The sequence below is a fragment of the Ostrea edulis genome, chromosome 2 (assembly GCF_947568905.1).
Source record: "Ostrea edulis chromosome 2, xbOstEdul1.1, whole genome shotgun sequence".
Classification (NCBI taxonomy): domain Eukaryota; kingdom Metazoa; phylum Mollusca; class Bivalvia; order Ostreida; family Ostreidae; genus Ostrea; species Ostrea edulis.
This window is the reverse complement of record NC_079165.1, coordinates 6,740,819-6,812,907: the sequence shown is the minus strand read 5'-3', so window position 1 is coordinate 6,812,907 and position 72,089 is coordinate 6,740,819. Positions and strand designations below refer to the sequence as shown.

General features: G+C 35.8%; 1 protein-coding gene and 1 long non-coding RNA gene across 2 annotated transcripts; one reads left to right on the top strand and one right to left on the bottom strand.

Moving 5' to 3' along the window:
* Positions 1–1,983: 1,983 nt before the first annotated feature.
* LOC130052438 (uncharacterized) lies at positions 1,984–2,572 on the bottom strand. The gene is made up of 2 exons (XR_008800793.1): positions 2,470–2,572; positions 1,984–2,039 (listed from the first exon to the last, which is right to left on the bottom strand). It is a non-coding gene; the product is annotated as an uncharacterized LOC130052438 (long non-coding RNA).
* Positions 2,573–42,530: 39,958 nt separating this feature from the next.
* LOC125679165 (serine/threonine-protein phosphatase 6 regulatory ankyrin repeat subunit C-like) lies at positions 42,531–56,707 on the top strand. Its single transcript, XM_048918133.2, has 3 exons — positions 42,531–43,609; positions 51,603–51,701; positions 55,213–56,707. Exons 1-3 carry the CDS (start codon positions 43,312–43,314, stop codon positions 55,578–55,580), a joined length of 765 nt encoding a protein of 254 aa, XP_048774090.1. The 5' UTR covers positions 42,531–43,311; the 3' UTR covers positions 55,581–56,707.
* Positions 56,708–72,089: the final 15,382 nt, after the last annotated feature.

The window sequence follows — 72,089 nt, the reverse complement described above, 5'->3', positions numbered from 1 at the left end:
AACATCTACTAAATATATTTCTTAAGAGTGTTTTTTTTTTTTATTCTTTCGTGCCGGACATAATGTGTACACTTATCATTTCAACCTGATTTTCGTTTTGGCATCATTTCAACAGACATATTATTCATTCAATGGATACATCTTGTAAGTTGTTTTAAACAAACAATGAAAACACTTCTTTTCATAGAGCATTCATTGTGTGTATCACAGCCTTTGGTTTATGAGAGGACCACATTCATGTCTAATATATCAAAGTTTTTTCCATAATGGTCTGCCAATGCAATTAACCTGTTTCTCTTTCAAATTCATAGTTACAAACAGAGTGCATTATTCTAAAAGGGCAAGGATAAATTCCACACGAAGATGCGCCGTTCAGAATATACTGCTTATACCTTAAAGAATTGTATACAATTACCTCTACAAAGAGTCACCTGACTGTATCTCTTTGTAAGAGGACCCGTGTCTGGAAATGGAACCCCCATTTTGATTGAACTTGACTGTAAAACCTCGTTGTGCTGCATTTTTGTACATATATCTTTATGGTTATGAGTCGTATACGAGGATTAACATGTACATGTATATCCATTAAACGTTAAAATAAAACAAATTCTGGACAACATGTTGTATCGAAAAACATACAGCGTCAATTAATCCATTCAATTGCGCTACATTCGTGGTGCTTCGAAATAAAGTACATTGTGTATCAAAATAAAATTTTCTTGAGAAATCTTCATCTTTTCATGATAGATGTAGGTCTACTGCAACACTTGTCCATATTCGAATAGTCCAAGAACGAATTAATCAAAGAATATCACCTGGCATTTTTATTGCTAAATGTAGTTGTGAGGCTAGAATTATATAGGTAGGTAATTGATATGTTCTTGTAAGGTGTGGACATTGTGTCTCGGTTGTCTAAACTGTACAGATAATTGGGTAAAAGAAGAGGTGAAAATGGTTTTAAAGTATGGCAAGAGAATTTTCATCTCATGTAGAAGCTTTTGACTAAGCTCTGCTTCATAAGAATATAAAAACAGATCAGATAATAAAGGAGCACAATTCGTGCCCATGGGAATTCCAACAGACTGTTGAATGATATGATCATCAAAGACTACGAAGACTACAATGAAAAACCCCAGCATATTTTTTTTTATTTCAACTTCAGAATAATTGTGCGTGGAATCAGAGTGATGTTTAACAAAGTGATTTTTTGGAATATTAATTAATAATATCTCAAAAGGACATAATTTCTCTTTCAAAGGTATCTTATCTGCTTAACAAACCAAGATAACATTGTTCATTCAAGAATATAAATATTTTACGCCCTCTGCACAGGGAACTGCTATTTTTTAAAAAAAAGAGTAATGTGGATGCAGTTTTCGACATTTCACATCTGTAATTCGGTTCATATTCCTCTGAATATACACTGTATAAATATATATTAGATCCGTTTAACTCAATCCTAGTCAAATGATTCATAATATCTCATTTTTCTAAAGATATGTGTTGGAATAACATTTTCAAAACACATGTTTATTGTACATTTTTTGTGTTACTATATGTCTGATGTGATAATTGTTTCCATTTTAACTGTAATAGTTACAGTTTTACAGGTAGACGTTTACACAAAGCATTACCCTACATTCTGCTTTCTTTATAATAGAAATCAAAATGGTAAGTCTTGATCCTTTACAAAGGTGAACGAATTCCACTGACAGTATTCTTTACCGGTATTTCTGTATACATGTATGTCGCCTATAAATAGTGACAGTATTCTTTACCGGTATTTCTGTATACATGTATGTCGCCTATAAATAGTGACAGTATTCTTTACCGGTATTTTTGTATACATGTATGTCGCCTATAAATAGTGACAGTATTCTTTACCGGTATTTCTGTATACATGTATGTCGCCTATTGTACTGTCTCGTGATTAGCAGACAGTCAGACAACCAAGCATCTACATAAAATACTTCCAAGTCCAAATAAACTGATGTCTTTATTGACAAGGACGAATATGTGAGATGGCATGTGGTAAAAGACTACAAAGAAAGATAAAAACTAATAAGAAAATGTGCTAACTATTACAGACGAGCTAATTATTATATAGCGTACGAATTAACTAACTTTGACAATGACTGTTATGGTGTTCCATAGAAAATTATTTTGAACAGCAACCTATTCTATCTCAAATTCTATTATTAACATGAAATCATATTCTTATAGCTTACTTTACATCATTTTATCGAAGAGAAAGAAAACAATGCAAATTTCATATAATATTCAACTACATATAGACAAGTTATTGTCCTAGACATAGTGATGACAACAATGGCGTATCATACTTCGAGAACACGAGGTTAGAGAAAACCACAAATATCTATCATTATTGTTGAAAGCTGCAACTATGCATTAAACATCAAATAAAGTAGATGTAAAAGAATAAATTTACAAAGGCAATCAATTACTTACACTGTAATTTCCCTTAAACTTCCAAAAATTCCACAGGTAAACAATGTTTCAGCCACATGGCTTCTAGCATTTATTTTGATAACTCGTACCTTAAAAATTCGTACGAAGGACAGTACACCTATAAATAGTGACAGTATTCTTTACCGGTATTTCTGTATACATGTATGTCGCCTATAAATAGTGACAGTATTCTTTACCGGTATTTTTGTATACATGTATGTCGCCTATAAATAGTGACAGTATTCTTTACCGGTATTTCTGTATACATGTATGTCGCCTATAAATAGTGATGTAATGTTTTGTGATTTTAATGTATAATGTGTCTAATTCCTGAATAAATATTATGTTATTATTCATTATTACGTACACATATTCATGCATGTTATAAGGATAAGGGCGAAAACCTGAGTCCCTCCCCCGCAAGTAACACAACCATGAGATATAACACTTTTCTATAATGTAAAACTTATACGGTACCAATTTTGATGCACCAGATGCGCATTTCGACAAATAATGTCTCTTCAGTGATGCTCAACCAAAATGTTTGAAATCCGAAATAACTATGTAGTTTTAGATCTAAATATAGCCAAAAACAGCGTGCCAAACAAGTGGAGCCAAATTCGTCCAAGGATAAGAGCTATGCATGAGGGAGATAATCCTTAATTTTGAAATGAATTTCTAAATTTTATAGCAGCAATTAAATATACATCCGTATTTTCAAGCTAGTAACGAAGTACTTAGCTACTGGGCTGTAGAGACCCTCGGGGACTAACAGTCCACCAGCAGAGGCCTCGACCCAGGGGTCATAATGTAAAACTTATACGGTACCAATTTTGATGCATCAGATGCGCATTTCGACAAATAATGTCTCTTCAGTGATGCTCAACCGAAATGTTTGAAATCCGAAATAAACATTTTAGAAAAAGTTTATGTATGGAACATATTTTTTGTGACGATGAATTAGACAGCTGGATACATTTCCTATATAAAGCAGGAGGAACTCCCTTTAAAAAGGTCTTTTTCGCTAACTACACGGGCAATCTGTCATATTTTTCACAACAAGCCATACCGTCGATACTCCCTAAAGATTCTCACGGCTCACAATCTATACGTGTACTGTGCATCACCAACCATTCAGTAATAGAGGTCACGTGATTGTAGTAGTCGTTTAGTACAATACAGCTCTGATGGTCAAGTACAACATCACACGAACAGATACAGCAAGGGCGATGTATGGTTGGACTATTCTTGCATTAAAAGCAAGCATTTGTATGTTTTATGAATGGATTTTTCAAGGTATGGCACGATAGTTATAAAAAAACTAAATTAATAGGAATTGCAAAAAATGAATTAAGCAAAACATATAAAGTAAAACATTAATTAAGAACTGCAAAAAAGAAAGGAACGAAAGTGAAATTACCTTCATTTAAAATCTTAAATTGCATATGAATTAGGCATACAAATTAAGAAATCTTACTCATGAGGGAAATAAGTACATTTTTGTAGAGTTCAGTATAATATCTCACTGCTTTTACAAGTGCATGATCATTTGTTTCAATATACATGACAGTTTCATGCACCTACGCTAGAACATGGCAGGGAAGACATTTATGTCGAATTCTACATGCATACTCTTGTCATCAAGTACGACATTTAGACTAAACAGAGGAATTTTTGAAAAAAACACAAGTGAAAGTCACCAATCAATATATTTGTCTGAAATTGATATGTTGTGAAGATAACATCGTGGATTTTATTATATCTCTGCGTGTGGAAGTGGAAGATGTATTGTTCTACAGAAAGACAAACACTGCTTATTTCTCAATCCCAAAAAGCAATCTACCATCGTTCCAATAACAGCATGTCACTTTGCATGATCGAGTGCGCTTATGGGTCAAGCTTCTTACAGATTCAGATTAAGCAGGTTTTACTTTTGTTTTCAGTGACCAATCACATTGAAAGAATGATATTGCGTGGTCATCCAATTCGGCCAATGAATCAGTGAGAGAAATTTGCATGTTCGATCAAGCAAAGTGCCACGCTGTTATTGGAACGATAGTACAAACAGTAAGGTAAAATCATCGTAAGCTGAGGTCATGTTATTATTACACAAAACTTTTAAAATAGGATACAAAGCTGTGTTAATTTTAATGTAAAATACGCGATTTTTACACGCATAGCGATGATATACGACTATGAATGTCTTTGTGGTTTTATAATTTATTATACATATCTTCATCATTAATTTTCTTCTCAGAAACTGGAGTGGCATTGCGTGACTCGATGTTTGGTGATGCTTTCAGCTGGTGGAATGTGCTCCCATGCACCCCGTCATTTTGTTTGCTGCGGTTTCGTGACACTCCTTGTTAAAGGACTTTACACCCTTATTTGAAATATTACACTTAAAGTTTAGACACAAAAATAGTGCAAGTCCCACGAGACCCTATTTGTGAAATTTGGTTGCTATATGTAACTAAATCGATGATGGAATATAGTTCCATTTGAACTGTTTTGTTTTGTATGCTCCTCGTAGTTTTTGCAAGGCTGATATCTTTGATTTGTTCTCATTCCTAAAAGCACAAGTCGTAATCATTATAATGGTAAAAACACACATAATAATGGTAAAGCACACATAACAATGGTAAAAGCACACATTATAATGGTAAAAGCACACATTATAATGGTAAAGCACACATAACAATGGTAAAATCACACATTATAATGGTAAAAGCACATATCATAATGGTAAAAGCACACATTATAATGGTAAAAGCACACATCATAATGGTAAAGCACACATAACAATGGTAAAAGCACACATAATAATGGTAAAAGCACACATTATAATGGTAAAAGCACACATTATAATGGTAAAATCACACATTATAATGGTAAAATCACACATTATAAGCACACATTATAATGGTGAAAGCACACATTATAATGGTAAAAGCACATATCATAATGGTAAAAGCACACATTATAATGGTAAAATCACACATTATAATGGTAAAATCACACATTATAATGGTAAAAGCACATATCATAATGGTAAAAGCACACATTATAATGGTAAAATCACACATTATAATGGTAAAATCACACATTATAAGCACACATTATAATGGTAAAAGCACACATTATAATGGTAAAAGCACACATTATAATGGTAAAGCACACAACAATGGTAAAAGCACACATTATAATGGTAAAAGCACATATCATAATGGTAAAAGCACACATTATAATGGTAAAATCACACATTATAATGGTAAAAGCACACATTATAATGGTAAAAGCACACATCATAATGGTAAAGCACACATAACAATGGTAAAGCACACATAACAATGGTAAAAGCACACATTATAATGGTAAAAGCACACATAACAATGGTAAAAGCACACATCATAATGGTAAAAGCACACATTATAATGGTAAAAGCACATATAACAATGGTAAAAGCACACATCGTAATGGTAAAAGCACATATTATAATGGTAAAGCACATATAATGGTAAAGCACACATTATAATGGTAAAAGCACACATCATAATGATAAAACCACATATAACAATGGTAAATCACACATCATAATGGCAAAAGCACACAATATAATGGTTAAAGCACACATTATAATGATAAAAGCACACAATATGATATAATAAAAGTGCGCATCATAATGGTAAAAGTGCACATCATAATGGTAAAAGCACACATCATAATGGCAAAAGCACACATCATAATGGCAAAAGCACACGATATAATGGTAAAAGCACACAATATAATAGTAAAAGTACACAGCATACTGAAAGCACGGAATATAATAGTAAGAGTACTCATTGTGATGGTAAAAGCACAAATTCACTCATTATAGTGTTAGAATAACATGTAATAATGGTAAACACAAATATTATAATAATAAAAGCACGCATCATAATGGTAAACAGATATATCATTATGGGAAAAGCTCAATAAAAATTCACAGTTCTAGTTTTTGAAGGATTTTTTGTGTCACTTTTTTTTACTGAATGTTTTAAAGATATTTTTTTTTATTTGTCCTTGATAGACTTTTCGATAAATAGATTGATAGATAGATAGAGTTAGATAGGTAGCGTGTAATACAATTTACCAAACCGCAAATGTACCTGAATTACAGCCTGCATTTTAAGTAATTATGTCCATGATGTTACCTTTTCAACTGCTACGAACCCCAGACGTAAAATAAACCTAGCACAACGTGATGTTTTGACACTAATGGTATGTAGACCTGCTATATAAATAAAAGTTTGATTTACATATTATTGCTGTTTTATTTATATCTTAATTATTGTGATTTACCAGCATTGTTAAAGACCAGCAGGTGTGCATACGACTTTTGAACTATTTCATATGTTTAGAGCCCATTATAATGTTTACGGAACGTGAATATTATTGGTCGTTAGATTTTGAAATTTTCTGTCATGTTTGCTATTGATATAGATTTATTGACACCGTAAACCATACGGTTTTACAGTACAGTATACTTTCCTTCATCATAATTGTTGGGCATTGCTATAATTGGCGATTAATAGTTCATCTATAAGGCGGAATAATGGAATTTTTTCGGACAATTATTGAAAGATACTGCGGTTTGAATTTTTTTTTCGATGGTTAAGAGTTTCTTCGGACTACTGCATGTGTAAAGTTTACAATCTAATGATAAGTAAATTCTTGGGAGAGCTGTTCTATATTTGTTTTAATTAAATCTGGTTTTAGGCTGATCACTGTCTTCCTATCGTGATATCGGTGGATCTCGTATACAGCGAGAGTTGGTTTTAACGAATAAGAAAGCCACAATTTGTCTAGATTTAGTCAACATTTCCTAATGCCCCAACACTGTAATATCCTCTTCGATTGAATTATACTTCAACAGTCTGTTAATTGGGAAAAAAAACCAGTTATTGTGATTATGATTTTGAGTAAGAACGAAAACATCTCAGTGTTCGACACTAACGCCAGTCCGGTAGCCCGATGCTAGTAAATTTTCTCCGGACTATCAGAGTAGCCTTACGAGTAGTCTCTGAAATAATAAACACCTAATGGAATGAACTACATGTTTGTCTAGTTTTAAACGCAACCGCGTCAATTCTGTTCTTTAAAAAATATAGTTCTTAACACTGCAATCTAAGTGTACATGAGTTTATTAAGAAGGTCATTTTGCAACAGAAATGCAGGATTTTCCTTTAGACTTTTTCCGCGGTAGGCCCCCGCCAACATATGAGGGAAAGCTCCATCCCACACTGCCACACCCACTTGTTGCTTTGTGACTGGGCCGACTGCCTCCGCCAGCTGGACGAGGTACTGATCAAGCAGGACTAGTTAATTACAGAGTCTACTAGTCCTTTAGACTATGATATTGACCTAGCAGGAATAGTTAATTACAGAATCTACTAGTCCTTTAGAATACTATGATATTAACCTAGCAGGAGTAGTTAATTACAGAATTTTCTAGTCCGTTAGACTTTAATATTGACCTAGCAGGAATAGTTAATTACAGAATCTACTAGTCCTTTAGAATACTATGATATTAACCTAGCAGGAGTAGTTAATTACAGAATTTTCTAGTCCTTTAGACTTTAATATTGACCTAGCAGGAATAGTTAATTACAGAATCTACTAGTCCTTTAGAATACTATGATATCAACCTAGCAGGAGTAGTTAATTACAGAATTTTCTAGTCCTTTAGACTATGATATTGACCTAGCAGGAATAGTTAATTACAGAATCTTCTAGTCATTTAGAATACTATGATATTGACCTAGCAGCAATAGTTAATTACAGAATCTTCAGGTCCTTTGGACTACTATGATATTGACCTAGCAGGAATAGTTAATTACAGAATTTACAGGTCCTTTGGACTACTATGGTGGAAAAGTTAGTGTCGACCACTGACTATATATTTCTTTTATCAGGCTAATCTACACAGAAAGTAGATCATTTGCTCCCATGCTGCTGCATGGTATTGATGATAAGACTCTCTAAATGATAAACGATAGAGTATGGCAGATAGAATTTAATTCAAGTTCCGAATGTTCCAATTCAACAAAAACGTTCAGCGGGTAATGATTATAATTTGACAGCTCTTTTATTTATTTTTTTTTTTTTTTGAGAAAATTTTTCTATGAAAATGCCTTTCTCAAAACTGCCCTAACGCATTAGTATCAGTATTCCCTTACATGGGATGAATTTTAGAAAACAAGAATGAAAGTAAAGAATGATGACCAAAAAAAAACTATATTATCACAAAAACTGGATTGTTTGTCAAAGATTTTGTTGTTATTATGACATTCTTTATAGAGAATATGATATTGATCACTGAAGATCATTATCTTCACCTTTTTCATAGAATAGAAGATCTCGATATGAAATAATATAAGATTATTTATGTACATTAAACGACAACAGGTGAGGTCCGACGCCCACGTATAAAGCATGCTTCTCATCCTCAATATATATCGTACAAAGTACTTTTGATAAAAATGCAATTATGTTTCAAATATCAGTTCATCTTGAATTATTTCGAGCTTGTTCAAATGTAATATATTAATTCTATTTTATTCACTTCTACATTTCTTTATTTGCTAAATAGATATGTGTAAGTTACTGAGATTTCTTTAGATATAGTCTTTTTTATATCTTAGAAAAATTCTCATCGGGACTCAATTGATTCTCAAGGTCACATCGCTTTTTTTAAAAACATAATTTGACAGGCTTAAGATAAGACATATTTACAATTTTGATTTTCATAGATTGGCACAGGGTGTGCTTCAGACATTTAATGTGGAAATATGAATATTAAATATCATTTCGTATGATTCACAGTACGGTAAAGTACACTGTCTCAGTATTAATTTTATAACTGGATCTGCTTATGCCGACTTAAAGCATTAATTATGCTGTATTTTTAAGTATTAGATTTCTTGTAAGATAAGAAAGACATTAAATCACAAAATCTTGACAATCAATCCTTAATTACAAGTGATAAATAAATCAACGAAACGAAAATCTCTTTTGATCGAACATACATGTATGCATGCAATATGCTTCTTTTCTTTTCTTTTCTCCCCAAAATTAATTCTTTCCATTTTTGCGTTAGTGTATAGTACTGTTTGTCATCTTTACGTTTGCAACATTGTATGTTTTACGTCCCATTCGATTGTCTCGTTCAACCAGACGCTCGGCTGTCTCCGTAAGTCCCCGACGAGCAGAGTCAGGGCTGTGTTTAAGATCGTATAGTAGCGACTAGCTTAGTGGCTGGGTATGGTGGCTGATTGTGCCTTTTATAATGCGTTGTTTTTTCGTTATTTTGAGGGGGAAAGTAGGTAATATTATCATTTTGTCGTCTTTTCATTATTACGGAACTAAACGTCACTTAATATCCTTTTGTTGTATTTTCGCCTCGAAAAAAAAGACAATAACGTGTAAAATGGCACAAATCAGCTACTATACCTAGCACCTTCGCTAGCCACTACGATCTTGAACGCAGTCCTGGTAAAGATTTACGATAATGACCGTTACCGCGAGGGAGTGCAAATTCAGTTTCGGTTTGATTTTTTCCAACATAAACAGTCAATTCCGAAAGATTTGATGTTAATTTGTTGATCCTTCGTTTAGTGATACTAATGGGGAAATCGCTACCACAATAGAAAAACTGAGATCGCTGTCAGCTGGAAACCGTACATTCACTTTTGCCTCCCAAAGTAATGTGGGTAAAATTGAATACAAAACGGTTTCACTATATCCCGTAGGTAGAACAGCAAATAAATTATTTCCTTTTACAATAGCTTTTAAATACTCTAGTTGTAAATCCTTAACCTTAAACGGCAAATTCAATATATTACAAATTTCTTCGGTGGTCGTTACTTTTGGAGGTGTGTTGAATCAACCAATCAAATTAAATACCGGTAGTTTGGAAAGCCTCGTTCTGACGTTACAAACGTTATCGTGGGTCTTTACCAGACTCTCTGCTCATCAGAAATTTGCGAAGACAACCGAATCTGGTTGAACGAGACGACCCATTCGAAAATCCTCTGACTCTTACCTCCACTTAAATTATATTATGACATGGGGAGAGAGTCAGAGCGAAGATCATTTTGAAAAATGGGTTTTCAGCGACACCATTTAAGCCTACCCTTTACTCTTTTTTTTTTTTACAAACTTGAACATCCCGTGGGGATCCGGGTTATAATAGGTTCTCAGTGCCGTTTGCTTGTCGTAAATTGGACGGTCCTTCGGATGACACTGCAAAACCGAAAGTCCCATGTCACAGCAGGTGTGGCACTGCAAAGATCCCTCCTTGCTCAAACACATAAGCGCAAAGCATAGGCCTAAGTTTTGCAGCCCTTCACCGGCAATGGTGACGTCTCCATGTAAAGGTGAAGACAGAGAACAGTAATGTATCTCATAATTCCTATAAGGAATACAAAATTAGGAGTTGGACAAACATGGACCCCTGGATGTACATGTACCAGAGGTGGGATCAGGTGCAAAATTATAATTTTATAATGCATATATGAAATAAAGAAGGGGGCATTGTCTATCATTTTCTGTAGTCAAAGTGAGTATGTACTGCTTATTAACCATACAGGAATTTTTATTGGAAAAACATCCGATTTTAGCTATACGGGTTTTTTTTTTTCTTGAACCAACAGTTTCAAGCGTAATATCTATAAAGGACATATTATTGAATGATTTGCATTCGATATTTTTTCTCAAGTTTTAATTGTACTCGGACAAACATTGTGTGAAGATTGAAAACAAAATGAATAAACTGAACTTCGTCTTGACACAGCTCCATGAATAACCGTACGATTCCAGTATGTAGGCGCACTGTTTTCTCCTTTCCTTTGTAGTTTAGTTTTAGCACTAGTTTGTCTTTGTTTTTATTACATTATTTTGACTATCGTATTTATATAAATATTACATCGTCCAGAAGAAGGAACAGGCCGTCCCAAAAATGTTTACATTTTCCTATTGTTCGTGTCGTTGGTCATTTTTGTGCTTTATATATCTTTGTTTACAGGGTATTTGGCCCAAATTTAGACCCGACACTTTGGATATTGTGTATTGCTGGTTACCAGTGCTTTATTGTATAAAAGGGGGCAGTCGCCGGAGAAGTTGACTCGCAGTTGTCTAAAACCTGACAAACGAATGAAAAAAAACAACCCTAAATATGTGTTCCTTTGCCCAAACTTCAGAATCAAAAATCAGTAAGAGAGAGGGGGCAGCTTTCGTCCTCCATCTACACAGGTTCAATTCATTTCAAGCTTACATTCTTACCATCCAATATTGCCATCAATAAAAAAAAGTGTGGGGAGTCAGTCAATTTATCTTGCTTTGCATGTAAACAATTATTCGGAGATAACGATAAGTTGTTGATAAGAAATATCAAGTTTCATAAAGTTAGAAATCGGAGTTTCAAGGAACAACTTATTAATCAGATTCATAGGGGTAATGTTTTGCACGATTTGTCGTGATAATGAAGAGAACGTCGATAAGATATGCGCAATATTTTGTGTTACTTCTAAACATCGAAAGGATACCTCAAAAACACATTGAAAATGTGTCATTTTTAAAAATTGCACAGAAAACAAGTATTGTTTGACGGGGCATTTTTTCTGTTTAATAAATGACAGAAAGGCTTACCGGTATTTGTTGTCAAGTTTCTTTTCTTTCTCGGGCATGCTCAGAGTTTATTCGGAAAGTGCTTTTGGTTAAGAACTTGTCCGACCCACGAATGAGATTGTTACAGCTATGAAATCATAATTCTAGGTAAATGTTACTGGTCGGTGGTTTTGTCTTTTTCTTTCATGCAGTCACATGAATATATGAATTATTACTGACATTTTTTGGTCAAAAGTGGGTTCCTACAGAATTTTTTCTCTGTATATTAGAAAAATTTTAATTCAAGTTTTAATTGATTTTTAATTTAGATTTGACATTTAAACAGGAACTTGAATTTCAGAGTACTTATTTTGTCCAAAAATATAGATGTAATTTTCGAATCAAAATTCTTTAGTTTGTGATTAAATTGTTACATGTATCTCTCTGCCATAGTTCTTCATAGGATTGTTTTAATGGTTATGATGTCGGCTGTTGATATTTCTAAAATTAATATTTATTTCAAAAACTGGGGGGGGGGGGGGGGGGAATCATTTTAAGAGAAACTTTTGAAAAGAGATGGTTTTGTGTAGAATATGTAGGGAAACTTTTATTGTGACGTCATAGTTAAAACTTAATAGTGTAGCTCACATGCAACTAATATTTACATGAACATACTCAAACCGTGCACGAAGATAATTTTACTTTATATTATGCACTTTGATTGTTTTATCTGCCCGGAAATACCAACTTGTAGCTTTAAATTACATGCGTAACAACAAAAGATTACCAGTCAAGACACAATTACTTATAACTATATTTAAAATTTCATTGGAATATGAGTTAAGCGGTCACGTTATCCAATCACGTGAAGTTTCAAAAACATCTACAGTGTAGTTAGATTTACTCATGTGCCGCTCCACTTTACAGCCCAGCAAAGTTTTTTTTAAATGGTTATTTATTACTTATGATATGGATTGGGACGAACATTTTAAGATGCGACACTAATTCCCGCCATACATCAAGCGGTGACCCAGAGTTCTTCTCCCCGAGAGTCACTGATATTCAGGAAAGACATTTTTGTGTGAGATGCCCGGTTTTGACAATGTTGATCGAGGGGGATTCAATTGAAGTTTTGAACGTTGAGGGTTTTCAAACGGGACGTTGTTTCACAAACTAAGCCTATGTACATGTACTCATGTTGTTGTGAATTTCTGATTGCAAACATAATGAGCTTACATAAACCACTGATACGGGTTTTTTTTTTTTATTACATCCTGGTAACGTTTTACGTGGTCGATATCCCTGCTTCTAACTGATGTTTAACATTATGAACTTTGACTTCCGAAAAACTTCATGAGAAGTCAAAGTTATTTTCTTTTAGTAATTCATGTACATGCATGTCTGTATAACAAAGGAAGATCACCAATGAATGCTTCCTTATCTACTGGTATTTGTAAAATTCATATCAGTATATCTACATTTCCAATGTTCTTCTTTTTTCTCTTCTTTATCTTTACTAACTGAAATGAAATCCATTTCCTCTTGAATGCGATGCAAATGTGAACAATGTGCGTATTAATCTTGATAAAAATAGTGCTTCTATTTTAATGACTTGAAATTCAGACAGAAAATGAAAGTAGAATGTAAATATAAAAAAGATGAATTTCATTTTTTGAGAATACATGAGTGCAGCGCTTCACACCATCACACAGCTTACCACCATCACACAGCTTACCACGCATGCTGGCGTAAAGCGTCGCAGTTCATACATTCATGTATTTTCAAAAATGAAATTTATTTCTCAAATTAAGTTCAGCTGAGGAATATATTTTACGGCAGATCACTCACAAAATATTTTCTAAAATATGGAATGTGTCGGGTATATTTTGAAATGAAAATAGCTTTTGATTAAATAAATGTAATTTAAATTTCTTTTTCCCCATGTTCATTGTCAAAGGTTTTTCAGTATGGAAAATTCTCTCTTTCTCCAATTCAATCTCGTGTCAAACAATTTGTCAAAATAACATATTCATCCGCCGGAGGGAGTTACTGCAGAAGTCTACAGACGTGCTCACCGACTAAAGAAAGGGACAGATGTTGTTAGCATGAAGTTTCAAAAACGGCCACAAATGACAATGTCATATTGACAAACATATCGTATTAGCATTAAATAATGTCAACCGCCCTTCCTTGGTATATAGGTTAAAAATGAACGGACACGGTGTACTATTGTATCGTATAAGTACACAGCAGAGTCTGAAGATCTTGACCGTTGAACATGTTGGGGTGAATACATCGAACTGCATTGTATAACGAGGTATTGTGTAACTCCGTGAACCCGACCTGCAAGAAAGATAAAAAGAAAATCCAAAAATACACAGCTGGTATTATTAAGGTTAATAATTCAAATTTGTTGCATCTGTTGTAACATCAATAACTGGGATCAATCACTTGGTGCACAGTGAGATGTTTTGTGATTTACAACGTGAACAATGACACTCTTCTTATCAGGTGTGTAACGAACAAAGGCAGATTTCTTCATCTTACATAATGAGCTTGTAATGAACAATTAAATATCGGAAGGGTTTGGTGAACTTATTGTTTTAAAGTAAGTGTCAGAAGTGACATCAAATTATTTGATATTTTGTAAATACTTTGGTGCTTAGTGGAACTTCGGTTGAATGGTTTTCATCACGCCTTAGAAATTACGTAATGTATAGTTGTGAATACTTTCCATTCATTTCCAAGAATCCTGGAAATGCCGCTACCGGCGAAAGCATGCATATTCAGTGAAATAAATGAAAGAAGAAAAGTAGTTTACTGTTTTTAAAGGAAACAATCCTACAACAGAAGTTTGGTGAGGGAATGTGACTGCCTTTTATAATCAATCTGGAAATAATGAACTAATGAATAATAATATCAGAGAGAGAGAGAGAGAGAGAGAGAGAAAGAGAGAGAGAGAGAGAGAGTCTGGCCAGAAGAACATCAACTGAGAATAGACTTGATTTATCAAATCCAGCTCACTTTGAAATAATTTTCATAAACAATTAAAATTTCAGTGTATGTTTGTATTTTTTTATGAACCAGCAGTTTTTTCTAAACATCAGAGCTAGATAAGTCTTTCAGGACTTTATGGTCCTCAGGCACGATGATGGGGGATGATAACGTTTGTTTAGTGATGGGTGATTATAACGTTTGTTTGGTGATGGGTGATAATAACGTTTGTTTGGTGATCCTGATGATGGGTGATGATAATGTTTGTTTGGTGATCCTGATGATGGGGGATGATAACGTTTGTTTGATGATCCTGATGATGGGGGGGTGATAACGTTTGTTCGGTGATCCTGATGATGGGGGGGGGGTGATAAAATTTGTTTGATGATGGGTGATGATAACGTTTGTTTGGTGATGGGTGATGATAACGTTTGTTCGGTGATCCTGCTGATGGGTGATGATAACGTTTGTTTGGTGATGGGTGATGATAACGTTTGTTTGGTGATGGGTGATGATAATGTTTGTTCGGTGATCCTGGTGATGGGGGATGATAACGTTTGTTTGGTGATCCTGATGATGGGTGATGATAACGTTTGTTTAGTGATCCTGATGATGGGTGATGATAACGTTTGTTCGGTGATCCTGATGATGGATGATGATAACGTTTGTTTGGTGATCCTGATGATGGGTGATGATAACGTTTGTTTGGTGAATGGGAGATAATAACGTTTGTTCGGTGATCCCGATGATGGGTGATGATAACGTTTGTTCAGTGATCCTGATAATGGGATGATAACGTTTCTTCCGTGATCCTGATGATGGGTGATGATAACGTTTGTTTAGTGATCCTGATGATGGGGGATGATAACGTTTGTTTGGTGATCCTGATGATGGGGGATGATAACGTTTGTTTGGTGATGAGTGATGATAACGTTTGTTTGGTGATGGGTGATGATAATGTTTGTTTGATGATCTTGGTGTTGGGGGAAATAAAGTTTGTTTGGTGAATCTTGGTGTTGGGGATAATAATGTTTGTTTGGTGATCTTGGTGTTGGGGATGATACGGTTTATTTGGTGATGAGGAATGATAAGCTGTTTGGTGATCCTGGTATTGGGGGTTGGTAAGAATTGTTTAGTGATCTTGGTGTCAGCGATAGTAAGGATTGTTCAGTCATATTGGTGTGGGGTTGGTAAGGATTGTTTAGTGATCTTGATGTTGGGGTTGGTAAGGATTGTTTAGTGATCTCTTGGTGTTAGGGTTGGTAAGGATTGTTTAGTGATATCTTGGTGTTAGGGTTGGTAAGGATTGTTTAATGATCTTGGTGTTAGAGATAGTAAGGATTGTTTAGTGATCTTGGTGTTAGGATTGTTTAGTGATCTCTTGGTGTTAGGATTGTTTAGTGATCTCTTGGTGTTAGGATTGGTAAGGATTGCTTAGTGATCTTGGTGTTAGGATTGGTAAGGATTGTTTAGTTATCTTGGTTTTGGGGATAGTAAGGATTGTTTAGTGATCTCTTGGTGTTAGGATTGGTAAGGATTGTTTAGTGATATTGATGTTGGGGTTGGTAAGGATTGTTTACTGATCTTGGTGTTGGGGTTGGTAAGAATTGTTTAGTGAACTTGATGTTGGGGTTGGTAAGGATTGTTTAGTGATATTGATGTTGGGGTTGGTAAGGATTGTTTAGTGATCTCTTGGTGTTAGGATTGGTAAAGATTGTTTAGTGATCTCTTGGTGTTGGGGATAGTAAGGATTGTTTAGTGATCTCTTGGTGTTAGGATTGGTAAGGATTGTTTAGTGATCTTGATGTTGGGGTTGGTAAGGATTGTTTAGTGATCTCTTGGTGTTGGGGTTGGTAAGGATTGTTTAGCGATCTCTTGGTGTTGGGGTTGGTAAGGATTGTTTAGCGATCTCTTGGTGTTGGGGTTGGTAAGGATTGTTTAGCGATCTCTTGGTGTTGGGGTTGGTAAGGATTGTTTAGTGATCTCTTGGTGTTGGGGTTGGTAAGGATTGTTTAGTTATCTTGGTGTTAGGATTGGTAAGGATTGTTTAGTGATCTCTTGGTGTTGGGGTTGGTAAGGATTGTTTAGCGATCTCTTGGTGTTGGGGTTGGTAAGGATTGTTTAGTGATCTCTTGGTGTTGGGGTTGGTAAGGATTGTTTAGTGATCTCTTGGTGTTGGAGTTGGTAAGGATTGTTTAGTGATCTCTTGGTGTTAGGATTGGTAAGGATTGTTTAGTGATCTTGGTGTTGGGGTTAGTAAGGATTGTTTAGTGATCTCTTGGTGTTAGGATTGGTAAGGATTGTTTAGTGATCTCTTGGTGTTAGGATTGGTAAGGATTGTTTAGTGATCTCTTGGTGTTAGGGTTGGTAAGGATTGTTTAGTGATCTTGGTGTTAGGGATACCAAGGATGGTTTAGTGATCATCCTGATAATGGGAATGGTAAGGATTGTTCAGTGATTTTGATATTGGTTGGTTGAGAGGATTGTTTGAAGATCCTGGTGTTTGGGATGATAAGGTATGTTTGGTGATTCCGGTGTTGGGGGATGGAGGATGATAAGGGCTATTTGGTGATCCTAGTTTGGGGGTGCTGAAAAGGGGTGTGATGGTATTCTTGGTGTAGGAGGTTGGTAAGGTTTGTTTGGTGAATTTGATATTGAGGTAATACGGTTTGTTTGGTGATCCTGATGTTGAGGGATAGTAAGTTTGTTTGGTGATAGGGGCTATAGGTTGTCGTTGGTGATCCTGATATCAAGAATGCTAAGGTTTGTTTGGCGATCCTGGTGTTGAGTGATAATAAGGATTGTTTGGTGCTGAACCTAATGTTAGGGGATAATAATGGTTGCTGTTGGCGAACCAGGTGTTGTATGATCATAAGGGTTATTTGGTGTTGTGTTGGAGGATGATAAGGGTTATTCGGTGTTGTGTTGGAGGATGGTAAGGTTTATTTGGTGTTATGTTGGAGGATGGTAAGGTTTATTTGGTGTTATGTTGGAGGATGATAAAGGTTATTTGGTGTTGTGTTGGAGGATGGTAAGGTTTATTTGGTGTTATGTTGGAGGATGATAAGGGTTGTTTGGTGTTGTGTTGGAGGATGATAAGGGTTATTTGGTGTTGTGTTGGGGGATGGTAAGGTTTATTTGGTGTTATGTTGGAGGATGATACAGGTTATTTGGTGTTGTGTTGGGGGATGGTAAGGTTTATTTGGTGTTATGTTGGAGGATGATACAGGTTATTTGGTGTTGTGTTGGAGGATGGTAAGGTTTATTTGGTGTTATGTTGGAGGATGATAAAGGTTATTTGGTGTTGTGTTGGAGGATGGTAAGGTTTATTTGGTGTTATGTTGGAGGATGATAAGGGTTGTTTGGTGTTGTGTTGGAGGATTATAAGGGTTATTTGGTGTTGTGTTGGGGGATGGTAAGGTTTATTTGGTGTTATGTTGGAGGATGATACAGGTTATTTGGTGTTGTGTTGGAGGATGGTAAGGTTTATTTGGTGTTATGTTGGAGGATGATACAGGTTATTTGGTGTTGTGTTGGAGGATGGTAAGGTTTATTTGGTGTAATGTTGGAGGATGATAAGGGTTGTTTGGTGTTGTGTTGGAGGATGCTAAGGGTTATTTGGTGTTGTGTTGGAGGATACAACACAATGTCGGGATACTGACTACTGTTTACCAACAAGCAGACTATTAATTACCACAAAGATTTCAAATACGTAAACATCAAAAGAATAAAAGCGCACCATCACCTAAATAGTTCTCAGAGTCCTATACATCTTCGCAAGCCAAGTGTCCAATTCGCTTACTCTCATCCCCCCTTGGCGGATTTAGTTGCGACTGAACTGCCATTTAACGGATCGAGCGAGTTATCGTTATTGACAAAAACAAAATCTAACCAATCAGATAATGCATTTCAATTTCTGTTACAAGTGTATGTTTACAAAATGGAGTTGACAGATGAAAACAATAAAATTGTTTTTTATTTATATGTGCACACTTGCTGGACACCTATGCCATCTGTGTTTAAGGCGTAAATCACGTATCAAAACAATTCATTCAGATTTCAGCGCTTCTACTTTCGTTTTGATATTGTACTCAATTTTGCTGAGTTTGTTCACTTTATTCCAGCACAATGACATACCGTCCTTTATCGTCATTTAGGTGATGTACATGATCGATTATCTCTAGAAGTTGATCGTAAACCCCAAAAACTTTCTCTGAAAATCGCCCGTCTTTGTGTTTTAGACAAAATGTCATGGCAAAGGCGACAACACGAGCTAGACAGGGGGACGACATTACTCAAACCAAACTGTACCAGGTATGTATGGCGCGATTTGATTGGATGCCTTGGAAAGCCAAAGCGCGATATTTTGAAGGCTTAGAAATGCAACTAAATCCGCCAAAGGGGAGATGAGAGTAAGCGAATCGGAAACTTGGCTCGCGAAAATGGGCCCTATACGCTTAGGATTATTAAAGACATAATGATATGTGATTGATTGTTTATTGTACGTCCCATCGAGACATTTCCACTCATATTGAGACATCACTTGGTGTAGGTGAAGTACCACACGTTTAGATTTATGCTTGGCGCTTAGGGCCATAACAATGAGGATTCTTTAAGGTGCGAACGCCTGCCACGACACGGTAACTCCGTTTGTAAAGTTATATCCAATAGAGAGAGAGAGAGATATGCTAGATAGAGAGAACAAAAGGATAGAGATGATATATAGATAGATCGATAGATAGATAGATAGCATTCAGTGTTGTTAAAGGGTTGTTGGGTTCTGCAGGTGACCCGGTGTTGGGATATGATAAGCACTATTGGTGTAATTACCTGTATGTCGTGATGTGAAATTGTTGATATGGCAGCATATGGTCATCTATATTTCATGCACACCATTCTGTAGTTCTGCTTTGATGTGTCAATCTTGCAATTTTACATAAACGTTCACATTTATTGCTTTTCTTGAAATACCTTTCCACCATGGCATTTCAGCAAATTATCTGACAATCCCATGCATTTTTCGGAAATCTGATATCATTGTTAATGACTTACTCTCTTTATGTACATCATATCGATTTTGAAATAAATTGGAGTTTTTGGTAATTATTATTTTTCTATAGGTGGTGAAAGTCAGCGCTTTGTCATTTCATCGGAACCTCTCATCAAAATCTGAGTGGAGGTAGTTGACTTATCAAATCTATTTCCGTCATAATTTCCACTCATTTCAAAGACTTGATGAGACGTAATGCTTTATCTATTAAAGTTTCGAAAACATTTTGACAGGTAACAAATGATTGACGTTTTATGTTGAGAATTAGTAGCGTTGTAATGCATTGACATGTGTCGGAAAGTTTGGGTTTACATGATCACGAGTGTTTACATTCAATGATCGAATCAGATTGTCTTTAGAGTCTACAAAATTCCCTTTTGTCTTTAGTCAACACCCACAGTAATGATTTCAAAAAATTACACAATTCATGGCGATGATATGGACCTGGAAAAACACCCTGATGGTTAGGATTCATATCAAAAATTATTTTTCTACATCATTAACAATTATCTAATTAATTCTGTGTGATATTTCCGGTATTACAATTCATTTTTCATAACTCGGCTTCATTGATTACGGTTTAAGGTAGGTCCTTAGTCCTGGATTTTTGGGGTTTAGGTAGCATTTTTTTGTTTGGAATCAATAAATTAACATTCAGAGTAATGAAAAAAGGCAAAACAGTTAAGGGTTTCCATATTAATTTTCATTACATACACCACTGAAGTCATATACCCCGATGTAGATTTTTATGAAATTCATTGGAAACAGTTATTTGTTGTTATTCTAATATAAAAACAACAAAATATTTTTTGAATTGCATTTATTTATCCGGAAACATGTCAATAACTAAAACACATGTCATTTTCAATATGTTCATCAAGTTTTAGAATAATATATGGAAAATTATTGAATTAGCGTTATTCCCCAAAATGTTAAAAAACAAACAAATGTGGACGCATTTTCCTTATAGCATGGTTTACATATCATTTTTTCTGTTTATATTAGTAGAGTTACATCTGTTATAGTTATTCATGGGAAAAAATCCATACCTTTCCTTAATAATTTCAAATCTATAGCTTCCAGATTATGTATACCCCCATCAAAAACTGAAGTCTGGCACCAGACAGCTGAGCTATTTAAATCACTCGGGATTAAAATTGTATGTAATTTCATGAAAAAACACAGAATATGATTCCTTATCGCCTTGGTAAAATGTTTGTCAAAAATAAAGGAAATATATCGCATTATGGACTTGATAAATAATTGAATGAAAACAGAGTTATTGTCCTTGGATTCAATATTTTGAAACATATATTTGACTATTCAAATATAACTAAGAATTTTGAAATATTTTATGGCTAACAAGAGTTTTTACAATAACTATTGAAAAAGATTCCAACAAAATTTTTGTTCCTATCATTAAATTATTGACTTTGCAAAATCCTATGACGTCACACGAGTGTGGAACTACGTTAATACAAAACAGAATTGGCGAGAAATACAGACATGTACGCGGGGCATCACATCAGGTAGAACTGACGTCATCTCTGATATCACAGTGAGGCATAGCATCGGGTAGAACTGACGTCATCTCTGATATCACAATGAGACATCGCATCAGGTAGAACTGACGTCATCTCTGATATCAGAGTGAGGCATCGCATCAGGTAGAACTGACGTCATCTCTGATATCACAGTGAGGCATCGCATTGGTAGAGCTGATGTGTGTACCGACATTACAGGGATCGCATAGCTGATGTGTTGAATTGGTTTAAACTTTTTACTTTGAAAGACATACTGTATGGGTAAATGCTCAAGTAACATACTGCAATCCGTTTTGTCTTACGTTTTTCTTCCCTTTTAAGAATGTTAACTTATTTTCCAAAACCACTGGGCACCTTATGTCTATAATTACATGTAGTATGAAAATATATATGGGAGATAGGGAACTAAACACGTAAAGCCCCGGGGTCTCGGGATTGGCGCCAAAACTAAAAGAATTGATATAATCTTGAAACAGGCTTCTATCAAAGCGGTATTCACCAGGCCTAGGTAAGCGGTCAGATGATAAGGCGGGGGTAAATTAATCATTTGAATGTTTAAAATATTTTTGTTGTGTATATAAGTATGATTAGCAGAAGCTCTGTATTCAATTTGTAGAATTGTAAAATTCATGACTCCTGAAAGACACGACAGAACATAATGATGATGAATATCAGCAGCAAATCTTTGCTAATAGTATGACATCTGTCAGGCCTAGACAGGGAGGTCAGGTCCAAGATAAAGAATTAATCTAGATGTTTAGAGGGTCCTCATGTAAATTTTCATGAAAAGGTATATGAATAATAGAATTTATAAATAGAACTAAGGTCATCGCGGGGCGGGGCTTGACGACTGTGATCAGGGTATAAAATCATAATGTAAACAGTTGTTCATATGACTACATCTCTGATTGGAAAGGTCTTCAAAAGAACGATAAAAAAATCATCTCTGGCCGAGGTGCAATAACAAGATCAGTTTTCAATGGGACATATCATTGGAGACGCCATGAAGAGTAGAATTCAAATCTGGTTACTATGGGGATAGGACGATCATCGAATATAAAAATAAAGTCATTTTCATAAACATATAGTCACGTGATATATCATTAGAAAGCTCTTGATGAGTAGGTATTTGTATTTTCGGAGTCAATTGTGCATGAGAATATTCGTGCGTGAGAAATCACGAAGCGTATGATACATGTAATAAGAACCTTCTCATATTAAAGACATACATGTTATGTCAACTTCAAGCCTTGTCTGTCGTATCTGTATGTATACTAAAACATAATTATACTATCTGATATTTTGTGCGTGTGTTATTTCCAGACATCCCGGAAGCAACTAAGTGGTACTATTACAACACGGGCTATCTAAACGACAAAAAATATTTTCAAAAGGTTGTGGCAAATGTGATGATAAAGAGAGCCTTGATCAAGGAACTGAAGCGGTAGATTGAGTCACCAGATAGCCGGGAGAAGTCATCCAGTTCTCCTTTAGGCAATATGTGGGCGTAAAATTCGGTTAACATCATTTTCTTAAACTTTAATTTAATGAAGAAACCATGACAAAGTAAAATACGAAATGGATCTCGTAGTTTTCCACTCGCCCGCAAACCAATGACTTTAAGGTGGTCGATCCATAACCACCGATAGCATATTTTATTATTGACCAAGAATGATGTAGATCATGACTTTCCTGGCATGAAATGAAAGATTTTATGAAGTGAGAATGATTTACCAAGACATCTTTTTAAAAATGCTAATTACTGAGTACCTCTAAAGCTATCACATTAAGTTCTTCGTAAGCCATGTTGCATTGATTTCAATAGCTTTTGTTCCAAATATGTCATCATGAAGCTGTTTGTCTTAAGGCTGTTCAAAATTAATTCTACGTTTAACGTCACCTCAAAACTTCAAAACCTACGAGGGAGGGAGGAAAAAAATAAACAAACAAAAATTTTAAACAAATGTGTATTTATTGAAAATCACCTATTCAGTGACCCAAAAATCAACAATTTCAAATAGACATCACCCAATTTAGTGACCAAAAACGTAATATGTCAAATTAAACACATTGTGGGATTTGATTTTCAAGTCCAAGTCAATTTTTGCGTTTTCCCAGCAAAGACTTTTTCCTTAATCTGGGATTGTATCTCTTCTGCGAACACACCATGCAGATTGGGTGAGCAGAGTAGTGGCTTGCGATAATATCAGGTGGTACATCCAATGGATTTTCATCACCACAAACATAGCAAACTAAAGGAAAACTTCCTTTTGTGGAAATAGTTGCTAGACACATGTGACTCAGTTACAATTAAAATTATGATGACAATATTTCATACATTTTTATAATGACACATCTTAAAGTTTAAAATATGCTTTACTTTGTTTTGTGTTGATTTTTTAAAATACAATTTTGAAAGGAAGATGCTAATCTGGTGTACCACAACTAAAAAATCAGGATTGTACCTTCACATCTACAAATACAAGGCAGGATTCCGATAGTTTAGGACGCCCTCAAACAAATTGATTAAATAATTACAGTTTTCTTTTTGGTGCTTTTAATTTTTATGATTAAATGCTTTGTACAAAGTAATTATCAATCAGCAAGTTCTGTATTTCCAATTGTAGTACAAACTGTCATGAAATAGTACATCGGAACTCTTCACTGTTGAGAAGGTAAATATGAAATGTGATAGGGAGTTAATAGAGGGCGAAGCCCTCTCACGGCCCGAAGGGCCGTGAGAGCGGAGCTCTCCCTATAGGTAACACATATATACATGTTTAAAAGGAAAATATAGGAAAACAATGAAAAATTAAACCATACCTATGGAACTTGAAAATTTTGGTACTAATGGCGTCGATTCGAATACTATCGCGTGGACATGTATTTCTCCATTTTGAATCTCGTCTACCCTAGTTCACGTCGTTCTGAGATGTTACATAAAATTCGTAAAAGCATGTAAATCTTATTTTCTTAATCATATATAATCACTCCACCATTAACGCCATGTTTGTTGTGGTTCAAACGCTATGTTTGTAAATTTGTTAAATAACGACGCTGAATATGACGTCACAATGTACTGTTTACATCAATTGCGTTATATTTCCCGCGTTCAATATATAGGTGGATCAAATATCCAAAATTAGGATGCTTTGATACAGCTCCGTCCTCGTGCTAACTTCGGGTTGTTTTTGTTCTGTTTTGGATATAGAGACTAATGCCAAAATTTGTTTGCTTCGCCCTCAAACACGGTCACGCCGTAAAACATATTAGGATGTCTAAGACGAAAAGTTGAAGCGATCAAGGAGTTGCTTAACCCATTTTAATCGAAAAAAGCGGCTGAATTTCAGGCAAGATTTCCCGAATCACTGCGTGACACTGGTCTGACATTCGGAAGAGGCGTCAGTCCAAATATCCAGCCTCGACGAATCTCGCTGAGATTAGTTCGGTTCAAACCATCTTTTTACGTTTTCTTTACTTTAATAGTGGCATATACTTCCATTTTCTTCATTTAAGGGCCTCTGATTATATTTTTCAGTGCGTTTTCCTCTTACACGGGATGTAGAATTAAGTCGCTAAATGAAAAACCAAACCTGAACGACTACTTCAAATCCGGATTTGTTTGTTTTTTCAAAACGGCAATTTCGCCGAAACCTACGCGCGGGGGTGACGTTAAACGTAGAATTAACTTTAGACAGCCTAATCTCATGAACTGAATCTGTCAATCGGATGGACGTCAATGTTGTAGCTTTTAATTATTTGTAACACTTATGTTTTTTAAAGTGAAAATTTAAACTTAAAAGTGGTTGTTTTCTAAATCTCATTTTCAGTCGCTGATATGTTTTGCATAAAAAATATGTACATAAATGCCATTTTAAGAAAGAACTAAATACACTACACAAAAATCACCAAGACTAGCACGTCCCCCACTGATGTTTAAAGAAATGAATTTAAATAGCATTTGTGTCGTACATCGTCTAGCAATAGCGTTCTATTTCTTGGAAAGTTGAGTATAATCATTGATCAGTTTAATATTGAATGAAGTCAATGAGAAGCCATATTTCTGTGTAAATCTCGGAAACATTCGAATGTAAAAAAAAAAATGTCCCTGCAAAAAGTTGCATCCAGAGTTGTTGCCTTTAATATCTCTTTATAGAAACCTGTTAGAGTGTTGCTCTGTTTGACACCTATACACGGTCTTGAAAATAGCAACATAACACATATATAAGAACTAGGAATGGTCAATTATTCAACAAAATAAATGACAGAAAAAATTATGCAATATTACGTAACCAAACAACAACGCTACAAGAACAATTTCACACATAAAATGTTGCATTTTATCAATACAAATTGGTTACATTATAATACCAAAGTTAAGTTAAAGGTGTCAAAGATGAGGCGTCATCAGCCACCGATCAAAACCCCTAAAATAAAAGGAGGGGATTTGATCCGCCCCATCCACCACCATAATAGACAACCATATTAAATGTTCGTACATGCTAAAATATGACACTTCAATAACTACAAAACTAAAACGACAAAGGGGTTTACTAGACTCTCGTATTAAAGTTCTACAATTAAACCCAAAAGAAATGAATTTAGTAATCGATGACCAGTGAAAATAAGACCCTGAATGCGCTGAAGTTCTTAGCGATGTGCGTAGGAGATGGATATTACACGTTCATTTTCAACAGCTATGAATTCCAAAAATATGAAAGTATAGCATACGGAAGTAGAACGTAAATATAAAAAATAAATTTAATTTTTGGAAATACATGATGGTATGAATCGCAATGCTTGACGTCGGCATCCTTCATGAAGCGCGTTAGCGTGAAGCATTGCAGCTCATATCATCACGTATTTTTAAAAAAAAAAACGAAAAATATTTCTTAAGAAATATGATAATTACCGGACAAAAATAGACGAATAGTTTTTATACGGGCGTACGACTCACGAAATTAAACACGTGTGTGTTACTTCGATGAAATCTTATTACCCTATATTAATTTCTGAAAACAATTCTGAATTAACTTTCGTTGTCGACTGACAACCGAAGTTCTTGATTTATAAACCGCACACAAACTCTCTCTATCCCAGTTTTATTATGCCTGTTGCCAGATTCATCTCTCTAGACTATATCTAGTGATGTTCAGTGACGCGATATTTGCATGAAAATCGTAAATATATCTACCTCCTTCGTGGATTTAATTGTAGTTTATACAATGTACTTACATCACCACATTATCTTACAAATGATGGCGCTGGGTGTGCACCGGTATGGAATATACCAAAACATTAATTAAACAGAAGTATCGCTGTTAAATTGGAACGACCCCAGTCTACAAATCCACTAAACCACAGACGTGTATCAGGATGCCACAGACTTGTCCGTTCTTCGTGTTACTATCATTTTAATGCGGTCTCTCTGTAAATAAAAAGCCGATTTGAATATAAAAAGAGAAACGAAGGAGACTAGCTAATTATATTTCCACGTACACAGAACAAGTGATTTCAGGATTGCGTTACTTGACTATTCTCTGTCTCCATCTATATCCTTTCAAAATTGTACGTGCATCTGAAATTTCATCACTTTTAACAATCATTGCTAACAAATTGTTGTTGTTTTTTAAAGATATATACGAAATTTTAATCAAATACAACTTACTACAATATTTACGATCATTTGTTGAAGTTGGTCAATTCCCTGGAAAAAAAGATTGGAAATATATAGTTAAACAGTCGATTCATCACCAACATACGGAGGAATGGAGAAATCGCATGGAAGCCGATCCAGACTTCCGAATATTTAAAATTTTCCACAACATAATCTCTCCTATTAAACTCTGGAAATTTGACTTTTCATTTGATGAAGTTCCACTCATTAGATTCCTAGCTAAACTCTGGACCATTCCACCCGTTTCTTTAGGCCAAACCTGCAGAGTGTGTCAGGAGATGTACGACAACCAGTATCAACATGCTGTGTTGGGGTGTCCATCCACAACTTGCATAAGAGATTCTTTCTTTGACAACCTAATTTTTTTTATTTTTTTTTTTTTACTATATATATATTTTATTTGGAAGCATACAATTTTGGTTAGGATAAAATATCCTAGGATATTCCCACTTATTCCTCACCTATGGTGCCAAGAGCCCATTGGATTGGATGTATTTCTTTTTTAATTACATACGTATATATACACACACACGCACATACATATACACACACATACATACATACATATATATATACACACGTATACATATATACACACACACATATATACATTTAAATCATACACTATATTACTTTTAAGAAAATTAATATATAAGACACATACATATGCATACATATAGATGTACATTCATATACATAAATTCGATATTTATAATACTATAACAAATATATATAAATATGGTAGAGATATTTTTCAATAAGCCATGCTGCCTGAGGAGAACAGCCTTAAACACACAATGTCCATATTTTCCCCTTCAGGCAGCTTCACTGAAGGACAGACTCCTTCAGATAGTCTGACTATTTTTTATTATTATCATCACAAAGTCATAGAAATATCATAAAACCATTTATAATTGAAGTTGAAATTCAATGTTTTATAAGTCTCATATTACCTGATCAGGATATGGGGCTCACGGCGGGTGTGACCGGTCAACAGGGGATGCTTACTCCTCCTAGGCACCTGATCCCACCTCTGGTGTGTCCAGGGGTCCGTGTTTGCCCAACTATCTATTTTGTATTGCTTGTAGGAGTTATGAGATTGATCACTGTTCGTTATCTTCACCTTGCATTGGTACATTAAGATTGTTTTTACAAAATAGGAAATGTCATTAATATTTTCTTCTTTATTTTCATATCTTAACTTCATCTTTATTTTATATATGTAATAAGCTGTATATGATAATAAATGATTTATTGAAGTGGTAGTTTTATTTTCTTCATGAAAAAATCCTAATGCAACATGTTTCCATTTTAAATTAAATTTCAAATGATTTTCTAATTTCTTCCATATTAATTGTACGTTTCTACACTCAAAGATTAAATGTTTTGTGTCTTCGAGTGTTTGGCAATACGGGCATTGATTGGATACATTCTTATTCCATTTGTGAACATATTGATTATTATTAAGTAGATTTTGTAAGAGTTTGTAATTAAATTCTGCTAATTGCTTGTCTTTGATTTTAGTGATTTTTGACTGATAAATATTTGTTTTGTTTTCTTCAAAATTGAAATTGAAGCTTTTTGCCCAAAACCTCTCACAGTAGGGTTTAATAAAGATTTTATTGATAAATATATCATATATTGTTTTGCTATTTATCAAGTTTAGGGGTATTCTTCTCTTGTTTTCTAATAAAATGTTACTTTGTTTTCTTATGTTTATATAGACTCCTTTTGAAGTATCGTGATATTTTTGGACAGATTTAATAACCTTTTTCAGTGTGTTATATTCACAAATCCAGTTAGACTTGTTGACAAGAATATTAGAAAAATAATTGATATCATGAAACTTTCCGTTTTCATCAAACAGGTCTTTAATGTATAAAATTCCACTTTTTATCCAATCTGTGTAAAAAAGAAGTTTACCATTAAATCGAGTCAAATTGTTTAACCATATAGTTTGCAACAATACTTCAACGTCAGTCATCTCTTTTATTTTATGTGTTTTATGTTTGCATTCATTCAATGTACTGAGTACTTCGCAGTAAAATATTGGTAATGATTTGAAAATTTGCTTTATTTCATCAGTACTGGTTGTATTTGTCATTATGAGATATTCGGGTGTAACGAATCTTTTAAGAATACACGAATTAAAGAAAGATTTTAAAGATGATTGTTTTTCATTGAAAAGTCTTGTTACCCAAGCAGCCTTGGGTGCTTTTAATTTACAATCAATATCAACAATACCTATTCCTCCTTCATCTTGTTTTGAAACTAACAAATTGTTCGGCCATTCTATACGCATTGATTTGATTTCGAATTACAATAGGAGATGTTTACTCCTCCGAGGCACCTGATCCCATCTCTGGTATATCCAAGGGTCCGTGTTTGCCCTACTCTTAATTTTGTATTCCTTATAGGAGTTTTGATACTCATAACTGTTCGTTATCTTCACCTTTCTTGTTACTAAGATGTAGAATATAGTACAATGAAATATAACTGTTTTTCTATATGATGTATGAAAATCAATTAATGTCATTAATGAAAGGTGAAGATTACGAACAGTGATCAATCTCATAACTCCTATAAGCAATACAAAATAGAGAGTTGGGCAAACACGGGCCGCTGGACATACCAGAGATGGGATCAGGTGCCTAGGAGGAGTAAGCATCCCCTGTCGACCGGTCACACCCGCTGTGAGCCCTATATCTTGATCAGGTAAACGGAGTTATCCGTAGTCAAAATCAATGTGCCAAGAAAGACCTAACAATCGGTATGAAACAAGTCAGACAGTATTTGACCCAATGATAGGCTGTTTTGGCAAACTAGATCATTATGACGACCATAGAATTTGCAAAGTGATGACTTTAAACGAGACTGTTGAAACCCCTGCACCATCAAATTGTTTGTCAGTAGCCTGTCTCGATTTAAAAACTGTTCATACGCAGAACAAGCCTGTGCGTATCGAATCAGTTTAGAGATATAAACACCATATCCAGGTGAGAATGGAATATTGCTACATAAATATGGAAAGTTGACGATGGAGAAGCTGAAATCATCCCGATTGTCATAACGTTGAGTTGTTACTTTGCCGTTGAAGTGCCCCGGAAGTCATGGGTGCAAAAATGGTAAATTGGTTCAGAAATTCATTTGAAAATATAAGGAAAAAAATTATGATCGTGCGTGCATTCAATATCGAGATATTCACCGTCAAAGTTAGCTATTTTTGCACCTGCCCGAAATCAATCAACTGAACTTCCAGTTTTACTATATTTAGCCATAATGACGTGTGACGTCACAACCCATCAGTCTCAAACAGGCCAGTATTGCAAATGCGAACGACATCTCCGTTTCTGTGGACGAAATCGACCTCCACATATCATTTGAAGCGCCTTCCTTTGACGATTATCGTAACGAGGACGTACAGACATCGTCTCTTACATTACCAGTATGAGCCAGCTGCAACGGATTCTGACTATTTCAACGAGTTAAATGGGGAGAATGCTGAACGTGAACAACTTGAACTTCGCCGCGGAAGCACGGTATGGTAAGGCGCTGTTAGACTGTTTATAAAATAAATTTTGGGAAATGCGAAATTGATCAATCATTTTTAACTGTACATCATTCTTAATTACATTAATGATCAATTACAGATGTCTAATCACTATATCACGCCTGTCCGCGTCGTATTCACAGGAATCTGTAATTACAATGTTAGTGGTCTCACTGGTCTGTACCATACCACCCCTAATAATTAGTATATAGTGTATGCATATTAGGGGTCTGTACCATACCACCCCTAATGATTAGGAGGTGGTATTGTATATAGTGTCTGTAATAATATCAAGGGTCTATACCATACCACCCCTTAGTAATTAGGGAGTGGTATGGTATATACCCTCAATTATCAATAGACCTACTATTATTACAGACGAAATTACTTGTTCCTGTGGTGTATTTTCGCTCATTATTTCATTGAGAAAGAGCTAAAATTCATGAATTTAAAAACAACATTGATTTTTCTATTCTCGCATGTGACTTTTATATTTGTACTTTTCCCCATTATTGAGTTCTCTTCTTTCACAAATTTACATGGTTTACAAATCATTTTAGGTGTCAATGTGGATTCTATTCCTATATGTCTGGTGCCAAGGAAAGTGCATGCTGCACCGAATTGCCAAGGGTTGATGAGAAGAGGGGAGTCATTCAACAAGGAACTAGCCCGCATTAATGAACACCCTGGGTTTTCATCAGTGTGTTTAGATGTGTATGAGCTCGAGACGGCATACTACCAATACTGATCCCAGTATGGAGAAATGAGGGCAACAATTGAAGAGCAAGTCAATTTTTTTATTGATCTAATCAATATAAAATTCACACGACCATTGGGTCCCATTGCTAGTTTATCATTAGCGAATAATTCCAAACATTTCCTGGAATTACAGGCGTGACAGATACACAGCACACAGACAATTTGTTTGATGGTGCTATGATACCTAGGGCACAAGGTGCGAGTCCCTCTACCCTCATGTGCTGTGACGGAATGTCTTTGCCTCTAAGGAGTATCAAGGGTTCAATGCATCTGAGTGATGGTATGATTTTGATGAAGCAACTTTTTTTAAACAAATGTACGATTCATAAATGATGTATACAAAAAAAATTCAAGCACAACATTCTAACAGAAATGGTCCAAAAATAATACATTTATGAACATAATGGTAGTAAAAATATCATAATTATAAATAAATACTGGCAAAACAGAATACTACAAAATATCAATTTTCTAGAAAGCACCAGCTACACAAACAATATTTCAAATAAAATGTTTCTGCACCCAGGAACGGGACGAGGACCCTGCTTTCATGTTCCCATTTAAAAAAAAAAAAGTTTTATCATTTTTTAACTCTTACAACTATTATATATACTAAGCTAATACTACATATACTATGCTAATATTTCATTCTATAAATTATTTGCAAAAATACACTGTTCCAAACAGATTGTTACCTAACGATCAAACCCTAAGTCATGGTTGTCCCTAGTAATTTTTTATTTGTAAAAAATGATTTGTTTTCACAACATACTGCTGTATATGACTTTGGTTCAGATATAAACAAAACCCGAAGATAAAGATGTTTCACAATGAATTAACATTTTTGAACAAGATTAAAAAAGAGCACATCTGTATGACCAACATATCTTTTATCTGCATTGCTAGAATGTCCAAAGAGCTAGTATCACGTTTTGTTCACATTCCACTCTAAAATCTTGGTCTCATTTTAAAGAATTCTTGATACAAAAGGTTTTTACTGATAGACTAAATGATGATCTTCTGATTCAGTATTGCTCATTAAAGGGACTGGTTTATGTTTTGCAACGCAAAAATTTTGTTGATGTTAATAACATTAAAAATATAACTCATTTAAAGTTCACAACCAAAATTTGGACCTTCTTAATGTAAGGATAATGGCAATAGTTTAGTCTTAATCAACTCTGCGGTATGTAAACAAGAATCGAGCCTTGTTTATGTTTACAAAAAAACTAATGAAATTAATGTTAATTTTGTAATTTAAAGCATAATAATTTTTCACAGATACGAATTTAAATTTTTAATGATACATTTTACCTAAAGAGTACTTGAAGTGTGATAGATATCATAAAGTTAGATTGATAACTATACATTTTCACTACTTTGTAAACAATAACATACCTCAATGTTTGTTTACACAGAAAACAGAATAAGCTTCTGTGTTAATGTGTAATCTTAAGGTTTGTGTGAAATCTTTTAAATGCATTCTAAAGACAGTAGAAGTAAAAAAAAAAAAAAAAAAAAAACGGGGGAGGGGGGGGGGGTGTCGTGAATCAGTCGCTCCCTTTAAAGCATGAATTGATATTGGTACATATATGCAGGGGTGCTAGCTACAATAATGCAGTCCTGTCTGATTTTTTTTTTATTCTGACGTTTTCGGGATAGGGCTACAATTCCATAGGATCTCCGTAATGGTGCAAAATAAATTGATGAATAACCTATAATAAGCGCCGTGCATTAGTCCCAAATGTTGTTTACATCAAAAGGAGTATCAACTTTGTGCTTGGGCATGTCTAATAAAGGTGTTTTTCATTAAACATCGTGTACAGCATGCAAAATTCTTCATCTGCTCCGCCATGCTTATTATCGCGAGATCTCGTAAGTGGATCTACTGAAAAACCTAAACATTGACAATCTGCGCGAAAATGAAGTTACTCGAGCCACTCCGACAAAGAAAGAAAAATCATATGGTTGTAGAAAGAAATTGCTCTTTGTTGTTCGTTTTTTAACTTGATATTAAATTTAAACCTTTTCAATACCGACGAAATAGCTTTCTCCTCTGTACTCATCCATTGATGTAAATACTACCTTATATGGCATATGCATATAACTTGACAATCGGAAGCTGAACCTTCAGTACATCAAATATGGCGCACAAATATATTGATTGATTGATTGAATATTGTTTAACGTCCCTCTCAAGAATCTTTCACTCATATGTAGACGTCACCATTGCCGGTGAAGGGCTGCAAAATTAGGAATATGCTCGGCGTTGACGGCCTTTGAGCAGGGAGGGATCTTTATCGTGCCACACCTGCTTTAATCTCCACTTACAACAAGCAAGGGGTACTGAGGATCTATTCTAACCAGGATCCCCACCGTACAAACATACACAAAGTACAGGTAAAGGTCACCTATATAGTTAGGTGTATACAGTGTACATGTATGTATTTAGGGCAGGAAGAGCATCACATTGTTTGTACTCATTAAACTTAATATAATTTTAGTGTTTCTTTTTTGGGGTTGTTGTTGTTGTTTTTTGTTGTTGTTGTTGTCGGGTGGGTTTTTTTTTTTTGGGGGGGGGGGGTGTTTATTGCATCTTTTGTTAAGAAATGTTTTTTCCGTCATTTTAAAGATTTGTACATTCCATAATCCTCTATAATTGTATTTCAATAATACACATGTCCTTAAACTCAGTTTCTACTGGAAGACGATGATTATAAGTTCGGAACCAATTAAGCGTGATCTTTAAATCTCTAGGTAAATTCTACAGTTAATTTTCGAACGTAAGAAAACATTGAACTATTCCGTAATTAGTCCAGCCATAGTAGAACCAGTTTAAAACTAGAACTATCCTAATGGGACTCATGCCTCGTGGGAGTCTATATAAGGGCATATTTGAAACATTGTATTGCAGAAGACTGAAAAAAACATGATTTTCAACATTATTCATATTTCATCTGAATGCAAGTTACAGGATACACTACATTTCTTTGACCTCGATATTTATCATTAGTAATACTGTAATAAAGCGTGTACACATTTCCAGGAAAGTCCATGTACTCGTCGCTCAGAAAATGTTATCCACAGAGAGAAAGGCGGACGGACTGACAGACACAATGATTTCACTATACCTGCTCCTAATCTCTGTCGGAGAACATGTCGTTACAAAATTTACAAAGTCCATCGATAGAGTTGACGAAACACCTATAAAACGTAGAAAAAATGTCAAATTATTATTAAAATATGAGATGGACATCTTTATAAGGTGAATAAAGAAAGAGAGTACAAACTTTCAGAAAAACTCACGCGTTAGTCTCTCAGAACATACCCGGACAGAACCATGTCTACAGGCAGACGGCATGCTGATTCCAATTTACCCCCCAACATCTTCGTTTGCGGGGAGGAGGATACAAATATATATAAATCACTGGATTAATTTCTTAAAGACATTACATGTAGTTAGGGGAAACTCAGATCTCGGAGGTAACATCTGCGATAGGATCTAAGACAACAATTTTGCTATGATGATGAATGACTGTTCAGAAGAGAGAATAATGTCCAAGTGGTTACACAGAGACATATATAGAATAAATTTATTTGAAGAAATAAGCCATGCATATGTTCAGTGAAGAAAATATTAATATGGTGTGAAAACATAATGACGCCCCTACAGTTAGGTTCATGTTAAACAAATTTCGTTTTTGAAAACTTAACGTTTGTAAATGGAGTGAAATATTTGTAAAACATAAACATTCATTACTTTATTGTGTGGAATAATTTAGTCAGCGTTGTGACATCATACTCCAATATATATCTCCTGGGAATGAATAATTATAATTTATACCAATTATATGCACTATTTTCGCTAATTCAAATTATGACCTTTCACGAATTTAAAAACAACAACCAAACAATAAGCGGCCTATGGGTTACAATGTCCCTGAACCACGTTGGTCCGCTTGTTCTCCATCGACTTTCAAGGGGGAACCAGTGTTTGATGTCTGTCAAGCAAAGTGTTTTTGAAATATTGAGTGGTTAATACTAGGTCTTAAGACCGACTGACAGACTGATATGTGTTGAAAATCAATAGGATTCATTTACTCTCTAGGGGCAAGCACAATACCAGGTTTATAGCTATGAAACAAAGTGTTTTTTAGATTAATTGATTGTATATTGTTTAACGTCACACTTGAGAATTTTTCACTCACATGGAGACGTCACCATTGCCGTGAAGGGCTGAACAATTTAGGCCTGTGCTCGGCGCTTACAGCCTTTTAGCAGGAGGGATTTTTATCATTCCATACCTGCTGTGAAACGGGGCCTCTGTTTTTGTGGTCTCATTCAAAGGACCGTTCCATTTAGTCGCCTCTTACGATAAGCAAGGGGTAGTGAGGACCTAGTCTAACCCGAATCCACATGTGGGTTTTTGTTGTTGTAGATATTAAGCGGACAAGACTTGATCTACAAACCGATCGATAGGTGCAAAACAATATGCGCCCCCTTTTTCTCAATGGAGGGCATAAAAATATATTCCCCATATATGGCAATATAAGAATTTGACGCCCTATTGTGGACCCCCTACCCTCCAGGGCCATGATTTTAATAAACTGGAATCTGCATTACCCCAGGATGCTTGCCTTTCAACCTGACCAAACATAGCCTAGTGGTCCAGGAGAAAGTTTTTAAAGAACTTTTACTATATATACACATTTAAAAGTTGTATCCCATATTGTGGCCTTACCCTACTCTAGCCTCGGGGGCCACAACTTTTAATCTGAACTTCCTGAAGATGCGTGCATGTTGATATGACTAATCATGATTCTGTCAACCTTGAGAAAAAGAGTTTTAATTTTCCTGATATATTCCCATATAAAACTGTGTTCCCCTACTGTGGCTCCACCTTCTCCCAACGGCTATGATTTTTAACAAAGTTAAATCTGTGCAACCGGAAGATGCTTGCATATATATATATATATATATTATTATTATTATATCATAGACGTACAACGCCATTGAATACTTTGTGTAAAATTAGGCGTTAAATCAAATAAAAAGTTTCAGTTTATATATATATATATATTTCTCAATATGACTAATCACGGTTCTGCTGTTGAGAAGGGTTTTTAAAAAATATTTTCCTATATAATCCCATATAGAATTTTAATCCCTATTGTAGTCCCGGACACCCTACCCCTGGGGGTCATGATTTGGACAAACTTGATTTTTTATTATGCCAGGATGTTTCCACATAAGTGTCATCTAATCTGGACCAGTGGTTCTTTTAAAAATAGCTTAAATTATCTCCCCTTGGAGGGAAGATTACCCTTCATTTGAATTTCCTTCACCCAAGGATAATTCGTGTCACGTTTACTTAAATTGGCTCAGTGGTTCTGGAGAAGATGAAATTGCAAATAGTCTACGACTCCAACGACGCGTCGACGGTCAACGGACACCTTTTGATCAGTAAAGCTCACTCGAACCTTTGGCTCTGGTGAGCTGAAAAGTTGAAAATTGTCATGTTTGTGTACCGTGAAAAAATGTTCGTGGAATAAACTTTTCTGTTTTATTGAAACAAGTTCAGTATATTCTAATTACCACATCCATGCATTCTTTCGATAAAGTGTTTCTTCAACGTGTTTCACTGGCAGACTTTAAAACCAAAAGAAAGGGATTAAAAATAGTTACTTTCAGCAGAGCCAGTGGTAGGCTATAAAACTAGGAAAAGGAATTAAAAATATCTACAGTTTACACTTCTAGCAAAGTCGCTGAAAATAGATTTAAGCTTGCATTTTGCTGGGGGTGGATTGAATTTTGGTAACTTGACCAGGATAAAGTTCCTTTTGATTGAATAACGAACGTTTATGTCAAGGAAAATGAAAAACCAGCACTGTATATTCTTATGCAAACCAGCAAATATTATTTTCCTACATTGTTCTGCAGTAAAACAATATTTTAGCATGTCATAAGACCCCTTTTTTCATACACTTGCTCATATTATTAATTCACATATTCAAATTTTCCGTCGCTAGATGACGTCATTACATCTATTCTGGTTCACATTCTCACGATCGTTATGATAATAGAAAATTAGAAATGGCTACTTATATAACTAGAAGAATTCACAGCCGCATGGGATCGTTCTTGCGTTTATGCGTAGCAGAGGAAGGGGTGCTCGTCCTTCACTTATAAATCTTATTACAGGGTTTGACACTAAGGCACGTCCGACCGACCGAGTCTACTAAATGATGGGTCCGGTCGGGTAAAATGTCGATTTACTAGTCCGACTGGTCGTGTTGTTTTACGACATCTACTCGATGTTAATGTGTGTAAAGTTATGTTTTAAATGAATTGATTTTCATGCTAAAAAACAAAACAGTTTATTTGAATCAAATATAAGAAAGTGTTTATCAAATTAATAAATTACGTCGTAAACAGCCATTTTTCGGTGTTGACATATATGCGGGAATGTCTCTATATTCAAATACGACTTCTCGTCCTCAAGGAAAGATGTCCCAAGATGTCCCAAGAGAAAAAAGTAAAAGGTTGGGAAGAAACAAAGCAGGGCTTATGAAATAGAGATTAGAAAAAACGGTTGAGGTCATTTTATTTTAATTTTTTTTAGACAATTAAGTACGTTTTAATTCATGCAAACTTAATGTTTGTCTTTTAAATTAAGTACATTTAAATATGGAGAAACTATCAGTTTCTGGAAAGTTGGTTGGGGCTAGTGGGAGTAAGGTCAGGTCTAGCCAAAATCATTTGAAGTTGCCCGACTGGTCTAGTGCTCAAAAAACTAAATGCCAAACCCTGTTATTGTTAGAGTTTTAATGATAAATAATGGATGAAAGGTGAAGATAACGAACAGTGATCAATCTCATAACTCCTAAGCAATACAAAATAGACAGTTGGGCAAACACGGACCCCTGGACACACCAGAGGTGGATATGAAATATTTGTAGCTTTGATCTGCGACCTCAGAATTAAGAATCATCCTTGTACTTGATGTGGACCTCAACGTTGAAATTCAAAAGGGGACACAGTCTGGTCTAGATAATTAACGGTTGAGTCTCATACCTTAATCCAATGATATATAAATCTGACAACAAAATATTAATGCTCATAAGCTTAAATGTTGTTTTTCATTTCAATTGCTCAGTGCAACTTCAACAATAACGTTAACTGTCCTCAGTTTGACGAAGGGACGGGATCGATAATCGGGACCTCTCGGTTACGAAACAAACACCTTAACCGGTAAAATCTCGGAAATAAAATACATAGGTTTATAGTATTGAATATACATAATGTAGATTTGGTAAGAGTTATATTGAGATTTATGGAAAACATCTATTCACAAGTACATGTAAGGTGAAGATAACGAACAGTGATCAATCTCATAACTCCTACAAGCAATGTAAATATCTTTAGTGTGAACAAATCTCAGGTAAAGTGTAAAGCATGTACCCACACATAACATTTTTATGCGGATCATAATTGACAACAGATACTGATACTTCATAATAAGTTTATGTGTTACATCTTAATGATTTTTACTTTAATTTAACACATAAGCCATCGCTATCCGCGAAGATACCAAAGTAGACAATTTTAAGAAAAAATAATCACGGCTGTTGCTCGAATGTTCATTTTGAACGTTCTACATTTAAGTTGCTTTTCATAGATTCCCCAACAAGAATGTCCTATAAATATTCAACCCATAACACCTCCACTCCTAACCCCTCAAAAATCAGCTCATAACACCTCCACCCCTAACCTCTCCAAAATCGACCCATAACACCTCCACCCCTAACCCCTCCAAAATCAGCCCATAACACCTCCACCCCTTACCCCTCCAAAATCAGCCCATAACACCTCCACCCCTAACCCCTCCAAAATCAACCCATAACACCTCCACCCCTAACCCCTCCAAAATCTGCCCATAACACCTCCACCCCTAACCCCTCCAAAATCAGCCCATAACATCTCCACCCCTAACCCCACCATCTTCATCCCTAACCCCCACCAAACACCAAAATCAGCCCATAACACCTTCACCCCTAACCCCACCAAAATCAGACCAACAACACCTCCACCCCTAACCCCTCCAAAATCAACCCATAACACCTCCACCCCTAACCCCTCCAAAATCAGCCCAAAACACTTCCACCCCTAACCCCTCCAAAATCAGCCCATAACACCACCAACCCTAACCCCTCCAAAATCAACCCATAACTAACACCTCCACCCCTAACCCCTCCATCTTCATCCCTAACCCCCACCAAACACGAAAATCAGTCCATAACACCTCCACCCCTAACCCCTCCAAAATCAACCCATAACACCTCCCCCCTAACCTCTCCAAAATCAACCCATAACACCTCCACCCCTAACCCCTCCAAAATCAACCCATAACACCTCCACCCCTAACCCCTTCAAAATCAACCCATAACACCTCCACCCCTAACCCCTCCAAAATCAGCCCATAACACCTCCACCCCTAACCCCTCCAAAATCAGCCCATAACATCTCCACCCCTAACCCCACCATCTTCATCCCTAACCCCCATCAAACACCAAAATCAGCCCATAACATCTCCACCCCTAACCCCACCATCTTCATCCCTAACCCCCATCAAACACCAAAATCAGCCCATAACACCTCCACCCCTAACCCCTCCAAAATCAGCCCATAGCATCTCCACCCCTAACCCCACCATCTTCATCCCTAACCCCCATCAAACACCAAAATCAGCCCATAACACCTCCACCCCTAACCCCACCAAAATCAGACCAACAACACCTCCACCCCTAACCCCTCCAAAATCAACCCATAACATCTCCACCCCTAACCCCTCCAAAATCAACCCATAACTTCTCCACCCATAACCCCTCCAAAATCAGACCAACAACACCTTCATCCCTAACCCCACCAAAATCAACCCATAACACCTCCACCCCTAACCCCTCCAAAATCAGCCCAAAACACTTCCACCCCTAACCCCTCCAAAATCAGCCCATAACACCACCAACCCTAACCCCTCCAAAATCAACCCATAACTAACACCTCCACCCCTAACCCCTCCATCTTCATCCCTAACCCCCACCAAACACGAAAATCAGTCCATAACACCTCCACCCCTAACCCCTCCAAAATCAACCCATAACACCTCCCCCCTAACCTCTCCAAAATCAACCCATAACACCTCCACCCCTAACCCCTCCAAAATCAACCCATAACACCTCCACCCCTAACCCCTCCAAAATCAACCCATAACACCTCCACCCCTAACCTCTCCAAAATCAACCCATAACACCTCCACCCCTAACCCCTCCAAAATCAACCCATAACACCTCCACCCCTAACCCCTCCAACATCAGCCCACAACACCTCCACCCCTAACCCCTCCAAAATCAATTCATAACACCTCCACCCCTAACCTCTCCAAAATCAGCCCATAACACTTCCACCCCTAACCCCACCAAAATCAACCCATACCACCTCCACCCCTAACCCCTCCAAAATCAACCCATAACACCACCACCCCTAACCCCTCCAAAATCAACCCATAACTAACACCTCCACCCCTAAGCTCTCCATCTTCATCCCTAACCCCATCAAACACGAAAATCAGCCCATAACACCTCCACCCTAACCCCTCCAAAATCAACCCATAACACCTCCACCCCTAACCTCTCCAAAATCAACCCATAACACCTCCACCCCTAACCCCTCCAAAATCAACCCATAACACCTCCACCCCTAACCTCTCCAAAATCAACCCATAACACCCCCACCCCTAACCCCTCCAAAATCAACCCGTAACACCTCCACCCTTAACCCCTCCAAAATCAGCCCATAACACTTCCACCCCTAACCCCACCAAAATCAGAACAACAACACCTTCATCCCTAACTCCACCAAAATTAGCCCATAACACCTCCAAAATCTGCCAATAACCCCTCCAAACTCAGCCCATACCACCTCCAAAATCAGCCCATACCACCTCCAAAATCAATTAATATCACCTCTAAAATCAACTAAAACACCTCCAAATTAGCCCATACCACTCCAAAATCAACCCATACCACCTCCAAAATCGGCCCATAACACCTCCAAATTTAACTAATACCACTTCAAACTCAGCCCATAACACCTCCAAAATCAACCCATACCAGCTCCAAAATCGGCCCATAACACCTCAAAAATCAGCCCATACCACCTTCAAAATCAGCCCATAACACCTTCAAAATCAGTCCATAACACCTCCAAATTCAACTAATAACACTCCAAAATCAACCCATAACACCGCGTAAAACAACAAAAAATGCTCCATGTGGCCAAACTACAAAATGATAATACGTAACTGAATTCTTACGATATAAGTGGAAAAATTCTTTAAAGGAAGTGAAAGATGCAAACTAACAAAATATAAACTATTGTGTATAGAAATTCCCCATCTACCTCGGTAACCTTTTAACTCTTATGTGAATTTTCGCACCCGTATAAAATGTTCAATAAGACAATTACACGCTGACGTGTATTTTTCATTACAAAATCTTATTCCCAGCAGCTTAAAGCTATTTATTTCTTCCTTGGGCTTTCGTGTCAATTCGTCTTTCTTACACTTTTACTTAAAAAGAATTAGTTTATTTCCATTGACAGCAATGCAAAATTTGATGAACAGAAGATAATTACTTTGAAAATTTTGAATAAATAAAACATTTTATATCATAGATTCCTTCAAAATGACAAAACTGGTTTAGCGATCTGCCGTTTCATTGATAAACAAGTTTTGATACGAGTTGGATTTTTTTTTTTCAGTTTATTTATTTAGGAATAGGCACATATACAATATAAATGCAAGACAATATCACAGAGGAACACACAGTTAAAACAAAAGTTGTTGTTAAATACATAAAATAAAAAGGTAAATTTTAACAGCTATTTGACTTTAAGAGCACAGTGAGTAAATTAATGCGTATGCCTATGCCAAGGATAACCCATGAAAGCCGCATGGCTTATTTCCAATGGGGTCCTTCTGAACTATATCCTATAAGGGATATAGCCCTAGATTCTGTGCTTGTTGACATGTTCTACTTGTTTATAAACAATCCAGCTTAACGTCACACGTACAAAGTCCCGTGAATACTATCTTAACAGTGACGAATCGTCATACCCCGACACTAGTATTAATCAAATTTTCCTTCTTTTTTTTTTTTTTTTTACAAGGACATCAATTTCACATCTTTCAGAAAGCTTAACATTTAATTTCTTCACATGATTATTGTACACCGAATACAAAAGAAGTCCCTAATAAATTGTTATTAAATTATGACAGTTAACAGTTCCGCATGGCTAGGTTTACGTAGAACAAATGACACGATGCCGTAAGCAATGTATTAATTTATCCATGTTGGGTGAATTTCTCTATGTTAACTGTGTGGTTACTATTAACATACGTTCAGTATTTCCTGGTGAATTTTTATCTCAATTTCTTCATATCTCTTGAGAGACGGATCAGGAAAAAAGGTTAAAGGATCGTGATTGATTTTCTTTTTCTCAGTGAAACATTACGGATTATTTCACCACGGATTCCCAACGTGAGGATCAGAAAGCGGAGGATAAAATGACTCTCACGTCATATCCATCCTCCTGGAGCTTAACGTCCCACTCCCCACTCATCAAGAAACGCCTCTCTCGGTCCGATTCCGCCGGGTCACTTCCCGACAACATCCTAGATAAGAGAGACGCCAAGGGTAGAACAACCTTCTTCAATGCCACGAAGGTGGGAGATATAAACGAGGCGAAACGGCTGTTAAACGCAGGGTCAGATGTCAATAGGGGTGATATCTACAAGGTCACTCCGCTCCACGAGGCCGTGGAAAGGTCAAACTCACAGATCGTCGAATTTCTCGTCTCAAAAGGTATAGTATTGCTTCAAATTGATACGTCATATGAGGAAGTCGGTGTAAAACTTGTTTATAATGTGGTAAAATCTTTCTTAAATTGGAAAATCACTTTAGCTACTACACCCATTCATCATTCAAACACTGTTTAATTGTTATAAATAACCATTTAAACAAAACATTGAATTTAAAAACTGCCTTCTAACTTGATATAAAATTTAACGAGGGGATACTGTATCACTGTCTATCAAAAGAGACAGAATGTCTTGTACATTTCCTCAGAAAGGGGGGTAATATCCAGTCGGAATTGGGATCTTTTCTCCAAGTAAATATCCCTTAGGTAATAAGGGTTAATGACATTTGTCAGCCACGGTATTCTTAAGGTCAAACGCTCTTCTTCCCTCACGAAATCAATCTGCTTGGTTTAAGACCAAATAAATAAATAAGATTTTATTCTATCCAATGTAAAAAAAAAAAAAAATTAAATTAAATATTTGGATTTCATTGAATATGAATATATGTTTACTCTTTTACCATAGATAATTAACAACATGGCTATGGGTCACACATAAGAATCAAAAGTCAATTTAAAACTGGCACCAAAACCCCAAACTACAACTACAGTTTTAGACATCCCATGCATAAAAATAGTTCTCTAATGAGGTCTTATTCATCAATGACAGATTCCTGTCATCGTAAACCAAGTTATCCATGATTAGGAAGTGACTCTTTGGTCTCTGCCGCATTAAATCACCCACGTGATTTAGAGTTACAGTGCATATTCTTTACCTTCTAAACAATATGCAGACTGTTGTGTTGGGATTTGCTATAATTTAGGTACCTTATCAATATATAAAACCTGAGTTGTGTTTTTCGTACATACAATTTTCAATATTTTGGTACTGTGTTCGGTATCAAATCACCACTTTAGCGAAGAAGATTGATTGATTGAATATTGTTTAAAGTCCCTCTCGAGAATATTTCACTCATATGGAGACGGCACCATTTTCGGTGAATGGCCGCAAAATCTAGGCCCATGCTGGGCGCTAATGGCCTTTGAGCAGGGAGGGATCTTTATCGTGCCACACCTGCTGTCACATGGGACCTCGGTTTTTGCTGTCTCATCCGAAGGACCGCCCCATTTAGTCGCCTTTTACGACAAGCAAGAGGAACTGGGGACCTATTCTAATCCGGATCCCCACGGGACTAGCGAAGAAGAATGCTGCGCTTCAGCCCACATTAGCTGAAAGTTCAAGTGGGCTTCCCAGATCATATTCTGTCCGTCATCTTTCTGTCCAACCATCCGTCTGTTTGTCTGCCTGTGAACTTTTACCATTTTACACTTCTCCAGTTACCAACAATCTTGCCACAAAGGATTTTGAAATAAAGGTGATTCACCGGTCGCGGTGGCTCAGTGGTTAAACCGTTCCCTTTGTGACTGGGAAGTCGTAGGTTCGAGCTCGTCTTGTGACTTGGTCTCGTCCGACCTAAGACGTAAAAATAAGTAGTGACTGCTCTTTTGCCAAACGCTCAGCATTTAGAAGTAAGATTTTTAGAAGTAATACTGATATGGGCTTTTTTGACATCAAAGGCAACTGCTACTTCAGTTAAAATGGAACTCGAAATAATTCATATATAGGGATCAGTCATCAAGAAATCACAACTCTGATTCTATGTAAAAGTACATAAATTTGAGTCCCGTGGGGATCCAGGTTAGAATAAGTCCTCAGTGCTCCTTGTTTGTCGTACGAGGCGACTAAATGGAGCGGTCTTTCGAATGAGACCGCAAAATCCAAGGACCCATGTCACAGCAGCTGTGGCACGATAAAGATTCTTCCCTGCTCAAAGGCCATAATCGCCGAGCATGGGTCTAATCGCCGAGCATGGGTCTAATCGCCGAGCATGGGTCTAATCGCCGAGCATGGGTCTAAATTTTGCAATGGTGACGTCTCAATATGGGTGACGTTAAACAATATACAATCTATAACCAACCAACCTAAATTAAACAATATACAATCTATAACCAACCAACCTAAATTAAACAATATACAATCTATAACCAACCAACCTAAATTAAACAATATACAATCTATAACCAACCAACCTAAATTAAACAATATACAATCTATAACCAACCAACCTAAATTAAACAATATACAATCTATAACCAACCAACCTAAATTAAACAATATACAATGTATAACCAACCAACCTAAATTAAACAATATACAATCTATAACCAACCAACCTAAATTAAACAATATACAATCTATAACCAACCAACCTAAATTAAACAATATGCAATCTATAACCAACCAACCTAAATTAAACAATATACAATCTATAACCAACCAACCTAAATTAAACAATATACAATCTATAACCAACCAACCTAAATTAAACAATATACAATGTATAACCAACCAACCTAAATTAAACAATATACAATCTATAACCAACCAACCTAAATTAAACAATATACAATCTATAACCAACCAACCTAAATTAAACAATATACAATGTATAACCAACCAACCTAAATTAAACAATATACAATCTATAACCAACCAACCTAAATTAAACAATATACAATCTATAACCAACCAACCTAAATTAAACAATATACAATGTATAACCAACCAACCTAAATTAAACAATATACAATGTATAACCAACCAACCTAAATTAAACAATATACAATCTATAACCAACCAACCTAAATTCGAGTACATATATGTATTTAAAAAAATGCTGGAGTTCCTCATTGATATATATCTATGTAGTCCTTCCAACAGTCTGTTGGAATTCCTATGGACACGCTTTGTGCTCTTCTTTAGTTCACCTACTATGTAATTTTTATGAGGCAGAATTCATTTTTAAAACTTCTACATGAGAGAAAAAAATCTCTTTCTGCTGTCTTCAAGTCGACATTTAGATACTTCGACGACGTTTTACCTAGTAACAATGCTCACTTTAATTTACATGTCGATTCGATATACCCCAGTGAACTCGAAATAAAAGACTTCCATATCTGCTTCATATTTGATTATTCTATTTAACATAGACGTTAAAGGTTAACAAACAACTCAACTTTATGAGAAATAGGATGACTTCGGCCTCTTCGTCGTCAACTTCCCATAGTGATTTAGTAATATTTCATGATCACCTGCATATGGAGTTTATGTCTTTCAGGTAATTCGATACGCAAGAGCTTGTTCTGCGTGTGGTCAGTTTTTAAATCGAGGCAAGCTACTGACTTGAGTTGATGTTACAGGAGTTTCAACAATCTGGTTTAAAGTCAGCATTTTGCAAATTCTATAGCCGTTATAATGACATAATTTGCAATTATAACTTTATTAGGTCAAACACTCTCTGACGTGTTTCATACCAATTGTTAGGCATATCTTTACATAATAATTTTAACTACGTTTCCTTGATCAAGATATAGGGCTCACGGCGAGTGTAGTTACTCCTCTTCGGCACCTGATCCCACCTCTGGTGCGTTTGGGGCTCCGTCTTTGCCCTACTCTCCGTTTTGCTTTATGGACTTTTTGTGATTGATCACTGTTCGTTAACTTCATATAAAACGAGGTCCCGTGTCGCGACAGGCGTAGTTACGATAAAGAACCCTCACGTGTACCGTCCAGAGCGCCATAATACATGTAGGTCAATATTGGTGACACTTCACCCGCAGCTGGTGACGTTTTAATATGAGTGAGGGACGTAGAGCAAATAAACAAACATAAAAGATAATCGTCATTCATGTGTTATTAAATCATGCCCCAGGATGATGTGAGCATCATTATTGTCTTCGGTCCAAGTTTTCTCTCACCAGCCGTAACTAGGAAATTCCAAGTATTTACAGACTTCTCATTGCTCTATATTTGATAATGTTGCAATGCAAGAAGACGCAGTATTTCTAGTCAGCATGCATCTTTACGACACCTAATGGCATGATCCCAGGAAGGTGTTAATCGTATCGCAATGACAAAGACACTTTCCTTCAGCTGCGGTGTTCTTAGAATGCTATCTGACGATGTGTTTCATACCAATTGTTAGGCCGTTCTTTACATACTAATTTTGACTACAGGTTAATCGTACCATTGATCACAATAGTCGATACATTTCCCTTCCCTTTTTTTTAGAAGATGGGACAAATCAAATCCTCCAATGTCATGGCTGCACGAATTTCTTTTGTAAAAATCGAAATATGGCACGATGGTTACCCATAATAAAAATATAATTCATTGTTATTTATATTAATATGTGTGGACTGTAATAGCACTGAGGAAACACTGGATGAGACTAGAGATTGTGTTTATGAAAAACAAATATCTCGCCAGCTCCCCAAACAGGAAGTGCTTCAAATGAAACCTTCCCCATTAATGTACTGCATGGTATGGAGGAGAAAGCACGTGCAGGATTATAGACATTATGGACTCCGATAAGTCATATAGGAGAAGTGTTCACAAACTATTTTACACCCTCCAGCCTCCAAATCTACTATAACTTTAAGGATAACATTGGATCATCCTGTTCCTGCAATATGCACATCTGCAAATGACATTGAAGTATTGTACAAAATTACAAGTCTTTAGGATAAGCCATATAAGAGGAGAAGCGTTCACAAGCTATTTTAACATCATCCACCCCTCTTAGATCCACTATAACTTTAAGGAAAATAATTGGATCCTCCTGTTGCGACAATATGCACACTTACAAATGGTAATGAAGTATTGTACAAAGTTTCAAATCTATCATATAAGTCAAATAGGAGAATATTCACAAGCTATTTTACATCCTCCATCCCTCTTAATCCACTGTAACTTTTCGAAAAATAATTGGATCCTCCCGTCCCAACAATATACACATCTACACGTGGCAATGAAGCATTGCACAAAGTTCCATAAGCAATATGGGAGGAGAAGTGTTCACAAAAATTGTGTGACAGACAGACGGACGGACGAACGAACAGAAGGTACAAAAACAATATGTCTCTCACTGGAGGAGGGTATCATCAATGGAAGGATTGGAATGGCTCCCAGGAACTCAAAATGAAACTAGGACTCTTTATCTAGTGACAAGTAACTGCCATCTGTATAGAGCACGATACCACATACAGAACCGTTGGATCAGTTGGTGCGTGTGGCGTACCTTTAGCTTAAGCATGGGCGCGGGGATTTTTTAATTTGTCCATGGCCATTAGCCTATCGGGAATCTGGAGGGATTTCCATTTACTAGATCAACAAATGCAGGAAATTATTTGTTTTTTCTTTATTCAATAATAACGAAGCAATGGTAAATATGGGAACAAAATTGTTTGTTGTGGTTAACGAAATGATTTATTGCTGTTAACATTTCCGAGACCTGGAATTTCTTTGGCGTTGCCGAACTCTGCTATTGGAAGACAGATAACAAAAACAAGTAATTTACTTAAGTCCTCCGAGAACGCTTCACTCAGATTAGAGACGTCATCAACTACAGGTGACCTATGCTAGACACTCTAGGTCATGTAGGGGGCGACGGTTATTTATCGTGTTAACGTAACCCTGGACTCGATATACCATATTTCATTCGAAAGACCCATTCACTTCTAGTGCTACGCACTTGGCGAAAGAACAGTCACTGCCTATGTTCAATGTCTTTAGTCTGATGCGGCAGCGATATAGGGAATCCCACCCGGGACATCCTAGCTGCGACACGAACGCCCTCACCGCCATTAGGATACCCTTATAACGAGCGCCCTCACCTCCATTAGGATACTCTTATAATGAGCGCCCTCACCTCCATTAGGATACTCTTATAATGAGCGCCCTCACCGCCATTAGGATACTCTTATAATGAGCGCCCTCACCGCCATTAGGATACTCTTATAATGAGCGCCCTCACCGCCATTAGGATACTCTTATAATGAGCGCCATTAGGATACTCTTATAATGAGCACCCTCACCACCATTAGGAAACTTTTATTATGAAGCAACTCTGTTAGTGTTTTCCACATCATCCCAGATGCCTGTATGAAAATTTGAATTTTATAGAATATTAAAAAAAAACAAAAAACTAAAACAATGCAAAACAGGTAAAACTTGTGCAGCAATAATGATACATTACAATACTGCAGTATTGCTAACACAAATTATATTGATCAATGTTCGTTATCTTCACCTTTTATTCATTAAGACAGATCATTTTCTTATAGTAGATGCTTATGTGGTGTTTCAATCTCATTAACATCATATTTTTGATCCGCTCCAATATTCTGAGATCGCTAATACAAAGGTTTTGTATTAGCGAAATCAGAATATCGGAACGGATCAAAGATCTTGACTCAATCAGATTGGGTGGTGTTTAAAGCCTCCTTGTGACGTAACAGAATGTTAGCGTTATTTTGGTGTATAGAAATCATTAATGTTCAGAGGGTTGGCGTTGGTTTGATGTATAGGTCCTTTGCTACTAGTTCAGTCGTTACAACATGCAACTTTGTCATACCTTTCCAAAAATTCTTGGATTACCTCTATCCACAAATCACGTATTAATCGAGCCTCCTAGACTAGTGAAATTGTAACGGAATACACAGTTTTTCTTACAAAAATCCATTTTAAAAACTTCAAAATTTGATAGGTTGTATTCAAAGCGAATTTCGTATAAAATAATAAATGTATGTTAGTAACGACAACGGAGTAAAATGATTTATCTTGTGGTCAGTCTGTTGTATTAATTATTTTGTGTTACACACTGTCAGTTTAAGCAGGGATTTCAGTGAAGCATGATGATCGTAAATCAGACCTTACGTGTACAGTCGTTGCTAGCTTATAGAAAACGTAGCTAAGACTGTCCACTAATGAGACTGACAAGTGCATTTCAATTATTTGGTTTTCTTCAATAATAACGACTTATTGGTTTAAAAAAAATATGTGTGTGTAAGTATGGCAAGGAAATGATTTTTGTGGTTAATATTTCCGAGATCTGAGTTTTCTTTGACAGTGTCGAACTTTACTATTGGGCGATGGTCAGTACTCAAAACTAACACTGCAATTACACGAAGTGGTACTGAAATCTGTCATTAGTCTAGAATTCATTATGATTCACTCATTTATTCATGTAATGATTCAATTGCTAATTTATAGGTAAATTAGAAAGTTTATAGAGCAATTTAAAGCAAGTATCACCCATAGCAATACCTGCCTGTGATTCCAATTTGCATCGTTAATGATGGTTTTGCCCTTTTTGGATATAAACAAGACGATTTTTGGCTATAATTATGATGATAGGTCATTGATTGGTGACCATACATATCATATGGTATTAATTTCATTGACAGCATTTGCCAAAAATTATCACGATTTTACCAATAATAAATAGCAGTACCGATATTCATCAAAGGAGATTAATAAATGTAATTGACAACTTAAGTGATTCATCATTTCTCATATAAAATATTATTGGAGGAGAGACAACCAATTACGCAAGTGTCTGTTTACTCAAAAAAAAAAAATAAGATTCTATTTTTATTTTGTTGACATGGCTTGCATTAGATGTCATCATTGCACGAGATCATATGCAGGTTGTAAGGAGAGGGCTAAAACATGCTGTCCCTGCTACACAATCCCATTGTAAATAAAATATTGTTTGAATTGGAATTAAATCATTGCACGAGAGATATCCATTGGATCTATTTTTATCGTATTCTTACATGACGTATTATAATTCATGCTGTCGGTCTTGTTTCTGAGAAGGAATCATTCAAATTAAAGATTATAGCATTTAAGGATATGTTGATTTACGACAGGCATCGGTTCTTTTTCCGCCTTATCTAAGTCATTTTTCACTACACTGTCAAAAAGAATTACTATAAAGATTTTTAAAAACATGAAGTTTTTTTTAGTATATATAACATATGAAATCAGTATTTTCTTATGGTAGAAGAAAGGCGAGATACGTGTAGTTCCCTGGGACTTAGTTTGTGATGTCTGTTGTACTGTGTTTGATACTTATTTACGTCCCCACACAGGTAGTGACCTAAATGCCAAGACGATTCTGGGACAGACACCATTAATGAGAGCCGTTCTCTACGACGACATCGACCTAGTCAAGTATCTACAAAAAGCAGGTAGGTGATGTGTTAAGGTAACAGGCAATTCGCAACCTTCCATAAAAGACAAACCGTCGTATGTTTTGAGTAAGCTTACAAGCAGTGGAGTGCACAAAGATTATGCTCGTTGTTTCCGAAGATTCACAATTATCACCTCCATTTGAATAATTTGGATGACTCGCTGTTTTTTGAGCAAGTCGAATTTTATAAGTTCATTTTGATAAATAACGTTTTCTGTTGCTTGAACTCTAGTTATTCAAATATGATTGTTTCATTCTTCTGAACGATGTGGTTTACAATCTCTGACTAAATAATTATTATGTGTCATTTGTTCCCAATAAATTTCTTTAAAAACTCGGAAACGCAACTTTGGAATGTTTCTGTGGTGTTTATGTCTTTCAACTGAATCTATACATGAGGGCATGTTCTGCATATGATTGATTGTTTTAAACAAGGCAGGTTACTGACTAATAAGTTGATGTTACAGGGGTTTTAACAGTCTCATATAAAGCCAGCATTTCGAAAATTAATTCTATGGTTGTGATAAATACAACATACAACATGTCAAATACATGTCATAATTAGATCAAATGCTGTCTAACGTGTTTCATACCAATTGTTGAGCCGCTGTTTGCAATTTGCTTTTGATTATGAATTACGCCGTTTATCTGATCAAGATAGAGGGCTCTCGGTGTGACTAGTCAAGCAGGGAATGCTTACTCCTCCTAGCTACCTAATCCCACATCAGGTGTTTCCAGTAGTGCGTGTTTGTCCTCTCGATTTGGAGATATATTGCTATTTGTTGTCTCCACTTTTTTCATATGATTATCGCTCTCTATATCAAATTCAAAAATCTCTTAGTGGAGGACAAGGGGTATTCTTCTCTTATTGATACGTGTCTATTTTATATGTATACACAATGAGGGGTGCAAATAAACGCTTGCTAGAACAAACAATATTCTTCATTATAAAAGTAAAACTCTCTTTCTCTAAATGTCTACTTCTGTGACATCATTTTGAATACATGTACACATGTCAAATCATACTTTATGTATGCATATTAAAGTAAGTGTAGAAAAAAACTAAAGGATTATATTTTTTAAAAAGGCAATTGTGGTAAATATTAGGTCGTAGTCATAGATTCATGTTCTAAATGTTATAAGCTAAACATTGAAACTTATCATTGATAAAAACTCACAGGACATCAAGAGTAACGGGGCGGGTTTTTAGCTCACCTGAGCCGAAGGTTCAAGTGAGCTTTTCTGATCGAAATTTGTCCGTTGTCGTTGTCGTCGTAAACTTCTCACATTTTCATCTTCTTCAGAACCATTGAGCCAATTTCAACCAAACTTGGCAAAAAGCATCCTTAGCTAAAGGGGATTCAAGTTTGTTCAAATGAATGACCATTCCCTTCTCCAAGGGAAGATAATAATGAAATTACATTGACGACTTATAAAAATCTTCTCCAGAACACTGGGTCAATTTCAATCAAACTTAGCAGAAAGCATACTTGGGTAAAGGGGATTCACGTTTGTTCAAATGAAAGGTCACGCCCCTTTCCAAGAGGAGATAATAGCAAAATAGGGAAAATACATTGACGACTTTTAAAAATCTTCTCCAGAACACTGGGTCAATTTCAACCAAGCGTAGCACAAAGCATACTTGGGTAAAGGGGATTCACGTTTGTTCAAATGAAAGGCCACGCCCCTTTCCAAGAGGAGATAATAGGGAAAGTACATTGACGACTTTAAAAATCTTCTTCAGAACCACTGGGCTAATTTCAACCAAACTTGGCACAAAGCATCTATAGGTGAAGGGGATTCACGTTTGTTCAAATGAAGGGCCATGTCCCTTCTAAATGGAAATAATCACAAAAATGCAAAAATAGGGTGGGGTCACTAAAAATCTTTTTCTCAAAAACCACTGGGCCAGAAGAGCTGAAATTCACATGAAAGCTTTCAGACATAGTGCAGATTCAAGTTTGTTAAAATCATGACCCCCTGGGGTAGGTTAGGGCCACAATAGGGGATCAAAGTTTTACATGCGAATATATAGGTAAAATCTTTGAAGATCTTCTCAAGAACCACTGGGCCAGGAAAGTACAAATTTACATAAAAGCTTCCTGACATAGTGCAGATTCAAGCTTGTTAAAATTATGTCCCCCGAGGGTAGGATGGGGCCACAATAGGAGATCTAAGTTTTACATACAAATATATAGATACAATCTTTAAAAATCTTCTCAAGAACCAACCGCCGCAGTGGTCTAGAGGTAGAGCGTTCACCCCACATGCGGAAGGTCGGGATTCGAATCCCGGTCGCGACATACCTAAGTCGTTAAAACAGGTAGTGACAGTTCCATCGCCAAAACGCTCGGCATCAGGTGTGAATGTCACGGGTCCTCGGAGATGCTCTTGAAAACGGATGTCCTGTGTCACAGTAGGTGTGACACGCTAAAGAACCCTTTACTGCTCAATGGATATAAGCGTCGAGCATAGGCCTAAATTTGAAGCCCTTCACCGGTGTTGGTGACGTCTCAATATGAGTGAAAAATTCTCGAGAGGGACGTTAAAAAAGATACAATCAATCAATTAATTTCAAGAACCATTAAGCCAGAGAAATTGAAATTTACATGAAAGCTCTCTGACATTGTGCAGATTCAATTATTTTTTTTAATTATGCCCCCCCCCCCTCGGGGGGGGGGGGGGGTAGGGGGGACCGCAATAGAGGATCAACGTTTTACATACAAATATATAAGGAAAATCATAAAAATCTTCTCAAGAACCACTGGGCCTGAAAAGTTTACATTTACATGAAAGTTTCCTGACATAGTGCGGATTCAAGTTTGTAAAATCCATGGCCCCCGGGGATACGTTGGGGCCACATTAGGGATAAAAGTTTTATAGGGGAAATCTTTTAAATATGGGCCAAGGTGAGTGATGTGGTCCATGGGCCTCTTGTTATCTTTGATTCATGAAAATAAATATGTTACATGTAGGCAGTCTTTCTTATCTGCTTGCTTATATGAGAAGAAAGACATAATCATGGTCATATTACGACAAAATTAGACAGCGATATGGATATTCATAAACCATGTCATTTCAGATTATCTGAAGATAAAACAATATATACTATAAATGTCCAAATCAAGTAGTTTATCTGCCATTTTAAGATGATCAAACCAACGAATTTTGAAGTGTTCGTTTATTCTTTTTTGCCTTCTCTGGTGTATGCGTTGATTGAATATTTAATAGATATAATTCATTTATTAGAATCAAATTGGTTACGCTGTTTCAATGGGCAATTCTTCTCGTTTTGATTTTAATAGCAAGTCGCTGAATATCATATGGGGGAAATGTGTTTAATAGTCACTAATGTCATTTCGTATTATATTATGAGATCTTTTTTACATAAGAATTCATTTCCATGTAAAACTGAATAAGCTTTGTATTACTTTCTAACACTATTACGCGCGTAATGCTTGATAAAGTACTAACGAAACAGTTTGACTAATTCATAATTCCTTTTTTAGGTGCCAAAGTCGATGAAAGGGATTGCACAGGTAAAACTGCTCTTCTCATAGGAATCCAAGAGGGACGAACTGAAGCATGCGCATATTTAATCAAAAGCGGATGTGACGTAAACATATATGATCGCTTAGGACACACAGCCATGATGGTGGCTCTGAGAGGAGGAAAGACGTCCAATTTCTACATCGGACGTAAACTTGTCAAGCATGGCTACGATTTGAAAAGAGACGAAAAATGGATGACACCGGAGGAACTAGAGTCGGTTAGTGTGAAGCCAAACGTTGTAGACAAAATCTGCTCAAAGCTTGGAATTACACTGAAGAGAAGTCCGTCCAGTGCCAGCAAGAAAGACAGGGGCGAGAGCAACTGACATTGATTTAGAGACGTCTGACTACACCATCACACCAAGGAATGGCTGCTGTAGCACTAACAGGAACCCAGTGCTTTCAAATGTTCTACACCCACTTATACATTAATACGATATCACAAGTGCTTAAGTGTAAATAACGGGAACTTCGGATTTAGATATCTGCGTATTGACAAAAAGACGAACATTGTCATTTTCATTAAGAGTCATTATATCCTAAGAGAAGTGATGTATATCCCTACATTAAGCGTGTTGTTTTATGAATCATTTTACCAATTTTACCAACTTCTACAAATCAAAACACAAAGAATGTCATAATGTCATTTATTTTCTATGCATGCATGTATATTATCATCACAGTTATTTATACTCTAGAATTAATAGTTTTATAATTCTGCTATCACATGTCTTCATTCTCAGTTCCACAAAAAACCTTATAATGACTTAAACCCGACTTAGGACCGTTGATTTCTTCATGATTTGCAAATTTCTGAGTAAGCACACTAAGTATATCACTATGATAATCCTTGCCTATTTGATTATGTTCACCTCGATAGTCTTCAGATTTCTCCATTGTGCGCTCTCCATTTTATTTACCGTTGAGGAGTGCGTCAAGCAGTTCATAGATTCAAAATTCATCTTCATCAGCTAACACAAATTGATAACGTTGAATTGACAATGCAAATTTTGTTTAAGCTAGATCTTGTTATCGTTTTTAATCAATGGCGTTATATTAGCACTAAATACAAAGACTACATATAATGTGCAATCACATAAAATCTCAATCTAATACACAGCGCAGATAAAAGTAATTAATGTAGCACTTGCAATATGCAACACATGAATGTGTTTCATATAAAAATGGTGGGCATGAAAAATCCGACACCTGCTGGAACTTACGAAACAATATACTTGAACAATAGATGAAAATCTTTTTTCTGTAAAACATTCACTTTTTGAAATTTCTGTGTATACTACTGCCTCTGTGATATTCTTATGAATATAATATATATATATATATATATATATATATATATATATATATATATATGTACATCTGTAAAATTCATTAAATTTTTATGTATCCCAAAGAATGTGTACAGGAAAAATAAAGAGTTAAAACAAAGTGATGTGCGAACTACTGTGAATATTGGTCATGTACTTTTGTGCTGAAAAAAAGTGAAAATCAACACCATGAAACCTTAAAGGGCCAAAGAGAAGATCGTACAAATAATGTACTCTCTTCTTTCTATTCTTTTTCTTTTTTTTCTTTTTTTTCTTCTTTTTTTTTTTTTTTGTATTTCAGCATACAAGACTTTTGTAACAACACTTGGAAATTTTGTGAATAGCTAACATTGACGTACATGAAAGGTGAAGATAACGAACAGTGATCAATCTCATAACTCCTATAACCAATACAAAAGAGTTGGGCAAACACGGACCCTGGACACGCCAGAGGTGGGATCAGGTGCCTAGGAGGAGTAAGAATCTCCTGTCGACCGGTCACACCCGCCGTGAGCCCTATATCTTGATCAGGTAAACGGAGTTATCCTTAGTCAAAATCAGTGTGCCAAGAACGGCCTAACAATCGGTATGAAACACGTTAGACAGCATTTGTATTGGCAAATTAGATCGTTAAATTGTGTGCACCTTAAATTGTGAAATTCCATCGACCAAATGTTTGGATGTAAATAAATATTTAGTGGTAATTCTTCCGCGCAAAGTGGTCAGTGTGATACCGTTTATAACACCAAATGTAAATTAAGCCCTAGATTACTACGTAATTTTGTAACTGCTAATGAATGTAAATATGATTACAATTATTTGTAATATTCATAAATTTAAAAGTAAAATAATTTTCTATCAGTGTGTGAATTTGCCTTTTCAGATATAGGTCTTTGCTCAAAAATTCAAATTTGCTTTGTCGTCAAAGAAAACAATAAATTGATAGTTATTTTTAAAACAGTATAATATCTATCACTTTCACATAATATAATTCATTGTAAATCGTCTCTATACAGGCGGGTATTTATTTTTTTTCAATCGCAATACTTTTTGATAAATTTGCTTAAATCAGATGGTAAGTTGTTGTTTTTTTTCTTGTTTCTTTAAGGCTTTGAGCCGAAACTGCTTCATTCAACCCATACGTCGACTTTGAAGTTGAATCAATGTCCGGCTGTGGGGTTTTTTTTAGGGGGGTCGTCGTGTTGGCTCGTAACAGGCCTATTTTACCAAGCACCACGACTACGGTCTTTTGTGTGTCAGAGAGACTGTGATCCCTGACACGGGACACCATTTTACGTCCCTTCCGACGGACCATGAACATAATCAAATTTAAACACAACAATATAAATCCTTATAACCCTAAATCTTATTGCAAACGTCGGTCTCATGCAAAAATCGTAACACGGTGTGGATGTTCACTTCAAAAGAATTTTCATTGGCAGCTGGTCATTACAATCCAGCACAGCATGTTTATCGGGTCGCTGTGTTGGCTCGTAACAAGTCTACTATTGTATGAAACACCTGAACAATCACGGAATGTACATTCTATTTGACTATGTTATACAAATATAAAATTGTCAACCTACAATGGCCGATCAGTATTCTGGTAATAATCACATTATGATTCAAAATTAAATTGTTGTCCCCCAACGCAACGCGGAAGGGGACATAGAAATACCGGTATCCGTCTGTCCGTCCCACTTGACTTTGTGGACGCAACTCCTCCGAAACCGCTCAACGTATTTTGTTCAAATTTTGTAGGATTGTTAGTCACCAACAGAAGTTGATCATATTGCGCTGCCATTGTGATTTGACAAATTTTACAGAAGTTATGGGACTTTGATGAATTTGTACATGCTACACTATAGGACGACTTTGTGGACGCAACACCTCGGAGACCACTCAACGGATTTTGTTTAAATTTTGCAGGGTTGTTGGTCACAATATTTAGTTGATAATATTTCACCGCAAATTTTGTTTCTACAAATGTGTCAGGAGTTAAGGAACTTTTGTGCTTCAACTTTTTTTACGGCGGTTGGGGGGGGGGGGCATATGGCTACGTGTAGCAATCTTGTTTCGTTTACTTTCTTTCTTATGCAGTTTTGTTTTTTTATAGGATATCTCGTTCAGTTTACCAAGATGTACAGCACCGAATTCAAACAATATTTTATAATGTATATACATGTACATGAAATCAAACATAAATGGATTGAACAGCAGGTATTGCTAATGTAAGGCCTTTCCATACAGGGTTCAAAACCATACAAATAGATACATAAAACATGTAGAATAGTAATAATTCATACCGCGCCTTATATAAAACAAATTACTCTAAGGCGCTTTACAAGGACAAGAAAAGGAATGCAACAATAAAACACAATTAAGTGAAATTAAATAATACTATAACATAAAATCTTATATCTGTAAAATTATCAAAATAAAACACCATACTATACTAGTAGTTAGATCGATAACTAAAAGCTTTTTTGGTGTTTGATAATTAAAAACACATTTAATACATGTTAGAATCTAAAAAGCTAATTTTTTAAAACGAGTTTTAAGACTTTTTTTTAATTTTAAGAGATATTGTCTTCATGATGTCATTTGTAAGTTCATTCCAGAGATGTGATGCAACCCAGCTGAGTTGGCGCTGTCCGTATTTTTTCTTGATAATGGATGATTACACTAGTTTGATTAATTCATATATTTAAATTAATGTTTGAGGCTGTATTAAATGATGAACACTGTAAACAATGGTTCAGGTATCAATACATTGTCAAATGTTTAGAAACCACAAAAACGGATGTTGGTTCTGTGGTTATAAGCTTAAATTAATCATACATATATAATCATCTCACTGTAGACAAAACGAACATGCACAATTCTAAATATTGCACCTTTTTTGTTGTAATTAAGATTATTGTCTCCATTTAAAATTAGTTTAAGGGTAACGGTAACTGCATATGTTTCTAGTCTTTGTCTTTGTGAAGCATATTTTGGACATTTCGTGAAACAATTGAAATGCGGTTTTAAAAATTCTTTCACACATATCATTTTCATTTTCCCTAAGAAATGATTGAAGGAAATTTAGCATTTGAATTACAACTATTATTCCATGCAGTATATTTGTTTTACAATCTCCTTACGTTTTGGGCAATTTGATATATTTCAGGGTGATCCTAAATGTGATAAACAGGTAGCTCAGTTCTATTCGAAAGCGGGATGTCGTGAGTTCGAGCCTTGACCGCGTCAAACCTAAGACATAATCATAGGTAGTGATTGCTCCTTCGCCAAACGCTCGGCATTTAAGAGTGAGAATCACAGGTCTTTCGGATATGAAAACGGAAGTCGCCCTCTTTTTCAAATCAGCAGAAATAATCTTTGACGTTAAAGAACATGTTTGACTTAATTCGTCTTGATACATGTATAAACATTTTAGATTAGGTTTTAATGAACGGTTGTGTCCACAGTTTGTAAATTTGTAGGGGGGTTACCATATATAATTGCTCTTTCTCTTTCTTTCTCTCTCGTTTAAGGTATTTCATCCACTTATTTCGTCCTAAAGTCTGGGACATAAAGTATCTGAATTATACGTAGCTTTTTTGGTTGATTTTTTTTTTCCTGTTTCGTGAAAATTTACGAAGATAGAACGATTGCAAAAACTTTCTATTATAGTTTTATGCAAGTTTTCCAATTCAGCGTACAACTCTTAACGAATATGAATAGAATATCAATTCATTCAGGCTGTTTTTATTAGACACATTTTAACATATAGGTGACAAATTCACTGGAAACCCTGTATTTTAAACAAGTATCAAACTGACTACGAAATTTCTGGAGTAATGCTGTTTTAATGCGGAGTAACTAACGCTCATTGTGAAATGTGGGGTAACTAATGCTCATTGAGGAATGCGGAGTAACTAATGCTTATTGTGAAATGTGGAGTAACTAACGCTCATTGTGAAATGTGGAGTAACTAATGCTTATTGTGAAATGTGGAGTAACTAATGCTCGTTGTGAAATGTGGAGTAACTAATGCTCGTTGTGAAATGTGGAGTAACTAATGATCATTATGGAATAACTAATGCTTATTGTGAAATGTGGGGTAACTAATGCTCATTGTGAAATGTGGGGTAACTAATGCTCATTGAGGAATGCGGAGTAACTAATGCTTATTGTGAAATGTGGAGTAACTAATGCTTATTGTGAAATGTGGAGTAACTAATGCTCGTTGTGAAATGTGGAGTAACTAATGCTCGTTGTGAAATGTGGAGTAACTAATGATCATTATGGAATAACTAATGCTTATTGTGAAATGTGGAGTAACTAATGCTTATTGTGGAATGCAGAGTAACTAATGCGTATTGTGAAATGTGAAGTAACTAATGCTTATTGTGGAATAACTAATGCTTATTGTGAAATGTGGAGTAACTAATGCTTGTTGTGGAATGTGGAGTAACTAATGGTCATTGTGGAATGTGGAGTAACTAATGCTCATTGGGAAATGTGGAGTAACTAATGCTTATTGTGGAATGCAGAGTAACTAATGCGTATTGTGAAATGTGGAGTAACTAATGCTTATTGTGGAGTAACTAATGCTTATTGTAGATTGTGGAGTAACTAATGCTTATTGTGAAATGTGGAGTAACTAATGCTCGTTGTGAAATGTGGAGTAACTAATGATCATTATGGAATAACTAATGCTTATTGTGAAATGTGGAGTAACTAATGCTTATTGTGGAATGCAGAGTAACTAATGCGTATTGTGAAATGTGAAGTAACTAATGCTTATTGTGGAATAACTAATGCTCATTGGGAAATGTGGAGTAACTAATGCTTATTGTGGAATGCAGAGTAACTAATGCGTATTGTGAAATGTTGAATAACTAATGAGTATTGTGAAATGTGGAGTAACTAATGCTTATTGTGAAATGTGGAGTAACTAATGCTTGTTGTGGAATGTGGAGTAACTAATGCTCATTGTGGAATAACTAATGCTTATTGTGAAATGTGGAGTAACTAATGCTTATTGTGAAATGTGGAGTAACTAATGTGTATTGTGAAATGTGGAATAACTAATGCTCATTGTGGAATATCTAATGCTTATTGTGAAATATGGAGTAACTATTGCTCATTGTGGAATGTGGAGTAAATAATATTTATTGTGAAATGTGGAGTAACTAATGCGTATTGTGAAATGTGGAATAACTAATGCTCATTGTGGAATATCTAATGCTTATTGTGAAATATGGAGTAACTATTGCTCATTGTGAAATGTGGAGTAACTAATGCTTATTGTGAAATGTGGAGTAACTAATGCGTATTGTGAAATGTGGAATAACTAATGCTCATTGTGGAATAACTAATGCTTATTGTGAAATGTGGAGTAACTAATGCTTATTGTGGAATGCAGAGTAACTAATGCTCATTGTGGAATGTGGGGTAACTAATGCTCATTGTGGATTGTGGGGTAACTAATGCTCATTGTGAAATGTGGAGTAACTAATGCTTATGTTTAAAATCCACCAGCCGTGGTATAACAGACTCTTAGTCTATCAGCCATATCGCGGAATGCCATAAAGATTCGCTCAGCAGTGGAGAACAAGATGGCAACCTTAAACCTTCAGTCGAAATACATAAAACTGTCATACTGCTGATTTGATTGGATGAAACATGCCAGATCAGAAGGTGCAGTACACGTGTTTGGAATTCGGGGACAAGCAAAGCGTGCTTAACATAACAGAATTATGTGACGTTGCACGACGAGTTCAAATGCACTTTAAAATTCAAACTATTTTGTTAATAATACACGATAACAAAATGAAGTCTTAAGTAATTGATCGTCCGAACAGAGCGTGGAAATATAATGTCTTCATTCGTGTAGTATATAGTTTATTTACATTTTGTTTTATTTAACTATTGCACACTGAAATCCAAACTACATGAAATTTATAGACAATTGTCATGAGCTGGAAATAGGTGTGTATTCTTTTGAATTCAAACTTCTGCCGATTTTTATCAAAATAAAATGGCACAGCGTCATCTACGGATGTCGATCCTCATGATCAATTTTAACAATAAACTGGCAAGGGACTACTTGCAAGGAACAAGAAAAAAATCCATTGTCTAAGAACAATAGACCAACATATTGCAAACCAGATATGTGTCAGATTACAGATGCATAGAAATATGTTTTGTTCATCAACAAAGTTTCCAATGTACATGTAAAACGTTAGGTAGATAGATAAATTATGTAGATAGAGACAGACAGAGAAATAGATAGATGTAGATAGACAGTCGATACCCATCACAAGGACAGTCAGCTGTCTTGACACGTTTTCTGATTCTTGTCAGGTTCATAGAACACAACTGTTTAACACAGAAATCTGCTATACATGGACCTTACTCTCTAGGTGATAGTCCCGGCGTTCTCTTACTGAGATCTCGTCAGCTAATGTAAATATAAAACTGGCGCAAAATATGCAATACATCTGCAGCGTTTTGCATATTACCTTGAACATTGAACTTGAAAACCACCAAAATTAATACGAATACTTTACACCAACTATGTGAGACACCTCAAAAACTTTTCCTTCAAACTCTTCATCAAGGTCTGTGTCGGAGAGCATTTCGAACATCTCCCAAAGATCGTTTATATCTTGAAACGTGCCAGTTACCACTTCATATCCGACAAATAAAATATCTATTTAAGGTATTCCAAGTATAATGAAAGAATAATGAACAATTTTGAAGGATTTAGATCAACATAAAAGCTTATTGTTAAATAATGATGAGAGTGAAGCAGATGAAATTCACATGACTGGTATATGATTAGAGGCTGACCTTTTTGCACTTAAGACTTTTTGGAAGAGTTGTCTGCCCTTTGTAAAAATAAGAAAAATCTAATTTTCTAGAAATGTGTGTGGTTAATGATTGATTTTATTTCATATTTTCATAAAAAGAAAGTGTATGTAACTTTTTACCAAGAGATTAGTATGAAAATATTATTTGTTTTTAAAATATTGTAATAAAACATGCTTTTCCCATATACTTCAATGTTAAATTCTAGGTGAAATAAATCAAGCAGTAAACAAATTTTTGAAAATTCCCATGGTGGATTATTTTTATTTGATGAACCCTTCAAAATGATACCATGATTACAAATATTCCAACATCCATTTATTAGATATGAAATATGGTCATTATACATTGAATATCTTAAAATAAAATGTAATGCTGGTACCCACGTCTGTAAATAGATTGCAAAGTATAAAATCATCTATATATACATGTATATGGCGATTTACAAAACTGGAGTAAAAAGCGAATTAATTGTCCAAGTGCTTTTGAAGTTGATCGAATTTTGAAGCATGGGTGCTTTCGTTTTGATTCCTCATTAATGTAGAAATTAAAAATGTTCCTGGTGACTTGAACTTTTGATAATCCGTCACTTCATCGTTTCTCCTTCACAGTTTGGTTAACTGTATCACTCCAGGCAGACGGTGTGTATCGAAGCAGCCAACCACAAGTGCGTCATTCACGTACTTTCACTTTGTTTTTTAAAGGATAGTGATTAATATGTAGTGTTATATTATTTGGGCGATATTGTACATTTTCTATCGGTGAATAGATAATAAAAATATATATCCCAGTAATGCCCTCTCTTGTCACCATTTAACGCTGGAAGTGTGCATCAATTTAGTAGCGTGATGGGAAATCACAATTTAGTTTTCCATGTACATTATTGACTAAGCGTTGTACAATTCCATTTAAAACGACATTTTAGATACAAAATTACCCGGTACATAAGTTTAGAAGCTGACAGTATGATATACTTTCAGAGAGAACAGGTCAAGACTGTTACAGCGTTCGCTTCGTGACCCGGAGGTCGTGAGGTTAAGACCCACTCGTACCATGAAGTGAAAATAAGTAGTGATTCGGACATAAACTTAACAGTGGCAGTACCGTGTCGCGAAAGGCGTTTTACCTTAACAAACCCCATTACTAGGACTCAGAGCATCAAGAAGAGGTCTCAACTTGTGACATTTCACCACTGCTGGTGACGTCTCAGTATCAGTAAAAAAAAAAAACTTCTCGAAGGGACCTAAAGCAAACATGTCATAAAGTTGAGTTGTTAGGGGATGCTTAATCCTCCTAAGCACATGATCCCACCTCTGGTATATCCAGGGGTCCGTGTTTGCCAAACTTTCTATTTTGTATTGCTTATAGGAGTTTAGATTGCTCACTGTTCGTTATCTTCACTTTTTTTTCATCATCATCCTCTGATGAATGAGTCGATATAAGTTTCGGTTCTAGTACAGATCAGACATCAAAACTTGATGGACATTAAAAGATGTTCCTGCATCATATTGCTTCTAACAGGCAAAATATAATAGTTATTATTTATGCATTTTTAACTGTAATTATACCCACACTTTCTACAGAAAGTTCGGGTATATCAATATACTGTTTTAATACATGGACTAATGACAGGAGGGAAATGAACCCTCAAAGTGGTGGATAGCACGGGAGGGCCACAGAGTAGACGAAATACCGCCAACACGACTTTTAGTTCATTGTATCTATGACAAAAGAACGATCCCAATCTTTTTGTGTTAGAATATTACAGACATTGTTAAGGACACGGGAGATGTGTTGGTCATTCATTACACACGGTTGTCATATTTCTCATGAAATCTCAGCGTCTCATCACGAACGTTTTGATCCAAATCCAAAGGTTAAATGTTGGTTTACACCATTATCATCTCCGTACAATGAATGGGTTTTACAGGTCATGGATTTCAGTTAAGTTGTCCAGATTAAGATAGAAAGTAAAATCATTCTTTCTGTTCATTTCATATTTTTTCGTGCTAAAATAGCAGAAATTGGCTGATAGAAGACACATTTCAATAGAGTGATTTACTAAAATGATGATTTTATTTGATGTTGAAATTTATATATTCAACAATGGGTTAATTTTAGGTGATATACATATACCAAGTATACTGTTAGCAAATGACATTGTTTTGTTGCGCAATTCACCTCGCTATCTTCAAAGTCTGTTGGTTATTGTAGAGCGTTATGCATACAAATGGAGACTTTATTACAATCAATGTAAACCTGTTTTTATAGTTTTTAATAAGTTTCTTCTTTCATTTGTAAAATATGAAATAAAATTATTTGATGATGTCATACCATATTGTGATAGTTTCATATGCAGGTTGCCTGCTTCATGCAAACATGAAATGTGACAAATTTACAGATCGTGCGTGTAAGACTGCAAGAACTAAAATACATTCTTTGTATACAATTGGTGTAAGTAGTTTTCAGATTCATCCTGTAGCTTCAGCTGAAATTTTCAAAAGATTGTGTTACCGTCGGCATTTTATTCTTCTGAGTTCTTGACAGCATTATCTAAAGAGTACATGCCAAAATTGAATACATGTAGATCCAAAGATATTATTCTAGAGTAATACAAGGATTTTCAAAGTATTCACCCTCTCTTTCGTGCATTGCAAACCTAGGTTTATGGACTATGGACGGATATATTGATAACTGTCATCTGTTATTTTTCGGAAGACCGCATGGAGCAGATCAAAATTCTAACCACAATACAGTATATGTATTCATCTCAATTGTTTAAGTTGCTGAATAGCTTCTTGTGACAAAAGTTATTACCGATACTCTGGCAAAATACGAATTGTCTAATTTATTTTCTCATCATGCTGATATTGTTTTTGATAAACGATCTTTTTCCAAATTATTTTTAAAGATGTATTTCCAGTAGAAGAAAGAAAATGGCGTAATGCAATATCACGATGTCAAGATATGTCGCTATTATGAAAATCCATTGTAAATTAAGATTAAGTCATATCTGGTGTAATTTTAATAAAAATCCTGGTCAACTATTATCTATTAATTGTATCTTGCAACTTGCTTCTGTTTCAAAAGAATGTACTTTGTGTGGTAAGACTGTTTCACACTATAACATGCATGTAGTGCTCAGTTGCTTCATTGTCTTATCAGAAAGGGAACATCTACTAGAAAAAATATTGGATTGTTGGACCTTGAAGAATATGTTAATTTTGAAAACCAAAGTATTAAAGCACATTGGTATGTATCAATGGTACTACATGTAGTTTTGGGAATTTGTCTTCCAGTCAATGGGCTGGATGAATATGAGTTACCGTACCTATACTGGATTTCTAATCTTCACAAAAACCCTTACAAAGAAATACACATTGCTGGATAGAGTAAAAATATTCCACCAAGCCCCTATCTTTGTTCCTCGCGAACATATTAACAGATGTGAAGAACCTTCAAACGTACTGTGCCACAATATATACCAGCAGTGGTGTACATCAAATGTGGATTCTAAAAATTTCTGAAGAACTTTTAGTAAATTTGAAATCGCAAAACTTTTGTCAAATCAACATCAAAACGTATGCCTTTTCAACACTTTACACGACCATTCCTCAAGATAAATTAAAGACGACTAGACTTTTTGACCTCATATGCAGCTGCTTCTTAACAAAAATGGAAGAAGAAAATATTCATATCTAGTGACCAGTCATCCAAAATATTGCTTTGTTAAACACCACTCTGATTTCACGCAAAAGTACTCTGAAGGTAAAAAATAAACCATATGTTGGAGTTACTCATTGACAATATCGTCGTAGGCTTTGGTGATCAGGTTTTCCAAGTCTGTTGGAATTCCCATGGGCACGAATATTGTCTCCATTGTTAGCTGACCTGATTTATATTCTTTTAAAGCAGAGTTTATTCAAAAGCTTCTGCATGCGAGAAAAAATCTCATGCTATTACCTTCAACTCAACATTTAGATATATCGAGGACGTTTTATCTATGAAAGGTGAAGATAACGAACAATCATTAATTTCATAACTCCTACAAGAAATACAAAATAGATAGTTGGGCAAACACGGACTCCTGGACACACCAGAGGTGGGATCAGGTGCCAAGGAGGAGTAAGCATCCCCTGTCGACCGGTCACACCCGCCGTGAGCCCTATATCCTGATCAGGTAAACTCAGTATCTGTAGTCAAAATCAGTGTGCCAAGAACGGCCCAACAATCGGTATAAAACACGTCAGACAGCATTTGACCCAATGATAGGTTGTATTGACGAACTACATCGTTGTAACTACCATAGAATTTGCGAAATGCTGACTTCAATCGAGACTGTTGAAACCCCTGTATCATCAACTTGTTTGTCAGTAGCTTGCCTCGATTTAAAAACTGACCATAAGCAGAACAAGCTCTAGCGTATCGAATCAGTTGAGAGATATAAACACCATATGCAGGTGATAATTGAATATTGCTACATAAATATGGGAAGTTGACGATAGAAAAGCTGAAATCATCCCGTTTGTCATACAGATGAGTTGTCAGTTTGCCATTTATATCTACTTTCAATAAAATATCTAAGTACGAAGCAGAAGTGGACAACTCTGTGGTGTTTTTTATTTCTAGGTCACAGGGATATATCGAATCGACATATGGATGAAAGTTATTATTGTTAATAGACAAAACGTCGTCGATATATCTAAATGTCGAATTGAAAGCCACAGCAATAGATTTTTTCTTCTCACGTAGAAGTTTTTGAATAAATTCTGCTTCATATAACAGGTCAGCTAACAAAGGAGAACAATTCCTGGCCATGGGAATTCCACTAGATGAAAGGTGAAGATAACGAATAGTGGTGAATCTCATAACTCCTAAAATCAATACAAAATACAGTGATCCCCCGTTATAACGCCAACATTTGTACCTCGGCAATTTTGGCATTATAACGGGGGTGGCATTATATCGGGGGAGGGGGTGGGGTACAGCTATCTTAAAAAATCAAACAAATTTTATCTACTACATAAATGTGCTAATAGATTTCGGTGTATCCGCCATACTCAGATTTCAAAAACAATACTGCATATTTGAACTCAGATGATTATCGTTTACGTAACAGTTACTTATTATCTGCTCCAAACTTTGATACCTGGAGGACTAACGGCGGATAATTGGTTAAGCCTGTTTACTGAAAGTCTCCTGCCGTTGATTGGCGATAATTAGCGGTGGTGATTATAACGGTAATTCACCAAATCGTACCTGTAAAGGGGATGGCGGTATGCGGGGGATGGCGTTATAACGGGGTTTTACATAGCGAGGAAAACGGGACTTTGAACTTTTGGCGATATGCGGGGGTGGCATTATAACGGGGGGCAATATAGTGGGGGATCACTGTAGATAGTTAGGCAAATACGGACCCCTGGACACGCCAGAGGTGGGGTCAGGTGCCTTGGAAGAGTAGGCATCCCCTGTCGACCGGTCACACCCGCCGTGATACAAATCTTGATCAGGTTAACGGAGTTATCCGTAGTCAAAATCAGTGTGCCAAGAACAGCCTAACAATCGGTATGAAACACGTCAGACAGCATTTGACCCAATGATAGGTTGTATTGACGAACTAGATCGTTGTAACGACCATTGAATTTGTGAAATGCTGACTTTAAACGAGATTGTTGAAACCCTGTACCATACATAGATATGATAATTTCCGTTTTCTATTTTTGTTGAAGAAGCAACTGTCTATTATGTCAAATCGACATAAAAGACACCACAGAGTATTGCACTTCTGCTTCATAAGTAGATATTAACGGCAAACTGACAACTCAACTGTATGACAAACGGAATGATTTCAGCTTCTCCATTGTGAACTCCCCACATTTATGTAGCAATATTCAATCATCACCTGTATATAGTGTTTATATTTCTCAATTGATTCGATACGCAATAGCTTGTTCTGTGTATGGTCAGTTTTTAAATCGAGGCAAGTTACTGACAAACAAGTTGATGGTGAAGGGGTTTCAAAAGTCAGCATTTCGCAAATTCTATGGTCGTTACATGTATAACGATCTAGTTTGCCAATACAAACTTTCATTGTTTCAAATGCTGTATGTCTCCTTTTAGGTCCTCAGTACTCCTTGCTTGTCGTAGAAGGCGACTAAATGGGGCGGTCCTTCGGATGAGACCGCAACAACAGAGGTCCCGTGTCACAGCAGGTGTGATACGATAAAGATCCTTCCCTGTTCAAAGGCCATAAGTGCCGAGCACAGGCCTAAATTTTGCAGCCTTTCACCGGCAGTGGTGACGTCTCCATATGAATGAAATATTCTCGAGAGGGACGTTAAACAATATTTAATCAATCAATAGGCCGTTCTTGGCACACTGATTTTGACTGCGAATAACTCCGTTTACCTGATCAAGATATATGGCTTACGGTGGAGTTGACATGTCGACAGAGAATGCTTACTCCTCCTAGGCACCTGCTCCCATCTCTGGTGTGTCCAAGGGTCCGTGTTCACCCAACTTTCTATTTTGTATTCTTTGTGGGATTTATGAGATTGATTACTGTTCTATATATTCACCTTTCATATAGCAATAATCCATTATCACCTGCATATGTTGCTTATATCTCTCAACTGATTCGATACGCAAGATCTTGTTCTGCATAAGACCCCTTTTTAAATCGGGGCAGGTTACTGACAAACAAGTTGATGTTAAAGGAGTTTCAACAGTCTCGTCTAAAGTCAGCATTTCGTAAATTCTTTGGTCATTATAACGATCCAGTTTGCCAGTACAACCTACGTGTACATGTATCATTGGGTCAAGTGCCGTCTGACGTGTTTCATACCTATTGTTCGGCTGTTCTTGGCACACTGAATTTTACTACAAATTACTCCGTATACTTAACCAAGAGATAGGCTCACGGCGGGTGTGACTGGTCGGCAGGGGATGCTTACTCCTCCTAGTCATCTGAACCCACCTCTGGTATGTCCAGTGGACCTTGTTTGCCTAACTCTTTATTTCGTATTACTTTTAGGAGTTATGACATTAATCACTGTTCGTTATCCTTACCTTTCTCATGATAAATGGAAAATGGTAATTCACATTGTTTCATATTATGTTTTCAAATTGAAAAATTCTTTATATCTGATTGTCGTAAAATGTAACTTTGTATGTGTATTAATAACTGTTCATATTCAATTGTATAATGTTCTAGTTGTTAATTACTCATACCTCTCCATTACTTTGGAGAAAATAAAGAATATCTTATAATATCTTATCATAATGTTATCAATACATACTGTATAGATGAACCCCATAATATAATATCAACATATAGCGTTCCAAATTTCGTTTTGGAGAATTGGTCTAATCTAATCCCATGTTGTCATCAGGCTTATACGCGAACTTTCCATTGTTTACATTTTCGTTATCAAAAGTATATTTAAGTCAATGCACGTAAGTATGAAAACAAAATATAATTATAGAAAATGTCATATATTTCTCAGAATGTATTAACCATTTTGAGCAGCATTTTCAACATGTCTAATACCAGAATACACCTTTATCCCATACGAAATGTACGTGTGATTAATCCGTGGTTTTAAGAGTGGACAATGACACATATGAATTAGATATATATGGTCATGAGTTTCGGAGAGGTGTTCATGTATCGTTAAATGTGGCTGAGCTCTGTATCAACCAGGCCGAGAAGCTGTGGTTCAGTTGAATTGCGTGATAAATTATACACGGGAACATGTTTTAGAAGCAGGTGAACTTTTCAACCTAGGCATAACTATATGTCTGATGCCTTCTCTTTCGGTATCTGGCCAAATTTGGTATAAGCTACTCATTTGCTTTATCTTGTAATTTTTTGTATTACACCATTTCAACATAAAATTAATCAACAGAATCAGTTCTCTTTCATTGTTAACGCGGGTATCAGCATGGAATCATGATGAAGTTGTCTAGTATTGGGTAAATAAAAACCAGTTATCCGAGAGCTTATTGCGATTCTGCATTCATGAATAGGGAATATTTTAAACAGAAACTTTAAACGTCCTGTGCATTATGTTGTACCATGTTGCAAACTTCAATGGCAGAATATGTCTAATTGAAATTCACGAATTTACCTTGACATTTGGAACAGAATGTAAGAAAATGTCAGTTCAAAGACTTGCATTTTGATTTAATTGAACTTCTGATATAAAATGCACAACTGGACCAAAAACAATAGACAGATTTTAATCACTGACCGCCATTTCAGTGGCCTTACCCCCAAATAAATACACATCTGATAGCAGCAACACGCCCGACTGTAAATCAATGAAGTGTAGAAAACAACACGAATTTCATTATTAACAAAAAATGTCTTATGAGCAAAGTACATGCATTACACTTTCTAGAAGTGACTTTTTGTGTTTATCACGTGATTTGCCTGTGCTTCACAGTAGATTACTGTTTTGCAGAAACGGTTCGAACGTATAATTTATTTTTATAGAGAATAGCGTTTTGTAAACAACCTTGTGATTTTTCAAAAATTAATCGCACCAGATAGTGTCGTAATTATGCATCAAGTACATGTTGATTAGTGTACTTTGTTTATTCTTTTGACTTTGTATCTTGTTTACGTTATCCGTTTGTTTTATT

What these genes read in the sequence shown, in the direction of transcription:
- LOC125679165 (XM_048918133.2), top strand. Translation starts at nt 43,312, where the DNA reads ATGACTCTCACGTCATATCCATCCTCCTGGAGCTTAACGTCCCACTCC. An exon ending in CGAATTTCTCGTCTCAAAAG is followed by an intron (nt 43,610 to 51,602) that starts GTATAGTATTGC and finishes GTCCCCACACAG; the next exon opens with GTAGTGACCTAAATGCCAAG. An exon ending in CAAGTATCTACAAAAAGCAG is followed by an intron (nt 51,702 to 55,212) that starts GTAGGTGATGTG and finishes TTCCTTTTTTAG; the next exon opens with GTGCCAAAGTCGATGAAAGG.